This window comes from Schistocerca cancellata, chromosome 2 (assembly GCF_023864275.1).
Source record: "Schistocerca cancellata isolate TAMUIC-IGC-003103 chromosome 2, iqSchCanc2.1, whole genome shotgun sequence".
NCBI lineage: Eukaryota > Metazoa > Arthropoda > Insecta > Orthoptera > Acrididae > Schistocerca > Schistocerca cancellata.
The window spans coordinates 439,195,720-439,267,808 of NC_064627.1; positions in this window are offsets into that span (position 1 = coordinate 439,195,720).

The window sequence follows — 72,089 nt, forward strand, 5'->3', positions numbered from 1 at the left end:
TTGTTCAATGCAAGCCAGCATGGTGGTGTAGGAATGGTCCAGCTCTTTCATCTCGCTCTGTTGGATAAAGATGGCATTGCAGAGCAAGAAATGTAATTTAATCGGTCCTAGGCTTCCCAGCGAGCAAATTTTGAACATTCTCACACAAAGCCTTTTGAATACTTTTTTGTGTAAAAGAGATGGCAAAATAGGACGGAAAATGATATTACAGTTTAGTTATCGTCGACGTCGAATTTATTCCAGACGTTGCACCAGCATTGATAGTACTGCGTCTGATCAGATAAGCATTGCGTCATATGTAGGAATTTGAAAAATCATGGTTTAGCACAATAGCTTTATGCCACTTTATAAAACTACTGTGAGGAGGCAAAGAAACTGGTACACCTGCCTAATATCGGGTAGGGCCCCCGCGAGGACGCAGAAGTGCTGCAACACGACGTGGCATGGATTCGTCTAATGTCTGAAGTAGTTCTGGAGTGAATTGACACCATGAATCATCGTGTCTGGGGAGTTTGGTGGCCAGAGGAAGTGTTTAAACTTAGAAGAGTGTTCAAACACAGAAGGGGAACTCAGCACTCTGTAGGAATTCTGGACTTTGGGGGTGTCGCATTGTCATGCTTGAATTGCCCAAGTCCGTCGGAATGCACATGAACGTGAATGGATGCAGGTGATCAGATAGGATCCTTATGAACGTGTCACCTGTCAGAGTCGTATCTAGACGTATCAGGGGTCCCGTATCACTCCAACTGTCCATGCTCCACACTAATACAGAGCCACCATCATCTAGAACAGTCCCCTGCTGACATGCACGGACTATGGATTCATGAGGTTGTCTCTGATACACGTCCATCCGCTCGATACAATTTGAAACGAGACTCATCCGACCAGGCAACATGTTTTCAGTCATCAATAGTCCAATGTCGGTCTTGACGGGCCCATGAGAGGCGTAAAGCTTTGCCTCGTGCAAACATCAAGGGTACACGAGTGGGCCTTCGGCTCCGAAAGCCCATATGGATGTTGTTTCGTTGAATGGTTCGCACGATGACACTTGTTGATGGCCCGTTACTGAAATCTGCAGCAATTTGTGGAAAGGTTGCACTTGTGTCACTTTCAGCGATTGTCTTTAGTCCTCCTTGGTCCCGTTGTTGCAGGAACGTATTCCGGCAGCAGCGATGTCGGAGATTTGAAGTTTTACTAGATTCCTGATTTTCATGGTATAGTTGTAAAATGGTCGTAAGGGAAAATCCGCAGTTCATCGCTACTTCGGAGATGCTGTATACCATCGCGCGTGCGGCGACTATAACATCACGTTCAAATTCACTTAAAACTTGATAACCTGCCACTGTAGCAGCAGTAAACGATCTAACAACGGCGCCAGACACTTGTTGCCTTATATAGGCGTTGCTGACCGCAGTGCCGTATTCTGTAACTGAATACGCATACCTATATCAGTTTCTTTGGCACTTCAGTGTAGAAAATAGCGCAGTACCCAGTTAATACATGAGGTGATATGTTAAAAGTGCGAGGCACACGGCCGGACTGCTGTCACTTCACTTTAAAAGAAACTGCGTGTGGCTGATAAATAACTGAGCACGTACGTTAAGGAGCTGTAATATCTAAAATTCTAACAGATCTCTTAATTGAGAGACTACCTAGTCGGGGTGATTGTCATTCAGTCACTTATCTTACACACTAGGTATTACGTTTGTTATGTGCTCATACTTGACGTTCATGCGAGTGACCTTGAGTTAACCACTGACACCGAACGGTGGTGTAGCAGCCGTTGTCTCGGGACCTGCAGATACCTGCGGTGACCGTGCCGTCCAGCACGAGCCTGGTCGATGGGCAGCTCTTTGTGCGCTGTCGTCTTCTGTTTAGACGCAGCAAAGTCTCTTGAGTGCTCTGCGCCATTTTCCAGCAAGTGCTGCCTTCTACTGTCACTCGGGATATCTCCTCTTATGATAACGGCCTAAATCCACTCTTCTCCCCGCACGTATGAAGAAGTTTTGTAATACTCATACCGACATTACTATTTACGAGCGAAATACCTTCACTAGCTAATTCCCACAGCTTCTGGAGCCATAAGGTGACAACTGTGATGTTTTTCTAATTTTTTATGTCTTGAAGGTCCCTTACAGCCTTTTGTTCACCTCAGCTGTAGTAAACAATGAAACGAGACAGAATAAAATTAGAGTAATGTTTACTGCTTATATACATGTGAGATGTATACAGAGCAACGAAAGTGAGAAACATGATACCAGGTAGTATCCACCACAACTACGTCAAACTGCGACCTCATACGTCCCTACGAAGTAGCAATGGCACAAACAAACGTGAATTGTGTGTTCGTATGTAACAAAGTATTATATAATTGTAAAGGGAATATTAGACTATTTCTTTCCTTCTTCAGTTAAAATATGATCTACACCGTATCAGAATGGAAAAGCATCTTTTACTGATATCACGGTAAGTTATAGGGAGCGATAACACTTTCCCTTGCTTAAGTTGAGTTGTTACCGTCTGAGTTGTGTAGCTCTGGAACGAGGTGAAGGTAACATGTGAAAGGGATCAGACTTAATTTTTGTTAGTTAGGAAGGGAACGGCGCTTTCGAATATTTTTTTTGTTTTATTCTGCAGGGAATCGTCGAGGCAAAGGTTTTATGTAAGTTGATATAGATCTTTACATCGACTTGTGATTGAAGAACATTATGCTACAGTTGTAAGCAATATTCCACAACAAACGTTTTGTTTAGTTAGGAAGGAGATTTTGTGACGCCAGTGTATTTTGACTCCGAGATACTAAACACAATTCATGCTGTTTATTGAATTTGGATTTTAATTGTGTGGCTCCGGCATGAAGTAAATAGGGAGCAAAGTAATAAAGAACGTGTACCGTAGCGTTGTTCACAAATACTTGGGTAAGAAAGAACAAAATATCGAAACAAGCGTAGGAATTTAAAAATTGATTATACTATAGTAAATGGTGCAGGTGGTAACTTGAGTTAATTGTAGCTGTGATAAATTCCTTAAATTATCGCTTTTTAATCGTAAAAGCATATTCAGTAGTCAACACAGTTTTATTTATTTTCTATTCGGATATACTATTTTCAGAGCATGGGGAAGGGGTTGCTCAAATGATTTTAGGTGATAGAGAAAGTGAAGTTTAGGATCACGCGTTTAACATTTGAAACCTAAAAGTAGCGACTGTTAATACTGCAGGGAGTGTGGGCGATAAGCTCGTTGCACGCACGCTAGTAAATATCCCGTTTGTAATAAATTTATACAGCAGTACCTACGACGAACACTAAGTACACCTACCTAGGACGGTTACTAAGTTACCTAGAACGCAAAAAGAAATAATAGGCGGCGTCAAGATGCCTTGAGTATCACTGTTAAGCGTGAAGGTAAAAATTGGTACGCTAGCGGTGTTTTGCTATAAGCTTACATTTGTTTGCCAACGACCTTGCCGCAGTGGTAACACCGGTTCCCGTCAGATTACTGAAGTTTAGTGCTGTCGAGTGTGGCTAGTACTTGGATGGGTGACAGTCCCGGTCTCCCGAGAGCTGTTCGTGAGTGTAACGCAGTCAGTTTTTGTGAGACCAATTGGGGAGCTACTTCATTCAGAAGTAGCGCCTCCAGTCATGGAAACTGACAACGGCTAGGAGAACGGTGTGCTGACCACATGGCCCTCCACATCCGCATCCAGTGATGCCTATCGGTTGTGGATGACACAGCGGTCGGTAGGTACCGTTGGGCATTCCGAGACCTGTTTGGACGCAGAGTTTTACATCTGTTTTCATAGTAAACCCACAATGACGTCCTGGGTGGCAGTGCGCAAATGTAGGTGGACTCAACACAGCTCCACCACATTACTTACTCAACTACAGACTTGTTTCCTGTAATGAGGACATACACTCCTGGAAATTGAAATAAGAACACCGTGAATTCATTGTCCCAGGAAGGGGAAACTTTATTGACACATTCCTGGGGTCAGATACATCACATGATCACACTGACAGAACCACAGGCACATAGACACAGGCAACAGAGCATGCACAATGTCGGCACTAGTACAGTGTATATCCACCTTTCGCAGCAATGCAGGCTGCTATTCTCCCATGGAGACGATCGTAGAGATGCTGGATGTAGTCCTGTGGAACGGCTTGCCATGCCATTTCCACCTGGCGCCTCAGTTGGACCAGCGTTCTTGCTGGACGTGCAGACCGCGTGAGACGACGCTTCATCCAGTCCCAAACATGCTCAATGGAGGACAGATCCGGAGATCTTGCTGGCCAGGGTAGTTGACTTACACCTTCTAGAGCACGTTGGGTGGCACGGGATACATGCGGACGTGCATTGTCCTGTTGGAACAGCAAGTTCCCTTGCCGGTCTAGGAATGGTAGAACGATGGGTTCGATGACGGTTTGGATGTACCGTGCACTATTCAGTGTCCCCTCGACGATCACCAGTGGTGTACGGCCAGTGTAGGAGATCGCTCCCCACACCATGATGCCGGGTGTTGGCCCTGTGTGCCTCGGTCGTATGCAGTCCTGATTGTGGCGCTCACCTGCACGGCGCCAAACACGCATACGACCATCATTGGCACCAAGGCAGAAGCGACTCTCATCGCTGAAGACGACACGTCTCCATTCGTCCCTCCATTCACGCCTGTCGCGACACCACTGGAGGCGGGCTGCACGATGTTGGGGCGTGAGCGGAAGACGGCCTAACGGTGTGCGGGACCGTAGCCCAGCTTCATGGAGACGGTTGCGAATGGTCCTCGCCGATACCCCAGGAGCAACAGTGTCCCTAATTTGCTGGGAAGTGGCGGTGCGGTCCCCTACGGCACTGCGTAGGATCCTACGGTCTTGGCGTGCATCCGTGCGTCGCTGCGGTCCGGTCCCAGGTCGACGGGCACGTGCACCTTCCGCCGACCACTGGCGACAACATCGATGTACTGTGGAGACCTCACGCCCCACGTGTTGAGCAATTCGGCGGTACGTCCACCCGGCCTCCCGCATGCTCACTATACGCCCTCGCTCAAAGTCCGTCAACTGCACATACGGTTCACGTCCACGCTGTCGCGGCATGCTACCAGTGTTAAAGACTGCGATGGAGCTCCGTATGCCACGGCAAACTGGCTGACACTGACGGCGGCGGTGCACAAATGCTGCGCAGCTAGCGCCATTCGACGGCCAACACCGCGGTTCCTGGTGTGTCCGCTGTGCCGTGCGTGTGATCATTGCTTGTACAGCCCTCTCGCAGTGTCCGGAGCAAGTATGGTGGGTCTGACACACCGGTGTCAATGTGTTCATTTTTCCATTTCCAGGAGTGTATTATATGTCAAAAATCTCCAAAAGTCACAGCCAACAAGACTTCAAAGGTAATGACGTGTTAAGGACAAGAGATTTGGTAGACAAGATAAACTTCTTTTAACAACATGGAATGGAAGAGACACAGGTACTAGAGAGACAGTTCTTTAACAGAAACTTAAAAACAGAGGAGTACAAAATGTTCTATTAACAGACAACACGAAGAAACTGGTAGGTTGAAAAGAAATACAAGGACACACAGAGATTTACAGCGGAGCAGAAAGTGAAAGAAACGCCTGCTGTGCTTTAGGTACAGTACTGGATAGGGAGTTTACCTCATTTTCTTCCTTCAAAAAACGAAGCTGACGAAAATGCGGAAATCATAGATCTACAAGTATCCTATATATGCCCTGTTATGACACGAGAATGATAAGAGTACTAGTAATAAATGAAAACTTTTTCTTGTAGCAGAATAGTTTTAAAAAGGGGAGATCTTATATCAACAATTTGCTCATTATAAAAAACTGGTTTAGAAGAGAACACAGTATTGAATTGAAACCCACATACAATCTATAGACTACATGAAAGCGTTTGACTGAGTGACCAGGAAACCTCTCTGCAGCAAAGGAGGATATTCAACGTGTATCACAACCTTATAAAACTTCAACAATAAGGATGAAAGTGGCCTCAAATATTTTTGACAAAATCACAGTAAATAAGGGGCTATAGTAGGGGATAGTTAATCAGCTGACGATCCGAGTGAAAAGGTTTCGCTCACGCTGTTTCAAAAATGCCTTGCGAAACACAACTATACTTGTATTCATTCGCTGGTGAACTGTAACCTACATATGATGACGAAGAAAAACCGCAAACTGCGGCACAGAAACTGACCTCACTGTGCCAAGCATATAATTTAATGATCTGTACTGATAAGAGAAAATTAATGGCAAGCAGAGTTCAAACATACTGGAACAAGCAAACAGTTTTAACTATCCTGGACAGCAAAAAAGTTATGTCAAGATGTATATACAAATATTTGTAAAATTTAAATATATTTGTGTCACTGTAAACAGGTATTTAAAAAGTAAGGCGACGGAGGAAATCGAAATTAAATTTTGTACAACTATGACAGTGATATCAGCACACTTAAAATGCGTCACAGAAGTGAAATTCAGACTCACTAAATGTCAGCCCTAAGAGCTGATAAAAGCTGTAAGAGTTGGATAAGAAAAAATTGAAGCTCTTAGATAAGATTTGAATTTTGAACTAATAAACAAAAAAAATGTTTGTGAAATCTTATGGGACTTAACTGCTAAGGTCATCAGCCGCGAAGCTTACACACTACTTAACCTAAATTATTCTAAGGACAAACACACACACCCATGCCCGAGGGAGGACTCGAATCTCCGCCGGGACCAGCCGCACAGTCCATGACTGCAGCGCCTTAGGCCGCTCGGCTGACTAATAAACCATACAGTGAATAAATATATAGAGAAAATAGGCCATTAGAATGTAACAGCAACGATTACCATTACAAGCTATGAAATACGAACTACCCGGGAAAAGTCGTGGAACGGACATGATGAATAAGTCTGACTCACGAAGACAGAGCGGTCCTAATCCCTGAAAACTGATATGAGGTAATTGTGATGATATTGAGGTGATTCCGTTTTCGTGGTCTGAGATTATGGTGATACTGGGCTTAGTGACCAATATTATGTACATTCAGTACAGATCTTGCGTATCTAAACTTGTCTCTCTATAAATCTTTTCCATTAATTGAGGATCATATGCTCGTGCCAAAAGAGTACCTCCCACCGTCACACGGTCGTGATTGTTTACGCATCAAAAATTGTTGTTGTCAATAACAGACATCAAATGTAAACCAGTTCTTAAACTACAGGAATCTTTAAATGACGTAAAAAGTTAAAGCTACTCTGAACGTCAAGGTGTACCTCCATTTAGAATGTTTGGTTCTGACATACTTCTGAAACTTTTTCATAATAAATATATATGTAACATTATTAAAAAAATTATTAATTTATATGCAGATTCTACTTTCTACCTAATTTCAACGATTCGTTGTTCTGCGTTTCAGTTTTCAGTGTTGTAACTGGTACGTATTTGATACAGAATGCGGTAATCACCGTCTGCTACCATTTCTCATTCCAGTCAGTTCTTTATCCATTCAAATGTAATTGCGAATGTGGACTGCCTGAAAATCTAACTGTGCTGAAACATTGTCGGCGTTAGTGGTAGGGAGACGTATACCGAAATAATGTGTGGAGTTACTGCATCTACATCAAAAAAGAATATAAAGAAAATGCAATCTCATTTATTTCAAAATAATACGAAATTAATTTTAACATCAAATGTTTCTTTTAACTTCCTTACACACTCATAAAACATCGTTTATAAACACGGAAAGAATATAGTAACATTTTATAGAAGGTTTATGGATCTGAGGATGATAGTGCATATGAATATTTTCTTACATCTGATACTTTAGTACCACGTAAGGCATTCTTGTTACCATGTAATTTCGCTGTCACATTCACATTTAAAGCTTTTCTCAAGCTTAATCTATTATGGCAGCAACCTGTTTCCAGACTACACGGTCACTTTATTCTCCCCACAGTTCATATATAACATTCTTGGTGCCCATATAACGAAAATTAGTACTTGTCTATCTTATAAAGAGCATCAGTTGTTGATGACTAAGTCCCACCTAGAAGTTGCCCTACTTACAAAATGAATAAGACCCGTATTAATATAACGCAGCCTTAGTAGTCACAGTTAAATTTCTAAATACTGCAACGAGTATTACATTTGATACTAGAAATAATTTAGTTTCCGCTACTGGTTAACTTTCCTTTCACTGAAACAAGAATAAATCTTCTTAATTAGACTTTCCTTTCACTGAAACAAGAATAAATCTTCTTAATTACGTTCAGCTCTTCTCTATGTAATGAAATAACGTTCCAAGTTCGTGCATTCACGTGTAATCTTAGTGTATGGTGAGCTTTCAAAACACAAATTAGCTAAATATTACGGATGAACTGAATAGGCACTCAAAATATTTAATTCTGTTACTTATACTCAAAGATTTCGCGCAACGTCTTGTACTCGGTCGTAGGTGTATCTCACGATAGTGGTACCTCATATAACTGAATATACCAATGGTATGTATTTGGACTAAAACGGTGTAAAATTTGCGTTGACTTGCATTACTATTCTGATACATACACACAAAACCTGCAACCATCATGGATTACAGTAACTATAAAAAAGCTGTGTTTCGCACTCCCATAGAAAAACCAGTCCATCAAAGTAAATTAAAGGAGTCACGGGGAACACAGCCTCTCTGGTGAATGCTAAATTCGGTCGAGAGATTCAGTTCACAAATCGAATAAAACCACCCACTGAACTGCATTCGCGAAGCCACGCTGCCACCGTACTTAATATTCAATCCAGACAGATGTCGACCACTCAAGAGGTCTCACCCGCATTTAATAACGCAAAAATGTTAGTTTTTTCCCACAGTCGTCATATGACTGGAGCTTTGTTTTTAATAAACTACTTCACGTCTGCAAACCATTGTTGCTTTCATATAAGTGGAGCCATTTCGAATAGCACACCAAAGTAAAGTACGCCTTACAGACCGGGAGGCGAAAAGTCACACATCTTATTCCCTCGCGAAAATCACAAGGCCGTCATACACTTTCAGATTTATGTAACAAATAAATTTGATCAAATATTCATCACATTATTTTGACAAAGATTTTTGACTTGGCACAAAAAGAAGTATTACTCTGTCATCAAATATTTCGTCACCTTTCTCTCAGGAAGGCTGGCATGTAGTAACAGAAGGACAGCATATCAACTGAGACACTGTTATTTCTAATGCTGTTTGTTTCATAGTTCGCAGTCAATAAACGAGGCAGCGATTTTTACAACACGAATACGAAATGCAATTGAAGTAATACCCTCCGCTTGTTAATTTTAACATAAACAATAATAAAATATTGGTGCAAAGTAGTGTACACAGTTAACACTAGCAGAGTCGTAATCGCACCATCAAAAATCCTTTTAAATGAGAAATGAATTGTGACCTGATGTGTTTAAGTTCAAAAAGAGCTAATTGCTAGCATATAAGCGTACTTTCAAAGTAATTTATGATGATTTACGTAGATCACGCTGGACAACAAAATTTAACTTTGTTCATGTTTCGGAAAAGAAAGTTTCTTATGAAATCGAGGGTGCTGAATACGAAAATGACAATAAAAATGCTGAATTGGTTCAAGTTTAAGGAGACTGTAAAGGTTCAGTGTTACCCAGTGTTGATGAAAAATAAACAGGAGTGCACACCATGGAAGTGATAAAAACATTACTTACCAGGATATTACAAACGGCTCTACTTTGCCTTTCGCTTGTATTGTGGATATGGAAAATCTCAAGCGATCGTTCAGTAATAATTAGGAGGCATGGACTTGCTTCAATCCTTCTGATATTATTTTTCCACTGTAACAGTCACTCGATGGAAATGGTCCCCTGGTTCGTCGCTGACTTTTTCGCAATTTTCTGGGAATAAATCTATGCGGGAGTGTAACATACATATTTTTAGAGATCTCGTTTCTTGATACGACGTTATAACGTGCTCCGCTAGGTCCTCATAGTTATATGCCCGCAAGTTTCTCAATACTTTTGTGACCACGTTCGGAAGGAATCCCATGCAATCTGCTCCCTATCTTGTCACAGTGCATCAGGGAATTCTCGAGTTTGGGGTGCAACAAATATTGACTCCTTGACTTTACTTTCAGTAATTTGTGGAAATTTACTCAGAATGTTTTCCAATGCGTCTCTGTCTTCGTTCACATTCTTAACAAAGTTCTTGATAAAAGCTGTTTAAAGAAGGATAAAAGCTGTGTAAAGAAGGATGTAAAACCCTGTTGGAGTTTATCAAAGGAAGGTTTTGAAACTTCTTTATTCCTGGTTCCCAAGATTTACGGAGTGGCCAGTCTTTTATTACGTAGTGGGAATCCAAATGTCGGCTATCGCTTTCGCACAGGAAACAGCAATATTTTGTGTAGGTGAGGTGCAGGCCAAGAAGTATGGCTAGAACTTCGTAGTAGATACCAACATTCCCACTGTATTCGCCATAATTTACAACTCTCAACAGTTTTCCCATATTGGGATACGCCTGCTTCCAGTGCAGTGCATAACAGATTGGAATTGATGGCAACAAATTTCCATTGTTGAGTAACACAGTTTTCACATTTGCTTTTGATGTATCTATGAACAGTCATCAGTCATTGATATTATGTTCCAAGTTAAATTTAAAGATAAGACCAGTTAAGTTTTTACTGTACACTAGATCACTTTCCACTGAAAAATAATCTTCCAGAGTCTTTTAGCTTGTCCTATAGACAGATACGACCAAATCTTCAGCAAGTTTGAGTCTAGATTCCTGCAATTGTGCACCACTTTTTGGCAACCCTCAGATCCTTCACAAGATCATTTAATTTATGTTGAGTGAGCACATGGCAGCAGATGATGATATGTTGGCTGTGAACTCAGGATCAGTGGATGCCGACGAATCTACAACAGCATTTCACACATCATCCTCGAGTTTGTCCGAGTCTCTCTCTTCCTCGGATGAACCGCTAGAGTAGGACGCGGGTGGTTTTGGAAGAGGCAGTTCTTGAGAATGTGGCACAGGACGAGGGATATTGGTACGTGATAATCCAGTCTTTTTTTTCAGGATGTGCCATTAAGTGGTGTAATCTTGCAGAAATAGTAGTTTGTAGAATGATCGGTCGGGTTTTTCCATAACGTGGGAACAGGAAAAGTCATGCTTGGTCTTTTCCCTTTAGCCATTCCCGCAAGTTTGTGGAACACGTATTACAACAAGTGTGTGATGCCCAATTCTTGTCCATATCTCCTACTTTAAAACGAAAATACAACTAGTAGGCTTTCCTTATGACTGGTGAATAATTTCTTTTTTTGACTGGTACATGTTACCTCACCGCAAATGCAACAAAAATTGACCGCACTGTTCACAAATTTACGCAACATGTTTCTGGTCAGCATACATAAAAGAAACAGCACATACTCACCCAATATGTCACCACAATCTCATTAGCGAGTGCAAATTTTCACTACAAACTTACAAGTACTGGTATCGTTGTTTTTGGTGGTCAAATGTCATGTCATCGCAAACGAGTCGATACATGTAAAACTAGTCACTTCATTTAATGAGAAGAGATTTAACAGAGGCAATAACGTGCTATCTCACCACGACTACCTCTGGGAATGCAAATTATAGCACTGCAAATTGTAACACTGATAAGGTTCCTCATTTTTCTGTGTTAGCGTTATAGTGTTAGAGATAAGAATAGCGATGTAGCTGACTGCGAAACGATGGATGTTTATTAGATAAGCCGACATCTGCTTTTATCATTATGCTCTCTTCTGCAAATCTGGCGATAATGTATTTCTTCGAAACTCGAACGAATCTTCTCAACCTAAGTCATATTCGTTATCAGCGTCCTCAGATTAGTAAGAAATGATTACTTTTATCTCCGAAGTATTTTCACTGCTGACCAGAGATACAGTTTGTTTTGCGAATTTTTGAATGGATTTCATACTCGTCTCAATGAAGTCAAACGAGGCACGATTTTTACATTCTTGGTCATTTGTTACTATTAATTATTACAAAAGACATTTTGTCCTTGTCCTTACTTATATGCCTTGCGAGCACCTATCAAGTATCTCTTTCCTGGCTACAATATTTAGTTTTCTAGCAAGTCCGCCGGTGACGCTTTCTTCTTTGTGTTCATATCTTCACCTGCAGCAGGCACACGTTCCATTATATTTATATTTATATTTATATATCATAAATGAATAGTGTTGTGCTAATTTTCTGTCCTCGACAAACAGTAACAGTTCTCTAATTTCCTTTCAATGAAAAAATAAACAGCAGTGGTGACAATGAATTTGCCTTACATCTTTCGCGGTTTTCACATCTTATACAAATCAGTCAGTGCAAACTACTCTAATTCGATTTCGAGAAAGAGAGTGTATACCCTTTCCCTGCTTAAAAAAGGAAAAACATTTTATTTCCTCCCAGATTATGAAACGCCTTTCCATGTTTATAGTAGCTCCACAATAAACTTCGAAGCACGACCTCCTTTGCATTTTGAATGTTCTTCTCCATTCCGTATACATAGACATTGAATGGCTTCACGCAGTGTTAACTTATACGTGCCATCCGCTTCAAGTAAAGAGAAGACGATCGCTTTCCTCGATCAAATCTAAGGAGTGGTGCTGCGTTTGATCAAATTAAGTTGACGAAAGACACCATTTGTCCAAAGTTTCCTCTTACTCTGTGTCAAATACATCTGACAAACCAACTTTGTGAAAGAAGTTTGACAGTGCAATACCAGTCTGAGTAGCTCATAGGGCAGGCAAAGAACCTTAGCAGACACCTTACCATAGTAAACGTCCTAGTCGTAGTCGACCAGTGAGTTCTAAGATAAGAGCAAAGGACGCTTGCGAATAACCGACACGGAACTAACTGACTTACATCAGACACTCTTGGAACTGTACAGCACTGTTGGAGTGTCATGTGTGAAGCAGCCAACAGAACACACTCCAATCTTATCGATTAGCAAAACTTAGTAAATATTTAAAGATGCTAAGTTGCTGGAGAGCATCTAGATACAAAAGAACCAACAAATCATAGTACTCGCGACCTGACTAAAGTTTAATCACCATAAAATGACTGTGTTAAATTACTAAAGTCCAGGCATTTCTAGCCTTATGGGACTGAACAAAAGCGTTATAGAACTGAATAGTAAACCTCTGACATCAATGATATTACTACCAAATATTAGAGAAACCTCTGACATCAATGGACCTCATTCATTAAGTACCAACAGATTTAATATAGTTCATAATTCAATAAAGTGCACAAAACTTCTTTCAAATATTACCTTGATAAACTGCAACATGTTCCTTTTGATGTAAACATCAATATTTTTGGGGGTAATTGTTTATTACTTTCTGAGTATGAACATTAACATCCATTTTATACATGAAATATTACTGTAATAGAATGTAATAATGTTTTTGAAAACATACATTAAGCTTGTTATCTTTACTGAAAATTAGATTTCAGTATAATCTAAATTATTTATACTTTATTAAGATGCGCAGATACTCAGACTGAATAAGACCATGCATAAAACACATACGTAAAGCCTCAAAATAATGAAAACGTACATAAAAACAACGAAAGCTATGGCCTCACTACGATGTAAGAAAAATATCTGTGTGTATAAATTATACTGCTGAATAATATAGTAAGTTAAGTAAAATCATAGTTCTACTGTCACACCGATAGAACTGAAACATCCATTCACAATACGTGGAAATAATACAAAAGCATGTAAGTGAAAAGTTTAGTAAGTTAAATAAATAATATGGCCTCACTGCAGCTGTGATGCAAGCCAATAAGCTCGGAATGGAGCATGGCTCCAATAACTAACTGACAGGTATGTCAATTTACATGCACAGCTTCAGTTATCATATTATACAAAGTTTCTAGAATATGGTCTACTTAGTACTTGCAATTTAAAAGGAATAAGTGAGCATACTAAGATTCAGAAAATTGTTACTGTAACTTCATCAGATTTCAGTCAAAATCTTAGTAAATATTTAAAGTTACTAAGTTGCTGAAGAGCATCTAGATACAAAACAACCAATAAATCACAGTACTCGTGACCTGACAAAAGTTTAATCACCATAAAATGACCATGTAAAATTGGCAAATTTCAGGCATTTCTAACCTTATAGGACTGAACAAAAGCGTTATAGAACTGAATAGTAAACCTCTGACATCAATGAAATTACTAGAAAGTATTAGAGAATGGCTTCAAATTTTGCTGAATAATACAAAAGCTTACCTCAGTTGGTATGTTTAGATTTTTAACTATTGGTATATAGCATACAGAGCATTTTTCTCTCTCTTTCTCTCTGTCTCTCTTATATTTAAAGGTTGAAATGTCTTAGATAAAAGTTTCTTCAGTAAGTCACAGCAAGGAGAGGACATGTGAGGTATCTGCGCTAGCAGAATAGAAATGCGAATAACACAAGTTCCAAAATAATTTATTGGACTCACCAAATCGAAACAATAATACAGTCTCCAAAAGAACAATAGACTCTATTCCGGCTGCGGATCGTCACCAATATGCAATAACAAATAATAATAGAAAACGCCATACTCTTCACGAGGAGAGCTAAAAATCAAACAATTCTACAATGTCAAGATGATCGTCGATTATACCAAGTCCATCTGCAGAAGATCGGCCAGCTAGAAAAGGTGTCCGGCTGTGGCTGCTGGGTTGTACACTTCCAAGCAGTGTTTCCAAATGGCGCTGGAAGATGGATGGAGCACTGGCGGCCCTGAACGGGAGGCAGTTGCAACGGAAGAGCCCAGAAGAGGTACTGATTAGCAAAAGCATTTTCGATGAATCGTCAAAAGGCAACTGGAGGTACGCATCCCGCAGGTCAATTTTGGCAAACACCTTGCCTCCAGCGAAACTGGACAGGATGTCACCAACCTTGGGTATGGGATAGGAGTCAATAACGGACTGAGAATTTACAGTGGCCTTAAAATCGCCGAAAATGTGAAGAGATCCATTTGGTTTCTCAAGGAACACAATGGGTGAAGACCAATGATTATGGTGGACCAGGGTCACGATGCCCTCAGCCCCTAGATGATGAAGCTAATGCTGTAGTTTGTCACAGAGGGCGAACGGTACCAAGCGAGACTTGTGGAACTTTGGGACCGCTGAGGGGAGGAATTCGGTATGGGCTTTAAATCCGGAAACCCCCGGAGATGTGGCAAAGAAACATCTGGGAAGTCATCTAGAAGCTGCTGCAAGTCATTTTCTGCAACAACGACTGGACAGCCAGGCCCAAGTCATGTATCTCGAGGGCCAGTAAGGAAGAAAGATCCATTCCCAATAGGTTGGTGGCACTGGGAGCGGCGAGGACCAACAAAAGCCTGGCTATGACATGGTGAGTGTGGTACTGGATCCGACCCAAGAACCACCCCTGTAGTGGGATGACGTCATTGCTGTAGCTCTTCAGGGAAGTATGGAACGCGCAAAGTGGCGATGAACCCAACTGATGTTGGTAATCCCCACCGGTGATGGTGACGGAGGACCCCATCCACTTGAAAAGGGAGAGGAGTGCCAGCCACCTGCACAGTCAGAGTGATCGCTGCAGTCATGGGCAGAAAAACCGACTGCATAAAGGAAATTGGCGGCATCGGCTCCGTCTCGTCCACCACTGAGACGGAGGTGTCCAAAGCAGTCTAGTCCATGGGCATCAACGATGACGAACGACAGACAGTGGCACTCTTACCTCTGATGTGTGTCAAAGCATTGACTACAAGAGAGCAACCGTTGTCGCTACTGCTGCTGCTGCTGCCGCCGCTGCGACCGGCGGTGGCGCAGTTGGGGACCGGCGCCCTCGTCGTGGAGGCCGGGCGCGGCCTCAGGAGGGGGCCCCGGCGCTGCTGCGGCGGTTGCGGTGGTGTGAACCCACGTCGCGGAGAGCGGATGGCGAAGACCAGCGCTGGGGACAGCAGTGTGGAAGCAGAGCGAAAGGACTGTTCATGAGCGCGGATAATGGATAAACAGGTGTCCAAAGAGGGATGTTTCAGCTTCAGACGATCAGTCCATAAGGTATCATCTGTTCCAACAGCGCTATGACTCGCGCTGTGGGTTCACGAGTACGTGGAATACCGTCTGCCATAGCGGACAACAACCGAGAAAACGTGGGAAACTCGTAAACCAACTCGTCGCCACTGAAGTATCTGCACTAGCAGAATAGAAATGCGGAAAACACAAGTCCCCAAACAATTTATTGGACTCACCGAAACAAAACAATAATACAATCTCCAAAAAGAGCAACAGACGGGATCCCAACTGCGGATCGTTATCAACATACAATAACAAATAATAATAGAAAAGACCTGACTCTTCATGGGGAGAGCTCACAATCAAGTAATTCTACAATGTCAAGATGATCGTCGATTATACCAGGTCCATCTGTAGAAGATCGGCCAGGTAGAAAAGGTATCTGGCCATGCTTGCCGGGATGGCAGCTCTGTAGACTTCCAAGCAGTGCGTCGAACTGCCCTTTGCCGTCAGTGCGCCGCCCTATAAATCCCGTTTGGCGGATGTATCGGCCGGAAGTATTTGCGATTACGTGCATGGCGAAGCAAAGTAGTTCCTGGGGTAGCTGGGACTTCTGGCTGAAGCCAAGCTGCTCAGTAGGCTCCGTGAGCGGGTAGCGGTCCTAGGCGGCCGTTGGTGGAGACCTGGTATTGTGTTGTGTTGTGGCTGCCAATAAATATTTGTGTTGACAACAGACAACGTAGGGTTTCCTGGTGAATATACGCCCTGTGATGGAGCCATCCACTGTTGACTGGACGTGGAGTGAGATGCCCATGCAGTAGGCGCTATGATGTCTGCAGTGGGTGACCATAGCAGTATGGATCTTAAAAACCTATTTTTTTTATGTAGCTATACCACGACGACAAGGAAGAGAACCCAAATAATGATGAACCTGATCTAAATTTTTAGATAAAGGTATAAATGTCGATAAAATTACGGATAGTTATGCATCAGCATGTAATTCTTATTCAGTCGAAATGTCTCATGGGGCTGGAGATATCAAGCCAATGAAGCGACTGACGACGTCATATTCGGTGGTAAATGACCGATAAATCTAAAAAGATTCACGCGTAAAAAATACACGTAAAAACTAAAGTAAGTGATCGGTATATCGACGTCAGGTTTTCCGCTTAGTGATGGTAAACAAATAAAGAACATATAATGTGTCCAGATGTTATGCCACTGATCAGTTCGCAATCCATCTATTCTTCACGGCCTCTCAAATAATGCGGCAGTTCATAAAAAATAATTTTGATCATTTGAGATTCAAACAGGTCAAGTATTCTGAAATAACAGCGTTACACTCAGATATTACGTTATGTTCCATTTCAGTACACTGAAACTTACATGCTTATGGCACAGGAACAAGTCGAGAAAGGCGCAAAATCATGGAAAGAAAAAAATAAAGTAGAAACCTTCCTTTGTTGCTGTTACAACAAAAGGCTACTCAATGTTATTATCGCTTCTAGAACTTCTGCCTGGTAGCAAGAGCCTTTGGGCATAAAAATTGATTTTAATTTCATAACATGTATTATTTTATAGATAAAGTGGAAAGGGACAGATCAAGATAAGATGGATAGTTTTTATGAGGCACTCAGTGATGTAGTTGTTAGAGTAAAGGACAAGGACAGTGTTCTGCTCATGGGTGATTTTAACGCCAGGATTGGAAATCGAACAGAAGGGTATGAAAAGGTTATGGGTAAATTTGGAGAGGATATGGAGGCCAACAGGAACGGGAAACAACTCTTGGATTTCTGTGCCAGTATGGGCTTAGTAATCACAAACTCCTTTTTTAAACATAAGAACATTCACCGGTATACTTGGGAAGGCAAGGGAACCAGATCTGTCATTGACTATATAGTAACAGATCAGGAATTCAGGAAGGCTGTGAGGGACACACGTGTATTCAGGGGATTCTTTGATGACACTGATCATTATTTAATCTGCAGTGAAATTGGGATTGTGAGGCCGAAAGTGCAGGAGGTCAGGTCCATATGTAGGAGGATAAGAGTGGAGAAACTTCAGGATAAGGAAATCAGGCACAAGTACATAACAGCGATCTCAGAAAGTTACCAGTTAGTTGAAGGTACCCAATTACAGTCATTGGAAAAGGAATGGACAAGGTACAGGGACACAGTACTAGAAGTGGCTAAAGAATGTCTTGGAACAGTAGTGTGTAAAAGTAGGAAGAAGCAAACAGCTTGGTGGAATGATACAGTCAAGGCAGCCTGTAAAAGGAAAAAGAAGGCGTATCAAAAATGGCTACATACCAGAACCCTGGTAGACAGAGAAAGTTATGTTGAAGAAAGAAACAAAGCCAAACAGATAATTGCAGCATCGAAGAAGAAATCGTGGGAAGACTTTGGAAACAGGTTGGAGACTATGGGTCAAGCTGCTGGAAAACCATTCTGTAGTGTAATTAGCAGTCTTCGAAAGGGAGGTAAGAAGGAAATGACAAGTACTTTGGACAGGTCAGGAAAACTGCTGGTGAATCCTGTGGATGCGTTGGGAAGATGGAGGGAATATTTTGAAGAGTTGCTCAATGTAGGTGAAAATGCGATCAGTAATGTTTCATTTTTCGAGGTAGAATGGGATAGGAATGATGATGGAAATAGGATCACATTTGAGGAAGTGGAAAAAATGGTCAATAGATTGCAGTGCAATAAAGCGGCTGGGGTCGATGAAATTAAGTCGGAACTCATCAAATACAGTGGAATGTCAGGTCTTAAATGGCTACACAGGATAATTGAAATGGCCTGGGAGTCGGGACAGGTTCCATCAGACTGGACAAAAGCAGTAATCACACCAATCTTTAAACATGGAAACAGAAAAGATTGTAACAACTACAGAGGTATCTCTTTAATCAGCGTTGTGGGTAAAATCTTCTCAGGTATTGTTGAAAGGAAAGTGCGAGTATTAGTTGAGGACCAATTGGATGAAAATCAGTGTGGGTTTAGGCCTCTTAGAGGTTGTCAGGACCAGATCTTTAGCTTACGGCAAATAATGGAGAAGTGTTATGAGTGGAACAGGGAATTGTATCTATGCTTTATTGATCTAGAAAAGGCATATGACCAGGTTCCTAGGAGGAAGTTATTGTCTGTTCTACAAGATTATGGAATAGGAGGCAAACTTTTGCAAGCAATTAAAGGTCTTTACATGGATAGTCAGGCAGCAGTTAGAGTTGATGGTAAATTGAGTTCATGGTTCAGAGTAGTTTCAGGGGTAAGACAAGGCTGCAACCTGTCTCCACTGTTGTTCATATTATTCAGGAATCATATATTGAAAACAATAGACTGGCTGGGTGAGATTAAGATATGTGAACACAAAATAAGCAGTCTTGCATATGCGGATGACTTAGTTGTGATGGCAGATTCGATTGAAAGTTTGCAAAGTAGTATTTCAGTGCTAGATCAGAAATGTAAGGACTATGGTATGAAGATTAGCATCTCCAAAACGAAAGTAATGTCAGTGGGAAAGAAATATAAACGGACTGAGTGCCAAATAGGAGGGACAAAGTTAGAACAGGTGGACGGTTTCAAGTACTTAGGATGCATATTCTCACAGGATGGCAACATAGTGAAAGAACTGGAAGCGAGGTGTAGCAAAGCTAATGTAGTGAGCGCTCAGCTACGATCTACTCTCTTCTGCAAGAAGGAAGTCAGTACCAAGACTAAGTTATCTGTGCACCGTTCAATCTTTCGACCAACTTTGTTGTATGGGAGCGAAAGCTGGGTGGATTCAGGTTACCTTATCAACAAGGTTGAGGTTACGGATATGAAAGTAGCTAGGATGATTGCAGGTACTAGTAGATGGGAACAATGGCAGGAGGGTGTCCACAATGTGGAAATCAAAGAAAAACTGGGAATGAACTCTATAGATGTAGCAGTCAGGGCGAACAGGCTTAGATGGTGGGGTCATATTACACGCATGGGAGAAGCAAGGTTACCCAAGAGACTCATGGATTCAGCAGTAGAGGGTAGGAGGAGTCGGGGCAGACCGAGGAGAAGGTACCTGGATTCGGTTAAGAATGATTTTGAAGTAATAGGTTTAACAGCAGAAGAGGCATCAATGTTAGCACTGAATAGGGGAGCATGGAGGAACTGTATAAGGGGGGGCTATGTTCCAGACTGAACGCTGAAAGGCATAATCAGTCTTAAATGATGATGATGATGATGATGAGTGGAAAACAACTTACATAGCATCACTACACACTGATGAGGCAAAACTGTATGGCCACTTGTTTAATAGCTTGTTTGTCTGTTTTTGGAACGAAATACATCTCCGATTCTGCGTATCGGGGATCCAACAGTTTGTTGGTAGGTTTGTGGGGGTATTTGGCATTGTATGTCTACGAAAAGATCACGTAATTTGCATAAATAACAAGCCGTTGGTTTGCTTATGTTGTGAAGTCGTACGATAGCGACCCAGATGGGTTCCATCGGATTTACGTCAGGCAGATTTGGTTGCCGAGACATCTACGGGAGTTCACTACAATGCTTCTCAAACCACTGTAGCACAGTTACGTCTCAGAGACGCGGACAGATGCACATTGCTGAAATATGACATCGCCGTCGTGGAAGACGTCAGGCATGAAGGGATGCAGGTGTTTCGCTGCTGTCAGTATGTCTCCGATTACTACCGCAATACCCATGCAAGTGCAGAAGAATTTCTCCCATAACATAATACCACTCCCTCCAGACTGTGTCCGTGGCGCTCTGCATGTTTCGAGCCGCCACTAACGTCGGTGATGCCGTTTGTGGAGACGACGATCGATTTATTCATCCGAAGAGCCGAAACGTTTCCATTCATCGACGGTCGAATTCCGTTGGTCCCGTGCCCACTTCAGTCGTAACTGACGATGTCGTTGGGTCAACAAGTGAAGACGTAACGGTAGTCTTCAGCGGAACTTCAAGTTCAAAAATGTACGATGAACGGTGTGCTCCGAAACGCTTGTACATGCACCAGCATTGTTCTCTTTCGACAGAGATGCCTCATATCCCCTGTATCCTACTTCACAGAGCAGACAAGCCTCTGAATCCCAAGTTGTCTGAAGGGTCGTGAGCGTCTAACCATGTAGCGTCCAGTGATAGTGTCATTGTCGTTCTACCTCTTTCCGTAGATGCTCACGACAGTAGCACGTGAACATTCGACCAGCATCGCTGTTTTGGAGATTATCGTTCACAGTCTCTGCGTAATGACAATCTGCCTTTCGTCAAAGTTGTTTATCTCAAAGGATTTCCTCATTTGCAGCTCATATCTTCGCTGGGATGATCCTCGATCCGCGTCCGCTCCGCTTACATACTTTTGTTATCGTGTCACGTGACCGCAAAGCCACCAGGTGGCATCCAACGTCGCATTTGGCACTGGTGATAATCTTTTGGTTCAACAGTGTAATTAGACAGTTACATAGACATGCATCGATTTTTCTCTTTATATTTTTTTATAATTTCGTATGTGATACTTGAATACTTTTCATGGACAACATCAGGACATGCCGTTATAAGTGTCACTCACTACGTTACAGTTCACCAGAGTTCCGTAAGAACCGGCCGGTTTGGCCGAGCGCTTCTAGGCGCTAGAGTCTGGAACTGCGCGACCGCTATGGTCGCAGGTTCGAATCCTGCCTCGGGAATGGATGTGTGTAATGTCCTTAGGTTAGTTACGTTTAAGTAGTTCTAAGTTCTAGGGGACTGATGACCTCAGATGTTAAGTCCCATAGTGCTCAGAACCATTTGAACCATTTGAACCAATTCCGTAAGACATGGAGGGCTAAGAGGTGAGCTCCTGTTAAAAAAAAAAATTACACTAGTAAACACAGTATTAGCACTCACTGCATCACAGTTCATCTCGATAGATTGGGCTGTTGTCAAATAGAGTCCTTGGGTATTCGTCTGGAACCTATTTGACTTTGCAACCTTTACGAAACTTCTCCACATTCCAGGGCCTGGCTCAGTCAACACAACATATTCGTTGGTTGGCCACCTCCCACCTTATTGATAAACGTTTTCTTGCGTGCAAAATAAATTAATAACTAGGAAGATAACATTTATTATCATAGCTTAGTTGTAATGTTGCGTAATTTCATGATGAGTGCTATGCACAACCCTTATACAAGCAAAACGATTATAAATAGATTCATCTTAATCACACGTGTTGAAATGGGTCTGAGCACTATGGGACTTAACAGCTGAGGTCATCAGTCCCCTAGAACTTAGAACTACTTAAACCTGAAGACATCACACACATTCATGCCCGAAGCAGGATTCGAACCTGCGACCGCAGCGGTCACGCGGCTCCAGGCTGAAGCGCCTAGAACCGCTCGGCCTCTCCGGCCGGCTTTAATCACACATGTTTTACAAACATTATGGATTTTTGTGATTGCTTTCTTCGTAATCTGGACAGAGATGTTATTCTCAATGGCACCAAGTTATACCCGAATACTCTACCTGCGATAAACTACACTTTCTACACTGAAACGTCCCCTTAGAACAATTATACAAGACTGTGCTTAAACTGTCACACAATATTTTTTATTTAGCGCAACGCAATCTGACTTTCAAAAATCCCTACAAAAGAATGGCCCTGACTAACATTAATCTATACCTTTCACAAATCACTTACCTCACCAAAAATCTCCGTTACTCGAACTACTGCAATACAGCGAGCGCCACTACTGCCAGCTAAATAACAGATTCAAACTACGGAAGGCACTAACTACTAGTAGGCATAGTTAGCAAATAAAAGATTTTAATAGAGAACAAACATTGTATTTACCTTAATAGTTATAATATATATAGCAGTTCATAACATCCATTCTTACAAATATCAAAACTCCGCCATTTCTCTCCCCAAATCCACCACTGCTGGCGGCTCACCTCCAACTGCGCAACGCTACGCGCTGTTCACATTCAGCTGCCCAACACTACAATGGCAGACAACAATGCAAACTAGCACACAGAGCGCTACGTAACGTTGCCAATAAGAAAACATAAACAGCCTACTTACAACACCACCTCCAAATATCAAATACAAGTAACTATGCTATACCCATCATCAGTGAACTCTGCTTATATGTTTGAAATGAGATATAGGGACATTGTAAATTTACTGAGAAAATTTCATCGCCAAGCGACCTTTATTTCATATCCATTTGGTTACATGTTTTAACTGAGTTATAAAGAATCTTTAACATTAAGAACACCTCATTTTCCATGTCTCATGAACATTTGCGCTATGTGATAAAGCACCTTCAACGATGTTATAACATGTTATTGGAAAGTTAGCTTTACGTTCTCTGGACAATGAACGAGGTTTCTTCCTTGGAGAGCAATGGCATATGAAAGATATTATTTAGGGGACTTCTTTTTGAGCTCTGGAACGAGACATACTAATGTGAATGTATTAACGAGATTAATATGAGCACGGCATTATATTGTGGGCCACCATTGTACAAGAAACTGTAACTTAGTGAAATATGCCCAGTGTGGGTGCATCTAAGACAACGATTGCGAAGGTAGCTATTAGAGACTGTGAACTGTTAAATAATACGATTAATATTCAAGAATTGCGTAACGAGTTTTTCGTAGATTTATTCGACTCACATTTATGCATAACTTATTTTGTCAGCGTAAATTACAGGAATATTTGACAGATGATGGCTTAGTCGAATTCTGCTCAATGGTCGTTGCAAGTTTGAATCATTTTGTAACTAACGCAATTGCATGGTCTGCTGTTGACAGCCTAATACAGCGTGAAAATTATTGAACTATATGAAAAAAAACATAAATTAGCCACAAACTGTTGCGTGCACACACTTAATTCAATATGTAACCGTCGGTACAGATATTCGGATTTAGGTTATGACGTGTTAGATGTGCCTGTCATCATTGGCGATGATGTGGCACAGACGAACAGCAAAATTCTGCAAGTGCCGCTGAACTGTCAGAACATCATTGCTGTCAATGGCTTCCTCAATCTCTGAAAGATGAGAGTTCGAACCACTGTCTTAACTTTCTCATGTGGTCTACGTTGTCTTTCGAGTAAAGGGTTCTAGTAAATGAGAGTCTGGCTACAGTATTTCTGTTGCTAAACAGCCAAACGGGTGTTTGTATGGAACAATAAATACCGAATCGTACTGACTATGTCAAGAAAGTGAATGAGATTGTAAAACGAATTTTATTTGACGTACTACATTGCCACTCTTCGGTGTTCTGTGAAGACCTGGTACAATGAAGGGATCCACAAATCAGTTTGAAATTAAGGAAGATAAGAGATTCTTTGTTAGACCATATCACATACCGATAATCCACAAGGAAAATTTTGAAATGGAAATAGAGGATATGCTGTAGCAAAGGGTGATTGAATCTGCTGTTAGCTCCTACAACAATCGTAGGCTGTGTTCAATTCCATGCAAGTGAATACTTATAGTTGTACCACAAATGGAGAGAACATTGACATTAGAGTTGTTACTGGAAAAATACCAAGTCATTACATTCCTATCCTAAATAAATCAAGCTACTGGCAGATGGGTTGCAGCATTTATGCCAGAAGTTCATGGACTACTTATGTAATGCCTTTTTCTATTACTTTTACGTGTTGTCCTTTGGGTTAAATGTGAGTTTGGCTGCATTTATCGGAAGTTACAGTAGCGTTCTTCGCCGTAGTTAAAAAAAAATTGAACACGTATGTTGATAAAGTATTAATTGCAGAAGGAAGTTGGGAGAAATATGATAAGGTTTAGGATGAGCAGCGTAATGGCTTTTCTAGCGCTGATTAATTTTTTTTATAAAGGGGTAATGAATTTCACTTTTTATGGCTATACCACATTTGCGTATAATGGCTGGTAATAAGAATATTTGTTACTGGGACTCCCAACCCCCAAATAGAGTTGGGAAGTATAAAACACATTCTTTTGAAGAGTCTGTAACACCATATCTCTAATACTCCACTGATTTGTTTTACCTTTTTGTTTTATTTAATGTTACATCGTTGAGCTTCTGTAAATGTCTTTGACTGAATAGATAACACAAAATTGTATACTCCTTTCTTTGTTAAAACTTTCATGTCATGATCTGATTCTATGCAGTGTAGTATATCTGTCATTTAAAATCTTTATCTCAATTGGAGGAAGACAAAACTTACTGTATGCATTTGGAATTTGTTTAAATAATTTTGTTTAGAACTACCTATATGTGGAAATGATACGTTTTGTTTAAAATGGTTGTTTGCTGTTATGTAAACTGCTGATCCTCACTTAGAGTTCTTTAGTATATAAAAGGTGTTGTAGTTCCCCGCGGGAACGGAACTGTGTAGCGCGCGCAAATTGTGGTTGGCCTAGGTAGGAAAGGTGGAACAAGAGTCAGTCGGGGACGAGCTACCAAACTATGCACTGCCATGTAAATGTTGCATTTTCAGCTGGTTCCGAGAGAGGCTTTTTCTGCTGCTTTCCAATGCCTCGGACGAATGGATAAACAGCTGGAACGATTCTGGAATTGGTATCCATCATCGCCACCAAGAAGGGACAGAGTCCAGCAATTCTGCCTGGAAATCCACCTACCAACATGCAGTTGCCAGCACATTGCGCAATCACTGTAAAGGGGCACTATGATAATGTACAGTGAAGGATCAGCTTTGAATGTGTTAGTGTGCTCAAATATAAGGTAACTTATAACTGAATTTATGTACCTACCTTGATTTTTCCCTATCACAACACCTTTCAGGTTCCTCTCCATTTAAATTATGATTACCGAGTGTCTTAGTTGGTGGAAAAAAAATGAAAGCCTCAGAACATTAAATAATGTTGTTTGATCGTTGGTAAGAAGGGAGTGTTTAGATTTACTGTGGATTTAATGAAATTGTGGGAGGTAGTAAATGCAGTTTTGTGAAAGCCTCCCAGTGATGGAAATAATCCAATTTATAGTTTTTAGTTGAAAGTAGAAGACTTTGGTAATAAAGGCAATTTGTTGTTCCCTTTATAAATTAAAGTTCTTAAAATTGAGGTTTATAAAGTTTTGCTTAGTTAATGATCATTGTGCTGCCTGTAGTAAATTTTAAAAGGTGAGTCAGTTTCTTGTAAATTTGTCAACATTGGGTCTCACTGTAGTAAAAGTCGTGAACTGCATTTATGGAAATTTATGTAATCATACTTGCTAAGTACGTGTTTATTTTGGGTATTGAAAGTGCATATTAATAGTGTAATAAGATCCACAGGTCATCCTTTACCACTATTTAAGAAAACAATAATTTCTTTATTCAAAAGACAGTGAAAAGTAACCTGTTAGTGAATTCCATTTAACTTTCATTTTAAATAGTAAAGTATTTAACTGAGAGAGACTTAACCTGTTACCAGCTCATAATTTTGCAGTGAGCAACATTTATAATTCTATGTCAATTAGGAAAGTGTTTGAAAAATAATATTTAATCTACGTCCAATTTATGATTCTGCAGTGACTGTTAATAGCAATGTTACAAAGACCATTCAGTTTGAACAAGCCCTGAAAGTAATAGTGTGTTTCGGTATCTGTTATATTTTTGCAAATAGTTTGTGCTGCTATAGCTGTTAGCTTCAATCTTACCGTAAACATATGTATGTGTCAGAGTTCATTGCACTCGTGTGTGGCTAGGTCTAGGTTGTGTTTGTCCGTTGAAGTTACTCATACCTACTTTCTTAAACGAGAACGTTAATCTTTCTCTTGAATTATTAGGCTGGGGACCGTTTTCCTTGTTCTTTAAACAGTATAGCTAGGCAAAAAAATTGTTTGCTACTGTTCAAATATTTACGTAATTCTGACTTTCACTTCCGATAAGCCACCTCCGTTAGGTACAACACGGTCAACATAACAAAATTCCTCTCAGAGGATAACACTGCTCTGTTGCTTTATACCATAATTGCTTTAACAAGATAGTTTTATTTCATAACCTGCCACCAACTTTAATGTTATGGTATAGCAGTAGCGGACTGGAGTGTTATAAGTCTTCAACTTTCACACCCACACTTACACATGGAATTTTGTGTAAGCACAGATAGTTCCAAGACAGGTCTTGGTGCTGAAGTATTTCATGGATTTGAAGTACATGGAGTGGGGAAGATTCACACTATTTGTCGTCCGCCGCGATAGACAAATGGTCAACGTGACGGACTGCCGTCCTAAGGGGTCCGGATTCTATTCCCGGCTGGGTCGGGGATTTTCTCCGCTCAGGGACTGGGTGTTGTGTTGTCGTCATGATCATTTCATCCCCATCCGGCTCTCAGGTCGCCCAGTGAGGCGTCGAATGTAATAAGACCTGCACCAAGGCGACCGGACCTGTCCCGTAAGGGGTCTCCCTGCCAACGACGCCAAACGCTCATTTCCATTTCCTTACTGTCTAAATGGTAGAACCGTTTTAACCACTGTAGGAAGTCATTTTTATCCCTTTAAGGCATTAAGCATATAAATTACATGTAGTGTAATGAAATGTTATTTATATGTATGATGGATTAAAATGTGGTACAGCCAGAAAAGACAAATTCATGAACATTTTATAAAAATGAATCAGCCCTAGAAAAGTCATTACATACGTTTTCAACTTTTTTTAACTAAGTGGAAGAACGTTATTGCAACTTCTGATAAATGCAGCAAAACTCACATTCAACCAAAAGGATAACACGTAAAAGCCATAGCAAAAGCCATTACATAAGAACCCCATGAACGTCTGCCATAAATGCTGCAGCCCATTCTGCCAGTTGCTTGATTTATTTTGGATAGGAATGTAATACGTTGGTATTTTTGCAGTAACGCGTCTAATGTAAATGTTCTATTCATTTCTGGTACAATTATCGTATTAACATGCCTGGAATTGAACACAGCCTACGATTGTTGTAGGAGCTAGCAGCAGGTTCAGTCACCCCTTGCAGGAGCATATCCTCTATTTCCATTTCAAAATTTTCCTTGTGGATTATTGGTATGTAATATGGTGTAACAGAGAATCTCTTGTATTCCTTAATTTCAAACTGATTTGTGGATCCCTTCATTGTACCAGGGCATTCAGGGAACACTGAAGAATGGCAATGCAGTACGTCAAATAAAATTAGTTTCACACTCTCATTCACTTTCTTGACACAGTCAGTACGATTCTGTATTTATTGTTCCACACAAACACCCGTTTGGCAATTTAGCAATAGAAATATTTTGGCCAGACTCTCGTTTATTAGAATTCGTGACTCGAAAGGCAACCTAGACCATAGGAGAAAGTTAACACAGTGGTTCGAACTCTCATTTTTACCGCACTCCCATCAGAAAACAACTTCGAAGTAGACATTACTTCACCGCAACCCAAGTCCATCACTGCTTCACACGCAGACAAAATAATAACTTCTAATATTACATGAATCGTTAACGTAGGCAAAGTCACAAAATATGCAGAAAACTTCCCACCCTACCACAAAAGTTCAACACACACCTGCCTCTTCACTTCAACACTCTTACAAGGATTGCCCCCTTCACCTTAGTATGTTTCAAGAGAAGAATAGGCCAGACACTACACCTTCACACCTCTTAAATGCCATCTCATTCAACACAGACACCTGACTACCCGTATCAACAACGCAAGATAACACAATTCCATTACTCCTATCTGAAGTAATCACCACAGCTTTCCGATTTTCCTATCTCTAATAAAGCGAATTTTGCTTCACATCCATAATCTAACATGTTTATCTGTTCACTGCAACTGTCCATCATATCTGTAGCACCTGTATACGCTACAGAGCGCTGTTGTCAGTGATGTGGGGACAGACTCCGTGTACACACATTATTCTGTGGATCTGCTGAGTGACATCTCCACAGTGTGTGGACATGCACCTCTATTATTCCAGTGACTACCTCTACAATTACCTCTACCGCCTCAATAATTTCCAAAATGCCTACCATTCCAGTTGTCCTTTCCTCTCCTGTCGATTGGTCGCCATATTCGCCGGATCTGAACACAGGAGACTCCTTTTTGTAGCGCTATATTAAACACAAGGTGTACGGCAATAATCCCGAAACCATTGTTGAGCTGAAAACAGAGTTTCAAGGAGGTCATTGACAGCATCGAGTCTCCGACAGTTGAGCGGCTCATGCAGATTTAGCTGTTCGTCTGCTCCACATCTCACTAAGTATGTCAGGCACATCGAACATATCATAACCTACATCCGAATATCTGTACTGACGTTTGCATATGGTGAGTGCACTTTGAAGTTTGTGACTAATTTACGTTTTCCTCACATAGTTCAATAATTGTCACCTTGTATGAGGCTGCCAATAGCAGGCCATGTGATCGGCGACCACGTCGACCGGCTCTTGCCCACCTCGGCTTTACCTCAGGTAACTAGGTCACGTGGCGGACCGCTTGGGCAGAGGCCGGTAACTGCTGGAGGCGGTGACGCAAAGGTAGAGCCTTATGACGGTGGACGGGCCCCATTCTGTAAATTCCCGGGACAGGAAATTCTCTGCTATGTCGGCAGCGTGCTTAGCGCTCTTCCACGGCAACCGCCCGCTGCAGCAATGTTCAACGTTAGCACGCGCCTCGCGGGTTGCAGTCTTCACAGTGCCTTTCCGACCTGCCTGCGCTTTCGCTCGACTGTACTGCACGGACCTGCATGTGGGTGTCGGCGCTACTGCAGCGTTTCAAAATGCTGATTTTTGTACCATGGGGAGTTGAAGTTTAATCGGGTATGGATGTGAGACTGGCAGCCCTCATATTTCTCATTACGGGTTGGTGACTTTGGTTTTTGGCAGTTATACCATGAAGACAGCCGGAATTTCAGTACCTCCTTCAGGCTTGGAAGTGTTAGACGCGTTGCTGTTGAAGAAAATAATTTGTTAGATTTTTATGTTTGCGTTTTGTGATGTTTTGTGTTCAATAAGGAACTAATATCGAGGGAAGACATGTTGAAACTATTACTTTTAAAATGTTTTATGAATATATGCCATGATAAGTGATCCTTAAGATTCTTTCTTATGCAGAAGAACCTTCACAGTAAGATACAGCTGGGGTAAGACCGGATGGTAGCAATGAGGTAAGGCCGGATCTACCTCATTTACCCCTGACTTCGTTGCAAATAACTTGTGTGTGTTACATAAGGGGCACATGCCTTTAATGGTTCAAATAGCTCTGAGCACTATGGGACTCAACTTCTGAGGTCATCAGTCCCCTAGAACTTAGAACTACTTAAACCTAACTAACCTAAGGACATCACACACATCCATGCCCGAGGCAGGATTCGAACCTGCGCTCGTAGCGGTCTCGCGGCTCAAGACTGTAGCGCCTAGAACCGCACGGCCACTCCGGCCGGCCATGCATTTAATGGTATGATATTTGTGTGTACACGTATTAGTAACCACAATTTAACAGCTACAATATGTGTGTGTATTGTGTATTGAACCGGGGACCTAGAAACGACGCAGAGGCTTCGTCCCGCCGTAGCCCTCAGTGGTTGACAACCCCACAACAGACCACTGTAGTCCATCCACCCTACCACCGCTCTGCACCGAACTCAGGGATATTGTGCGGTTCGGCTCCCTGTGGACCCCCCCCCCCCCCCCCAGGAACGTCTTCATACCATACGAGTGTACCCCAAATGTTTGCGTGGTACAATAATTATGCTGTACACGTACGTACAGACAGTGTTTGTGCACCATTCACCGACATAGTGAATAGTGAAACGGGGGGGGGGGGGAGGAATAAGGGGAACCAGTCCGCATTCGCCGAAGCAGACGGAAAACCGGCTTAAAAACCATCCGGAACACTGGAACTCGACACCAAACCGCCGGGTGGATTCGTGCCGGAGACCGCAAGCCTTCGCACTCGGGAACCAGCGCGCTAGACCGTGCGGGTAGTCCGTTACTCAAGAGGTATATTTTCATTCGAGACGGTGCACTTCGGCGCTTTTTACGGTCAGGTAATTTAGACCTCGTTTGACAACCATCTGGGAAGAGTGGCAACCCAAGAAACAAACTGCTCAGTTATTCGGACTTGCATGTTCTGGAACTGCAACAATACGAAATGACCTATTTGTGTTTTAAAAGAATAGTATTTTCCCATTTAATGCCAATAACTCTGGCAAGGGGAATCTGCAGTATCAAATACAACAGAAAGAATAATTTCAGATTCCCAGAACACAACACAGTAAGCTAGTGCTCCTTCTCCACATCCTGATCGGTCGACTGACGTACTGATACACTCATCGCTCACTGCAATACCGGAGAGTGTAGAGCCAGTTTCTCATTATGAGAGACCATCATCAAACAGGTGAACAGAAAAAATGCGCCGTGATCACGGAGTCGCCGTACAACAATGAACTCATTACAACAAAACGATCTTTCTGGCTGGTTAAAAAGGCTGTTGAAGTACTCTGGATTTAGACCATATAGAGTCGGAAGCGTATGAAAACGTGTGAGGCAAACAGCTTTACTAGAGGGCGCTGAAGACCTTGCTGTCGTGCGCCCAAAAACCCCTCTACTAGTACTACTACCACAGCTTTACTAGAGATTGAAACGCGTACGTTTCATATGTATTCAGTACCAGCGACGGCGAGGCATGAGAGAATCTCTGACCAGAGAGTTATTTATCGTGGCTAGTCTGCGCTTGACCGCGCGAGAGTTCAGTTGCTAGTTGCACTCAGTCGGATACAGTAGCGCGCGGGAGACAGTAGCAGTAGCGCGCGGGAGTAGTTGTAGCGAGTGGACGGCTGTACTGAGCGGGCGCCGACATGGGTCGGCGGCGTGCTCACCCTCCATCTCTGGTCACGGTTCGGGACGAGGTATTTTGTTATAGAAGGTAATGAAGCAGCATTGCGCTCAGCTAATAACATATGTTAATTGTAATTACACTCCTGGAAATGGAAAAAAAGAACACATTGACACCGGTGTGTCAGACCCACCATACTTGCTCCGGACACTGCGAGAGGGCTGTACAAGCAATGATCACACGCACGGCACAGCGGACACACCAGGAACCGCGGTGTTGGCCGTCGAATGGCGCTAACTGCGCAGCATTTGTGCACCGCCGCCGTCAGTGTCAGCCAGTTTGCCGTGGCATACGGAGCTCCATCGCAGTCTTTAGCACTGGTAGCATGCCGCGACAGCGTGGACATGAACCGTATGTGCAGTTGACGGACTTTGAGCGAGGGCGCATAGTGGGCATGCGGGAGGCCGGGTGGACGTACCGCCGAATTGCTCAACACGTGGGGCGTGAGGTCTCCACAGTACATCGATGTTGTCGCCAGTGGTCGGCGGAAGGTGCACGTGTCCGTCGACCTGGGACCGGACCGCAGCGACGCACGGATGCACGCCAAGACCGTAGGATCCTACGCAGTGCCGTAGGGGACCGCACCGCCACTTCCCAGCAAATTAGGGACACTGTTGCTCCTGGGGTATCGGCGAGGACCATTCGCAACCGTCTCCATGAAGCTGGGCTACGGTCCCGCACACCGTTAGGCCGTCTTCCGCTCACGCCCCAACATCGTGCAGCCCGCCTCCAGTGGTGTCGCGACAGGCGTGAATGGAGGGACGAATGGAGACGTGTCGTCTTCAGCGATGAGAGTCGCTTCTGCCTTGGTTGCCAATGATGGTCGTATGCGTGTTTGGCGCCGTGCAGGTGAGCGCCACAATCAGGACTGCATACGACCGAGGCACACAGGGCCAACACCCGGCATCATGGTGTGGGGAGCGATCTCCTACACTGGCCGTACACCACTGGTGATCGTCGAGGGGACACTGAATAGTGCACGGTACATCCAAACCGTCATCGAACCCATCGTTCTACCATTCCTAGACCGGCAAGGGAACTTGCTGTTCCAACAGGACAATGCACGTCCGCATGTATCCCGTGCCACCCAACGTGCTCTAGAAGGTGTAAGTCAACTACCCTGGCCAGCAAGATCTCCGGATCTGTCCCCCATTGAGCATGTTTGGGACTGGATGAAGCGTCGTCTCACGCGGTCTGCACGTCCAGCACGAACGCTGGTCCAACTGAGGCGCCAGGTGGAAATGGCATGGCAAGCCGTTCCACAGGACTACATCCAGCATCTCTACGATCGTCTCCATGGGAGAATAGCAGCCTGCATTGCTGCGAAAGGTGGATATACACTGTACTAGTGCCGACATTGTGCATGCTCTGTTGCCTGTGTCTATGTGCCTGTGGTTCTGTCAGTGTGATCATGTGATGTATCTGACCCCAGGAATGTGTCAATAAAGTTTCCCCTTCCTGGGACAATGAATTCACGGTGTTCTTATTTCAATTTCCAGGAGTGTAATTTGTTCAAGAATTGCCCCAATAATAATTTTGTTATAAAGTAAATCTTTTAAAGAAAAGTAATCATTTCAATTTAAAGAATTTTTTCCACCCTTTTGAAGAAAAAGATTCATTTCACTTCAAAGAATATTTCCTATGCATCTCCTCCAAGAATCAGAATTAAATATACACCAGCATTGCACGAAGCTGTGCCAAAAATAAGAGCAGATAGACATACAGTTTTACTGAGGTAAGAATTTATCAGGTTTGATTATTTCACATGGCCGTAGGTCAGCGCTGCTGTGCCTATAAAATTTATCAGGTTTAATTATTGCTGTTCAGATGTTACATTCAGTTCATGATTCATTGTTTAAGTAACATTATTGTGAGTTTAATGAGCAATCTTTATTCCGTGATTTTGTGGGAAGACAACATTTGGCTCATTTACGTTTTTACTTAACATTTACTTTCATATTTTTGCGGGGAGGTTACAAGATGAGAAAGGAACGCCTTATCTCCTGTGCAAAGAGACCGATTTGTCAACAAGAAAAATCATATGTCTAGATCAAATATTTTAAATGTGAAAAGTGGGTCCACGAAAATTGTACAGGGCTGATTCAACACGACTTGCGTGACTGGCGGTGTGTCCCATACCACAGATGGAAAATATAGCTTTGTCCGTTTGTGCTCCACAGAGTATCTGCTTTTACCCCAAGGTATGGATTATAGCCACACATTCCACAGTGATGAGTTACATTACACACAGTTTAAACCACCAGAAATAAGTCCCCATAGGTCATATATATTGTTCATATCTTGTTTATCTTCCACTGAAATAAATTTGAAATCCCAAGAATAAAAATTTCCCTTGTTATCTAGCGTTCTCCTTAGCTGCCCGATTGGATCTCAACAAGCCCTACAGAAAATGTATAGAATTTAAAGATGACACAATCGAGTGGAAAAATACTCTAAGTTCAATGCATTATGCATTAATGGTGGAAATTGAGCACGTCCTATGGAATACGAAGTAAAAACGTTCATAGAAGAAGTAATAAAACTAAGAGCTGATGTTGCAATTATGAGCCATTGGTCGATTGGAAATAGTAATGTGAATATAAAAAAAGAGAATTCAGAATGTTGTGACAAAATAATGTGGGGAACACTTAATTTTAAACGCTATGATGAAATCAGAAGACAGGCTGAGGTCACTCACGAAGGTCTTGGGATTACAGTCTTTTAGGTATTTGAATTAACATACGAAATTTATGCAGAGCAGATCAATTCAGCTATAAAAGTGTATGGGAAAGACTGAAGAAACACTGCAGAAAAATGGACAACTTTCCACATATGTTGACAAACAAATAAAAGTAGATCTACAAATGCATATACCGTCTTGCGTAAATAAAAAGTCGTCTGAACGGTTAGGAACAGTCTGAAACGCTTGTAAGGGTACTGCAGTATAAATTGTGCTTCCGAACAGTTGTTGAGAAAAAAAATTATACGTTGCTCCAATCCCGAATTAAATAGTATTGAAGTTAGCCAATCAGGCCGTCGCGCGCTCAAATTAAAGCGGCCCGCCAGATACAATTAGCGTTATTCTCATAGCTTAGATGACAGCGCACGAGACTGCTCAGCCTTTAGCTCGAGTTCTATAGTTTACCGTCCCATTTTTTATGTCGCTCTCCTCTTCGGTTTTAGAAAACCAGGGGAAAAATATGTTTGCGGCCTGGTTCGCTTACTTCAATTCTAATTAAACTCGGGAACGGTGCAAAATATCGATTCCTTTTCTAAACAATTATGTATCAACACAGCCTACCCTACGACATCCTTACAAACTTATCAGACTGTTTCTGACCGCCCTGTGTTTATGGATGAAGGGCTATAGTAATGTATGATTGACAACCGCGTGCGTGTTCAGGTTGCGAATTGACAGTGCATGTGCACTCAGAGTGTATGCAGTAAGGGTAACGCGACTTCCAGCAGAGGCAACAGTCGTTCCCACGTAGACATCAAACGCTGCCAGTGACGTAAGCAGCGGCAACTCGCACAAACTCCGTCACTAAATGAAGTGTTGCGATGGACACAAACGATGAGATAAATGAGAGTGATGATGGCATACTAAAATAAGTCATCAATATAGGAAAGACCGGTCCAGCTATCTTCAATAGATCAGAAGTGAACAGCGACTCAGAGCCTGAAGAACGACATGATGAGGGAGACGCTTTTCTACAAGACCCAAATACAATTACAGAAAATTAGGAACTTTAAAAAAGGTGGGCCGTTTTTCTTTAGCTCCCTCGAATGCCTTACGACACTCTGCTTTGTCACTAGTATGACGGTATCTCTCGGCATGTATGATGTCATTATGTTTCGCTTGCACACTAGGGCGCTCGGTCATTCCACAAGCGATTCGGCTTCCAGGAACTGCCAGAGCAGTACTTGGACGAATTTTTAGTGTCCGCCAGGGATATCCTGGGGCTTAACAGTACCGACGTTAGACTCCATTCGCTTAGTCACCTGATGTCTATTCATAGTTGCCAATAAGCTGAAGCTGTCTCGTGGTCCTTTGGTCATCTAATACCTATTTGCTAGCAGTGACCTGAAGTTGTTCAAATTCGTTTCTTTGCCATAGAAAGATAGAGACGAGAAGTATTGCGAAAGAAAGAAAGATACACCAATTTGTTTTTCAAAAGTTTGCTTAACCTTTAACACCTACACACTATCACATCACATACCAGAACGTACCAGGAAACAAAACTCATTTTAAAAACACTTACGTCACTACATCATACTTACATTTAGGTTTCCAATGTGGAGATTTGTAAGAAACTGTCGTTTGAGTAACTTCTTAGATGACACTTGCTTAGAATTCACATTGCAGCTGTTCTAAGGAATAATGCATACTCCTGATATCTGTTAATTTGTTGTAGTTTGTGGTGTTGCGTACCCATATACAACCAGAAATCTTCTCCATTCCTGTCCTTCTTTGAGGATAAGTAAAACATCCTATGTTCCTTTAACCAGCTGACTAAACTTTTCCTTAATTTTTGGATAACGTTCTTCATCTGGATGTAGAAGGCTCGTCGGTGTCATCATGTTGTTGGACGGTGTCCTTTGGATACTTTCTAGCTTTTTTCTGATGGATGACCAGATGTTGTTTGCGTTATCACAAAAAATTATTTTCTTCAGCTTTAATTAGATCGCAGGTGGCACACTGTTGCGAATCTGCAACACGAATGGAGTGTATCTTGAGTTTGTCGGGAATTTTCTTTTGGCAACGTAGTACCACTTTGCCCTTAAATTAGTGGGTAACACCCGGTCGTGGCTATTCTCCCAGATTTTGTGCCAGTTGAACGCTTTATACTTTTGTTCTATGACATTCGTAGTTTTATTTGCGCCAAGTTCTTGTACATTTCATTTATTTTGGTCATATGTTCTTCAGGAATTCTCATTTTGGATGGCTGTGAGCACTATGAGACTTAACTTCTCGGGTCATCAGTCCCCTAGAACTTAAAACTACTTAAACCTAACTAACCTAAGGACTTCACACACATCCATGCCCGAGGCAGGGTTCGAACCTGCGACCGTAGCGGTTGCGCGGTTCCAGACTGTAGCGCCTAGAACCACTCGGCCACTTCTCAGTTTAGTCCAACTGTATTGCATGAGGAATTGTTTCAGAGAGCGTAATTCATTCGAGTGTGGTGGACATCTACTAAAAGGGGGCGAGGGTTTAGGATGGTGGGCACTGTTTCATCTAATAGCGATGCCGCTTTGTTACTAACTGACCTCGTCCACTGTTTGTATGTTTTACACATACACTCCTGGAAATTGAAATAAGAACACCGTGAATTCATTGTCCCAGGAAGGGGAAACTTTATTGACACATTCCTGGGGTCAGATACATCACATGATCACACTGACAGAACCACAGGCACATAGACACAGGCAACAGAGCATGCACAATGTCGGCACTAGTACAGTGTATATCCACCTTTCGCAGCAATGCAGGCTGCTATTCTCCCATGGAGACGATCGTAGAGATGCTGGATGTAGTCCTGTGGAACGGCTTGCCATGCCATTTCCACCTGGCGCCTCAGTTGGACCAGCGTTCGTGCTGGACGTGCAGACCGCGTGAGACGACGCTTCATCCAGTCCCAAACATGCTCAATGGGGGACAGATCCGGAGATCTTGCTGGCCAGGATAGTTGACTTACACTTTCTAGAGCACGTTGGGTGGCACGGGATACATGCGGACGTGCATTGTCCTGTTGGAACAGCAAGTTCCCTTGCCGGTCTAGGAATGGTAGAACGATGGGTTCGATGACGGTTTGGATGTACCGTGCACTATTCAGTGTCCCCTCGACGATCACCAGTGGTGTACGGCCAGTGTAGGAGATCGCTCCCCACACCATGATGCCGGGTGTTGGCCCTGTGTGCCTCGGTCGTATGCAGTCCTGATTGTGGCGCTCACCTGCACGGCGCCAAACACGCATACGACCATCATTGGCAACCAAGGCAGAAGCGACTCTCATGGCTGAAGACGACACGTCTCCATTCGTCCCTCCATTCACGCCTGTCGCGACACCACTGGAGGCGGGCTGCACGATGTTGGGGCGTGAGCGGAAGACGGCCTAACGGTGTGCGGGACCGTAGCCCAGATTCATGGAGACGGTTGCGAATGGTCCTCGCCGATACCCCAGGAGCAACAGTGTCCCTAATTTGCTGGGAAGTGGCGGTGCGGTCCCCTACGGCACTGCGTAGGATCCTACGGTCTTGGCGTGCATCCGTGCGTCGCTGCGGTCCGGTCCCAGGTCGACGGGCACGTGCACCTTCCGCCGACCACTGGAGACAACATCGATGTACTGTGGAGACCTCACGCCCCACGTGTTGAGCAATTCGGCGGTACGTCCACCCGGCCTCCCGCATGCCCACTATACGCCCTCGCTCAAAGTCCGTCAACTGCACATACGGTTCACGTCCACGCTGTCGCGGCATGCTACCAGTGTTAAAGACTGCGATGGAGCTCCGTATGCCACGGCAAACTGGCTGACACTGACGGCGGCGGTGCACAAATGCTGCGCAGCTAGCGCCATTCGATGGCCAACACCGCGGTTCCTGGTGTGTCCGCTGTGCCGTGCGTGTGATCATTGCTTGTACAGCCCTCTCGCAGTGTCCGGAGCAAGTATGGTGGGTCTGACACACCGGTGTCAATGTGTTCTTTTTTCCATTTCCAGGAGTGTATATACAGAGCTTGCGCTTAATTGTACACATCTGTAACGTTTAAACAGCCGTTGCCTGTGGTCAGTGCCACTGATTCACCGACTATTTTATTTTAATTATATGTCGGCTGGTGACGAAACGGTGAGAGCGGTTTAAATTGTTTTGGCCACTTCTTTCGGCAGTGGCAGGACCTGAGCCACGTAATTTATTTTGGACGTTACGTAGATGTTCATCAAATCCAGCTCCTATATTTCGTCAAGAATCCTAAGGCTGTATTGATGTATACTGGTTCGTATACTGGTGAGTACTTTTTTGTAATTTATGTTACGCGTGAATTGTACACCATGGTATTTCATATTGGTTACCTGTTTCACTTGTCTTTGGGCGAGATCTTCTAATCCATGACCAGTATTCATTATTCCAGATTTATTTCTGTTGAGTATCTCTCCTGATGCTTTGTCGCATTTCTTTATTGTTTTTAATGCTTTTATATGTCACAGGCGTCCGCCCAGAAACCAAACGACACCGGCAAAGGGCTTGCGTATGGCCCCTGACCACCTGTTCTTAACCCTTGCCGGTTATTACTTAGGCTAAAGAAAAGAAGCTCGGCTGCAAAGGCAAAGAGTGCCTTGGATATCGGGCATCCTTGCCTTCCTCAGCTACTAATTTCGATTAGTCTGCTGAGTTGACCATTTACAATAATTCAGGATTAGCATTCCTGAGGAGTTTCTTTTTGATGTCGATAAAATGTGAAAATTTCATGGCTCGCAGAGTCAGGAAGAGGTACGAGTGGTTTAGTGTATCGAAAGCTTTTGCAAAATCCAGTGATAACATTTTACAAACCTCAGTGGTCGATATGATATCTGTGTAGTCGGACAGTGTTACGTGGATGCTTCTGTCTTTCCTCACGCATGATTGATATGGTCCTGTTACAATCCCAATTACCATTTTTGTCTTTCATTTATACTATGTGCAAATATTTTATAGTCTTAGTTTAGGTCTGTTGTTGTTGTTGTTGTGGTCTTCAGTGCTGAGACTGGTTTGATGCAGATCTCCATGCTACTCTATCCTGTGCAATCTTCTTCATCTCCCAGTACCTACTGCAGCCTACATCCTTCTCAATCTGCTTAGTGTATTCATCTCTTGGTCTCCCTCTACGATTTTTATCCTCCCCGCTGCTCTCCACTAATAAATTGGTGATCCCTCGATGTCTCAGAACATGTCCTACCAACCGATCCCTTCTACTAGTCAAGTTGTGCCACAAGCTCCTCTTCTCCGCAATTCTATTCAATACCTCCTCATTAGTTATGTGATCTACCCATCTAATCTTCAGCATTCTTCTGTAGCACCACATTTCGAAAGCTTCTATTCTCTTCTTGTCTAAACTATTTATCGTCCACGTTTCACTTCCATATATGGCTACACTCCATAAAAATACTTTAAGAAACGACTTCCTGACATTTAAATCTATACTCGATTTTAACAAATTTCTCTTCTTCAGAAACGCTTTCCTTGCCATTGCCAGTCTACATTTTATATCCTCTCTATTTCGACCATCATCTGTTATTTTGCTCCCAAAATAGCAAAACTCCTTTACCACTTTAAGTGTCTCAATTCCTAATCTAATTCCCTCAGCATCACCCGACTTAATTCGACTACATTCCATTATCCTTTTGTTGTAGTTCATCTTATACCCTCCTTCCAAGACGCTGTCCATTCCATTCAACTGCTCTTCCAAGTCCTTTTCTGTCTGACAGAACTACAATGTCATCGGCGAAACTCAACGTTTTTATTTCTTCTCCATGGATTTTAATTCCTACTCCGAACTTTTTTTTTGTATCCTTCACTGCTTGCTCAATATACAGATTGAATAACATCGGGGAGAGGCTACAACCATGTCTCACTCCCTTCCCAACCACTGCTTCTGTTTCATGCCCCTCGACTCTTATAACTGCCATCTGATTTCTGTACAAATTGTAAATAGCCTTTCGTTCCCTGTATTTTACCCCATCCACCTTTAGAATTTGAAAGAGAGTATTCCAATCAAGATTTTCAAAATTTTTCTCTAAGTCTACAAATGCTAGAAACGTAGGGCTTTCCTTAATCTTCCTACTAAGATAAGTCGTAGGGTCAGTATTGCCTCACGTGTTCCAACATTTCTACGGAATCCAAACTGATCATCGCCGAGGTCGGCTTCTACCAGTTTTTCCATTCGTCTGTAAAGAATTCGTGTTAGTATTTTGCAGCTGTGACTTATTAAACTGATAGTTCGGTAATTTTCACATCTGTCGACACCTGCTGTCTTTGGGATTGGAATTATTACATTCTTCTTGAAGTCTGAGGGTATTTCGCCTGTCTCATACATCTTGCTCACCGGATGGTAGAGTTTTGTCAGGACTGGCTCTTCCAAGGCCGTCAGTAGTTCTAATGGAATGTTGCCTACTCCTGGGGCCTTGTTTCGACTCAGGTCTTTCAGTGCTCTGTCAAACTGTTCACGCAGTATCATATCTCCCATTTCATCTTCATCTACCTCCTCTTCCATTTCTATAATATTGTCCTCAAGTAGATCGTCCTTGGATAGACCCTCTATATACTCCTTCCACCTTTCTGCTTTCTTTGGGTTTCCATCTGAGCTCTTGATATTCATGCAAGTGGTTCTCCTTTCTCCAAAGGTCTCTTTAATTTTCCTGTAGGCAGTATCTATCTTACCCCTAGTGAGATAAGCCTCTACATACTTACATTTGTCCTCTAGCCATCCCTGATTAGCAATTTTGCACTTCCTGTCGATATCATTTTTGAGACGTTTGTATTCCTTTTTGCCTGATTCATTTAGTGCATTATTAAATTTTCTCCTTTCATCAATTAAATTCAATATTTCTTCTGTTACCCAAGGTTTTCTACTAGCCCTCGTCTTTTTACCTATTTGATCGTCTGCTGCCTTCACGACTTCATCCCTCAAAGCTACCCATTCTTCTTCTACTGTATTTCTTTCCCCCATTCCTGACAATTGTACCCTTATGCTTTCCCTGAAACTCTGTACTACCTCTGGTTCTTTCAGTTTATCCAGGTCCCATCTCCTTAAATTCCCAACTATTTGCAGTTTGTTAAGTTTTAATCTACAGTTCATAACCAATAGATTGTGGTCAGTGTCCACATCTGCCCCTGGAAATGTCTTACAATTTAAAACCTGGTTCCTAAATCTCTGTCTTACCGCTATATAATATATATGATACCTTTTAGTAGGTGTGTTAGAGGACTTAAATTTGCTATTGAGTTGCCTGTTTCGTAATTAAAAATACTATTCATTCCCGGAAGCCTTTTAGATGTCAATTTTGGTATTCATTAATTCATTACAGACGGACGTTAGCTTGGCTGTCATTTGCTTATAAAAGTTTGGTATAGCCCTGCTCGGATACCTTCGGTTCCTGGCAACTTATTTTTCGAGCTTCTTTCCGTAGCATCTTTTACCTCTTCTACTGCTATCTCCATTAAGAGGTTGTTGGATTCTTATGGGTCCTGTCAGTTCTGTTACGAGGTATTTTGCTCCGTTATGACAGTTACTCAAACGGTTCAAATGGCTCTGAGCACTATGGGACTTAACATCTGATATCATCAGTCCCCTAGAACTTAGAACTACTTAAACCTAAGTAACCTAAGACATCACACACACAGCCATGCCCGAGGCAGGATTAGAACCTGCGACCGTAACGGTCACACGGTTTGAAACTGAAGCGCGTAGAACCGTTCGGCCACAACGGCCGGCGACAGTTACTTTATTAGAAAACAAATCTTTAGCGAGGTTATGCATATTTGCTTGATATCGTGCTCCTTAACAGTAACCTCAAGTCAGTTGCGTAATTTTTCAAGTTTAATTGACTGCGGATCTTGTTTATGTTTAACGTCTTGATTCTCTAGACCTGCAGCGAAGTCGTGATCAGTTATGAATATCCATTGTCGCAGTTGTCGTTGTATGTTCATTGTTGTAGTTTCATCACGATGATGACTCATATTCTTCATTTATTAGATTTGGACGACGTTTCCTCTTCCATGTTCTGTTCCCGCGGAGCCTATGACATGTCTTTCTCAGATTTGTAGCATCTGTCATCCCTTCCCCTATTGGGGATTCCTCAATGTCATCCATCTAAATTCTTGTAGGAGTGCGTTTGGAAATCTCTTTTTCATTCGTACCTTAGTGTTTCGTCCCGTGTTGTATTTCCTCGTGGTGCGTTTCTTTCATGTTTTCTCCTGGTTAATCATTTCCACGTCGGATCAGGCCATTCCTGAACGAGCGAGGTGGCGCAGTGGTTAGCACACTAGACTCGCATTCGGGAGGACGACGGTTCAATCCCGTCTCCGGCCATCCTGATTTAGGTTTTCCCTGATTTCCCTAAATCGCTTCAGGCAAATGCCGGGATGGTTCCTTCGAAAGGGCACGGCCGATTTCCTTCCCCATCCTTCCCTCACCCGAGCTTGCGCTCCGTCTCTAATGACCCCGTTGTCGATGGGACGTGAAACACTAATCTCCTCCTCCTCCTCCAGGCCATTCCTGCTTATCACGTGCTTTCTCGCTTAATTTGCTCCATATCTGTTTCGACCTTTCACGCAACGATCAATATTCATGTGCCGAACCAGTAGAAGAGAGCCTCTGAAAGGTGAAGTTGCCAAAGACTGCAGTTACCAGGGGAGCTGACAACTAGGAGAAACCAGGACGCATGATGTCACAGCCGTCACCAGCGCAGCAGATCGCACGGGAACGCCAACGTAAACACTCCAGTCTTGTTAACAAATGTCTAACTGCTGACTGGCCACTGCCCAGTGCTTAGTCTCATCCCCTGTGTCAGTTGCAGCTATCCAGTGAGATGGGAGGCTATGGAGGCCGGCCCCTGGCACGCCTGGTTGTCTTCGATCGTCTTTGGAACGACGAGTCCGGCTGCTGCTGCTGCCAGCTGCAGCACTAGCTTTTGAGGCAACGCCGATGGGGCGCGGAGACCGCCTGAACCCTTGAACTCTGCCGTAGCTGGAACTGCGTGACTTGGACACTGTCCTTCATCTGCATTCAAGAGCGAGGGCCACTGCCTGTGCTCATCCAGTTGAGGTGGCAGACGCAGATACTGCCGCCTCCTGTCTCCTACATGGGGGCTTGACAGCTCTAACAATACCACCACTTGCAAAGTAGGTTAGAAATCAGATTAATAATGTTGCTAACGCAGCATATGTTCGATTTGTCGAGCAACAACAAAGTTATTGACTGAATGGAAAAATGAAGTCACTGTAAAAAAGTCATTAATTCTGGCACTAATGGGTTCCCATGTAGATTTCGGCGAAGTTTTTATGGCTCATCTTGTTGATTCTAGGGTGATTCCACTTTGACTGCTAGAAGGTCCAGATCAGTAGTTTAGCAATATTTGAAGACTTAACAAATGCGTTTCTTCAGGAAATTCTTAATGATCAAACAATCCCAGATCAGAACAATGGTATGGCAGAAATAATTTTTGAATAGGTGTTCACGATCCACATTTTTATTAAACTTTTTGTAAATTCACATATACTTCTTCTTAATTGTCACATCATCAAGAAAACAGTCCTGTATCAATATTCATATATTTAATTTCCACTTTAACCAAACACAAGACTTGATTGTTCTTTTACAAAGCGAAATAACAACTTCTGCAAACTGAAACAAAGACAGCTCTGTGCGCATTCGCGCCAAAACGGTTGAAGTAAGTCAAAGATTATGACAGTTTCACAGAAATGAATACACACAAGAACCATATCACTGTAATATATCCATACATCGGAGTACCTATATATTAATAAAACCAAATGTGAATATTGTCACAAAAATATGTCTGTTACTTCGCAGGAAAGTAGTATGATATTACTGGTATCGGGAACTGGGGTTGGAGTGCCGTAATGGTCAAATAAATAAAGAACCATTACACAGCCGACCCATGCGATCCACCGAGTACTTCAGGTGAACCTTGGGGCGTGACTGTTCAGTGCAAATCTTCTATGAGAGCACATTTTCAGATCGATATGCAGAGCCGGTGGCCGCCGGCGTCGACGGTTGATGGGTGTTCCTCGACGTAGGAGCCGCTATCCTGCGCTTCAATGCGCTGGCAGAACCGGAATTAGAGCCGTGCCGACCCTCTTTTGGTGATGAGCAGCCGCTCTGCTCGCCCGCTGTGGCACAGCGCTTTGGAACACAATCCCGTATTACTGCCTAACAGATGTTTCATTGTCAATAATGTTCTCTTGGCATCCTCGAGTGCAGCTAGGTCCTCCCCATCACATGCCGGCCAGCTCTCTCCTGACGACTGTAGGAGTCTGGCACAGTGGATACACTGGGTGGTACAGTTTCCAACTGTCAACTGTGTCCTTTCGTTGTTCGTAGTACCTGTAGCAGATTATCTGACCAGGCTATTTATTTAAAATGACGGTGGCTATTTCATGGGGACTGTTTCATCTCTGCTTGAATGTTTCCTCCCAGTTACTCTTACGATATGTGACAAACGGTTGCAAAAATGGATTGTTGAATACATTTGTGAAGGAAAAGGGGATGAATCTGACGGAGCCTGTGTGTGTGGAAGCTTACATTATGACTTGCAATGAAACAGTACTTCTCATTTGAAAGCGCATTAAAAATTCATAACAAGAACATTCGAAAACCAAAACTCAATAGAGTGGCCACCTGTATCCAGTTATTATTTTGCGCCCTTTTTAACGAAATGAATTTTGTAAATTTGGTTAAATGTAAACAAATTCGCATGAATAGGAGAGGAAATCTGGTAGCTTTTCAGATCTGGATGAATGTTCCAGTAGAGGTAGCAGTTACTTCCTTTACACTAGTCATGTTTCAAAACGATATAAAATTACATCCGGGGAAAGATATTGAGCGGCATAGTCTTATTTAGATGTTCTGGGTGAAATACAGTGTGCTACAAGCGAGACAAAATATAAGAGTTGTATATGGGTTATTTTTCACTTCTGATTGCGATTCTCATATGATCGAATTAAAAGAGGGAACAGAGAAATTCAAAAGTTTTCTTCTACATTTGTAATATCCCAGTTCACTCAGTGTGAACTTGGTACGGAAAACGACTGAACTATCTTACACGAGAACCATCATTACCACCTTCTAAAAATTATTACTTACCACTGTAAACATTCTCTTGTGTTTGTGCGATCCTCTTAATTTCTTGATAATTTTTGCGTTTACACTAGACCTTCAACTATTTTATTACTCGGCCTTCGCTTTCTTTACTTTCCAAAAAATTGTCTTCCGAATATGTTATTTAAAACTGAAAGTATCTCAATAAACGTCCATTTCTTTTTCCTGTTGCGATTTTTCTGTCCATTGAACTCTCTCAGAACAGCATCAAGAGTTTACCATTCTATACAGCTTGTTAGCCATATTCGAACCATATTTCCATCACTTCTAAGCTCTTTTTGTGTTTTGCAACAGTATCCTACTATCACAACCATACAGTAGAAGAATCTAGATGAACTTCACGACAAGTTACATTGTTTTCTATTCTATGCTAAACCGTTTGTTCGCTAGCAGTTATTTTCGTCCATTGAAAGCATGTTAATTTCTGACAATTATTTGTCTGGTTTCCATTCTGCATCTGTCGTCTCCTGTAACTAACGTGCTTAAATAACAATATTTATCAAGTTTTCAGTTTTATTTCTTTCACTTTTATCTGTCAGGTTCTATACTTATTTATAGTTTACTTGCTCTCATGATTCTAGTTCTCTGAAAGTTAATTTTAAATAATAATTTTTTTTAAAATTGCTAAAAGTGTAGAAAGTAAATTTTGTATATGTTTTTCATTAGCAGCTGTAAAAATAACACATCAGCAAATATGCATAAATGGAAATTCCATTCACTTCGAACTCCAGATGTTTGTCCTTTGAAGATATCAAATCTTTTCGATGGAAAGGTAAACAACTAAGGACATAACGAGCATCCATTGGAAGGAAAATTAATAAAAGCTTTGGGTAATTTCAGAGGACCGCTCTTACTACTGCATCTATCGTTTATCTCATGTAAGAATCGTAAGAACAAGATAATGAACTTTAGATCACTAACAAAGAGAGTTATTTTCAAACTGCCTTTGCCAAGTGGAACAAGAAAGAGAGAGAAAAATTTTTATCGTGCGTCGCACTGCGACGTCCGCAGGATTCATGAAGATGTACCCACCAGAAGTCAGTGAATGAAGAGTAAGGTATAAACAAGGAGAAGCAAGACGGTACCGTCGGACGACAAGTGAAGTTGTTAGACGGAAAGCGAAGTTATGAAATTCTGTTCTTTCTCTTATCTAAAAGCGAAGGGATGTGTCGTAAAAGTTTATTATCGCCTCACACTACGTGCCCTTAGTTAGGAATGACCTCGTAAAACACAGTTAAATTGCTTATGTTGTCACGTTCTCAAAGTCCCTTGAGGTGATGTAAAAATTTAATGTAGTGCCAGCAATAAAAAAGAAATCTTTACAACTTCCAAGTTGTAGTAAACGATAAAAAAGAAAAGATTCTAGCCAAGTGAAATATTATTTTTTAAACTTGTTGATAAATTTTCTTGATATAAATTACTACTCGTAAGATAGGAATTCCATAATATTGCGATAAGCTCAATTGCAAATTTATAAATATTCTTTTGTAAATACATCGATTTATGGCGAAACAACTTTTATTAGTATGAATTCTGGTTCGTGATTAGCTAAGGCGTTGATAAATATGTTATGCATCCACTTGTAAAATTCAGAGACATGTTAGAACTGAATTTTGCTGAATCTTGTAAGTTAATCTTCCCAAAGTATATGAGGTAATGTACTACTAACTTTGGTTTATAATACACCTATGTGGCTCGTCATTTTGCCAAAGTAGGTGCCGCAGTTCTTCATTAAATATTCGCATCGCCATTCGACAGTTCTTTATGTATCCGAGAATTGCCGTCTTCCCATATTGCACCGTCGTCAGGCAACAACATCGATGCCATGTGCTCACTAAGTTTTAAAGTGTCTCTTCACCTGTTCTTCGTATTTGAGCGCCTCTGCTTCTGAAAACGAATTGAAAAACTTGTCTTACATCGTGTTATTTTTTCTAGTCCTCAGCGTTTCTGGCCTTGCGACACTTAAATAATTGACGTCACTAATAAAGGGTCTAGGCCCAAGAAAAAGACATGCCGCTGAGCGTACGTCAGAGCACGTGACATGGGAGGCGTCGCGAGTGCCATCAGTCGTCTCTGGAAGGGACTAAGTGACTATTGATGACGAGTTTAATAATTCCTAACTGAGAGTTTAAATGTATGCAAGCTTTGGATAGCATACGACAAAGTTAAGGCCTTTAGTTGGTTCCTTTTCATTGACATACTGATTGGAGTGGAGCGTTCGCAGAGTGTGGTGTACAGGACAACTTGTGTGACGTTACAAGTTTGTTGCGGAGCCCGTTTTTCTCGTGGACCCCGTAAGAGCTTTATAGAACTCCAGCACTATAAGAGAGGAGTTTGGAATCTGTTAAAACATCACTGCAGTGCGTTTATGTACATATATTACCCAAGATGATATCCCCCAATCCGCTTTCCGTTCAAGCTTTATCATGAGATTTTTCTATTTTATTTCTCGTACCTGATGATGTTTAACATTGGTTGGTGCCGGACATATTACATATTAGGGTCCATAGTACATAGAACAAGGTAGCGTTCTACGATGTGGATGCTCCATTTAAAATAGCTCCAGCCATATTCTCCATACACTGTAGACCAACCTGCAAGACACAAGAGAGTAAGGCAGCATTATTGGGTGCAAGTATGTTCACGTACTAATCCCTGGCCTGTTTACTTACGACTGTATATTAGGTAAATATGTTCGTCTCATCATCTTTCTCCTTCTGTTCTTAGATCCTGCTGGACACATGTTCTTCTTCACATTAACAGAATCTCTTCTCACCTCCCTCGTAACAGAGGTTGTCTTTCAGAATGCAACGTTAGCTCCTCCTGCAGCCGTTTGTTTCCAAAGCCTTCACTTTTTTGCTAGCCCTGAGTCGTTTTACAACCAACTCAGATGCAGCTCATGTCTTATGTTGACGAACAGTCACGCGTGCTACCGCACCTCGGCAAACCTCCCAAGTCACCGGACCGTAAACGTACAGAAAACGTCTGAGCCTATTTGCAAGAGCACGCGAAACGTAGCAATCAACGTCCTCACAATTTGCTACCTCTATGGAATTTAATCAGCAATGAGCAGCTTCATCTAGATACACCAAATCTGAAGAAATGTGTGGGTTGTCTTTCCCGCCCATTGTCAATACTACACGCGGTGACACATCGTACAAGCGTGACGTCCCCTGAGGTTTTTTGTCCTTCGTGCTCACTACCCCTTGTAATAAATACCAATTGTCTGGCTACTTGCCAAGCTGGCTTTGGAACAACGTATAGTAACCGTGGTTGGTTATGGAACACTGACTTTCAAGAATGACCATACGCCACCGTTGTGTGTTCCTGAAATCGGCTGTTTATAGACATCAAAGCTGTAATTAAAATGGTAGAACTGCAGATTCATTCACTAATGGAGTTTTATGCAGCATGTGGGAAATTAATTTTCAATGACACAATCCATATCTACAAATAATACCGTAGAATGATAGTAATTCACAAGTTCCAAGTTAATTTCAGATACGATCAAACTAAATTCAGTGCTAGTAAATTGACTTGTGAGTTGAAATATATTTCCAGTCTGAAGCAGCTGAACACTGCTGTAAACTGTGTGCACGAAATGTATAATGTGCCTCATTCAATCAATTCCGATTCTTTCAAATACAAATTTTCTAGGTATATAAGTCACATATCGTGAAAATCCCAATCAAAGCCACCAGCTGTTTTGCGCCCAGCGGTGAGATAAATGACAGGTCTCCCTCATAACGCGGAGGACACCGAAATGTCCATGTCTGCTGCCTTCACGCAATCCTCACAAGGCGCTACATCCACCATAAGTTTGGGTAAGCAAACTTCTCATTATACCAATAACCAACTTCTTTTAGAAAATTTCACCTATACAAGTTAATCTCAAGTTTAAGTGCCCCAAAAAGAGCTCGCACATGCGCTGATCAAATGGTACCATCAGGAAAATTATAATCGTATCAGCAATTTTAGTTAATTGTTAATTATCAGCTCTCAATTTGTGTTCATTAGCAGTTATCAGTTTGTGAAAGTGGTTTAAAATTAACAATTAAAGACCATAGAACATGTGATTTTGGGTACAGCTCTGATTTCTTAAGGTCTACATCATTTGTCTGTAATTAGTGGCATAAAGTTTACGGAGGCAGAAATTTATCAGAAATGTGTAAACCTAAAGTTGCAGTTATATTAAAATTTGGTAATACCATGCTGTTCTGTACGTTTCGTATGCTTTTTCTTCACTGCGTGAGAATTAGTGGCGAAATTCCACTACTTGTTCACGCGCATCTGGCGGGTAATTACCATAGAGTGTTGCAGATGTATGTATATCCCTCGATAGCGCTTGAGCGCAGACGTCCGTTGACACCTTGGTAATCGCTATATGAATTTATCGCTTACTCTAGGAATTCCCTTCTTGATACTTCTATTCCAGAACTGTACTTCGTTTTATCATAGATCAACTTTAACTAGTGGTGGTTGTTTCCACGAATTCTATATTTTTCCGATTTTCTGCTCATTTTAGTGCTTAGTATGAGACCCATTACTAAGCTTCCTACTAGCACTGGGACCACAAATTTCGTATTCAAAATCTGTTCACTCCGACTTTTCTCAGTGTTACTCCCTGGCTGCTCTGTCGTGATCGACTTGAAGCATTCTGTCACGATGGGGTGATACACGTTGCTAGGTTGTTTTTTCTAATTAAATTTCTCAAATGTCTTTGCAAGTTATGTGATTACTAGTTACTTTGCAGACGTCTAATAAGTATGCCGCATTCAATTTCGGCCACAGTATATTATTTCAACGCCTTAAGCAATCTAATAGAATTTACGTTTATGCCTTATTAGTTCATGGTATTTCAACGGATCAATACTCTATTTCTGGATAATCTGATTGTGGGTCACTCTGAAACGTTTATCTCTACACTTACAAATCCACGCATATAAAAACAACACAGACGAAAGAGATGATAATGGAATGATGTAGCTAGAAGTAGTACAAGAGAAGAAGGAATGAAACTTAATATTAGATTAAAGCTATGTTCCAGCCAGGATTCGAACTTGGAAGCTGTGTGGACGGTTCGTAAGCCAGTAAGAGCGCTGTCAGTGGAAACCAAGGTTCCATGACCGAGCCTGGGTTCGGCACACAGTTTTAGTCTGCCAGAAAAATTCACAGTAACACACACTCGGCTACAGAGTGATATAATCATTATGAGAGATTACGAAATATTGGCCGAAGATCACAAAGTAATGTTCAGTTGTTATAAATACAGGAAAAACAAAGTAAATCGAGAAATCGGGGAAGATAAGAAGAAGCAGAATTATTGATTACAGGCAGCAAAATCTGATAGTAAACTGGAAGCTGATGTTATCGTCTTTATTTGCTCTATAATCAAGCTCGTAATACAAATTAAAAACAGTATATGAGATTACGACAGGTCAGAAAGGCGAAATGTCAGCCAGTGAAACATTGTACAGTAGGACTGTCAGTAAGCAGAGGAAAAAACTGGGCATCCTAACACAATGTCAGAGTGCTTATGGGTCGTCACGGCTAACAATTTCCGGTCACTTGTTGCCTTACATCGTTTACGAGGAACAACCGGGGCTGAGACAACATCCGCCAATTAACGGTGCCAGTCAACATCCCGCCAGCGTGTTCAACCTTCACTTCTGTAGTAACTGACTCTTGTACTTTGTATTACCGCAGTTCGTTTTCCCAAATGCAGGCAACATCACTTTACTCAAAAAGTTAGCATGTTGTGTGAAGCGTATACGCGAGGGAGTGCTGATATGTAATGACTCCGAATTGTTTATGAGAAAACTCTTAAAGCTTTTGAAACTACAATCGCTATTAACATTCTACTTCTTTATCTTCATGTCTACGTATTTGGATCAGTCTGCCGCTAGAGGGTTCCTTAAGGTACAGATATAATTCGAACTGTTGTTATTCTCATTGATTGTGAGATTCATATTACTTTTTAGATCAAAACTTTTACAATATATCTGTTATTTTTATGCAAGTAAAGCTTAAAAATCATTAAATTTCAAAATCTTTTCACGTAATGGTGTCACAGGCTAGGCGTAAGACGAAGCTATACGTGTGTTATTGGAATGTCAGTCTGGGTTACTATTGCTTTACCTCACATTTTTTGAAACATTTTTGTTGTTAAGTGACGGGAAATATATTTGCAACTTTTAGGTAGCAATGGAAAGGAATTTTGTGAAGACTGACAGCGGAACCCTAGCTAAAGTTGACGTATTTATGGTCTCTTCGTTCTTAGAGAACAGACGAGTTCCTTGTCTTCCTGAAATCAAAACAACATGTCCAGGCCCTCTGTGACCAAAATGGTACTGAAACAGAGGATGACAGACTAAAGGCCGAAATACTAAATGACTTTTTCCAAAGCTGTTTCACAGAGGAAGACTACACTCTAGTTCCTTCTCTAGATTGTCGCACAGATGACAAAATGGTAGATATCAAAATTGATGACAGAGGGATAGAAAAACAACTAAGATCGCTCAAAAGAGGAAAGGCCGCTGGACCTGATGGGATATCACTTCGATTTTACACAGAGTATACGAAGGAACTTGCCCCCCTTCTTGCAGCGGTTTATCGTAGTTCTCTAGAAGAGTGTAGCGTTCCAAAAGATTGGAAAACGGCACAGGTAACCCCCGTTTTCAAGAAGGGTCGTCGAAAAGATGTGCAGAACTATAGACCTATATCTCTAACGTCGATCTGTTGTAGAATTTTGAAACACGTATTACGTAGAGGGAGACCAAGAGATGAATACACTAAGCAGATTCAGAAGGATGTAGGTTGCAGTAGGTACTGGGAGATGAAGAAGCTTGCACAGGATAGAGTAGCATGGAGAGCTGCATCAAACCAGTCTCAGGACTGAAGACCACAACAACAACAATTATGTTCTTGTATAATCACTTTTCTGGAGACTAGAAATCTACTCTGTAGGAATCAGCATAGGTTTCGGAAAAGACGATCGTGTGAAACCCAGCTCGCGCTATTCGTCCACGAGACTCAGAGGGCCATAGGCACGGGTTCCCAGGTAGATGCCGTATTTCTTGACTTCCGCAAGGCGTTTGATACAGTTCCCCACAGTCGTTTAATGAACAAAGTAACAGCAAGTAACTATCAGACCAATTGTGTGATTGGATTGAAGAGTTCCTAGATACCACAACGCGTCGCTGTCATCTACAGTATTCGTGAGATAGCAAATTTCTACCTTCTGTGGAGTGTGCGCTGTGCTGGCCGAATGTGAGAAATTATAACTGCCCCGGTAAGTGCATACTTTTCTTCCATGAGTAGAGCGCTAGCGTTTAATCATTAAGCACTCATAGGATACCGACTCGAAGCTTCATCATGCCACCGGCAGGGGCCACAGATAACCATTGTTCCATTGTACTAGTTTTTATTCCTGGAGGAAATATTTTGGCTAACAATTATGTGAACGTGTTAGGCGATAAGCATCTAACTAACATTCTCTACCATAAACATCGTCTTCCAAGAAGGTGATAGAATAAATCTCAAAAACTACCGACCTGCTCCATTGTTGAAATTGTTTTCCAAAATTTTAGAGAAGGTGATGTAGTCTACAACAGTATCTCTCCTGACTAACAGAACGCAGCATGTCATTCTCAATGGAGAGAAGTCTTCCGAAGTAAGAGTGATTTCAAGTGTGCCGCAGAGGAGTGTAGTTGGACCGTTGCTATTCACAATGTATATAAATTTACTTGTGGATAACACCGGAAGTACACTGAGGCTTTTTGCGGATGGTTCTGTAGTATATCGAGAGGTTGTAACAATGGAAAATTGTACTGAAATGCACGAGGATCTGCAGCGAATTGACGCATGGTGCAGGGAATTGCGATTGAATCTCAATGTAGACAAGTGTAATGTGCGCGAATACATAGAAAGAAAGATCCTTTATCATTTACTCACAGTATAGCAGGTCAGCAACTGGAAGCAGTTAATTCCATAAATTATCTAGGAGTACGCATTAGGAGTGATTTAAAATGGAATGACCATGTAAAATTAATCATCGGTCAGGCAGATGCTAGACTGAGATTCATTCGAAGAATCCTAAGGAAATGCAATCCGAAAACAAAGGAAGTAGATTACAGTACACTTGTTCACCCACTGCTTGAATACTGCTCACCGGTGTGTGATCCGTACCAGATAGCGTTGATAGAAGAGATAGAGAAGATCCAACGGAGAGCAGCGCGCTTCGTTACAGGATCATTTAGTAATCGCGAAAGCGTTACGGAAATGATAGATAAACTCCAGAGTAAGACTCCGCAGGAGAGACGCTCAGTAGCTCGGTACGGTTTCGAGAACGTACCTTCACTGAGGAGTCAAGCAGTATATTGCTCCCTCCTACGTATATCTCGCCAAGAGACCATGAGGGTAAAATCAGAGAGATTAGAGCCCACACAGAGGCATACCGACAATCTTTCTTTCCACGAACAGTACGCGACTGGAATTGAAGGGAGAACCGATAGAGGTACTCGAAGTACCCTCCGCCACACACCGTCAGGTTGCTTGCGGAGTATGGATGTAGATGTAGAAGAAACTCGAAAATTGCACTGCATGGCGACTGGGACGAACAGCTTTACAAAATGCTGTTTTTCTATTCCTCCGGGTCATTAATATAAATCAACGGATAATTATGTCTATAAGCTATGCCGTTGACGCAGCAGAACTTTCATCTATTGATTTCCTTTCTCCGTAGTTCGTTATTATATTCTGTTTAACTGTTACTGTTTATTTACATACTGTTTAAGATAGCTGAAGGGGTAGTAAAGGAGTTTGAATTATCTGTGGTGAATTCGTGGGGGGTGGGGGGGTGGTGGGGGTGGGTGGGGGTCGAGAAACAAAAATGAGTCTACAGTAGGTGCAGAGTAGTGTGACAGAGAGTGACTTGCTGCTACAAGGTGATGGGCAAGAAGAGAAAACATGTAGAGTGGAGGGGCTGAAAGGTAGAAAAGGATCTGTTTATGTGATTTCTTCTGCGTGTGTTTTCTAATATTTATTTGGTGATTGAGCAACTGTTTTTTTTAGTGATTTCTGAATATGGAAATTTACCTTGAAAGGGAGGAGATGTCTTTTTTTATTGATTCTTACGACACTCCTATATTTTATTAATAGTGCTTGTATGTGGTATTCCTGTCTAAGATGATCTGCAAATGTTAAATAGTTTATAATGTATTTCAGTGCTCTGATTTGTTCTCTATGTCTTGTGTCAAATGACCTGCTGATCATCCGAATGTATATATTTAACAGTCTTCGCAAATGAGTTGATATACTGGGTGATCAAAAAGTCAGTATAAATTTGAAAACTTAATAAACCACGGAATAATGTCGATAGAGTGGTAAAAATTGACACATATGCTTGGAATGACATGGGGTTTTATTAGAACCACCCCATATTACCAGACGCGTGAAAGATCTCTTGCGCGTGTCGTTTGGTGATGATCGTGTGCCCAGCCGCCACATTTGTCATGCTTGGCCTCCCAGGTCCACAGACCTCAGTCCGTGCGATTATTGGCTTTGGGGTTACCTGAAGCCGCAAGTGTTTCGTGATCGACCGACATCTCTAGGGATGCTGAAAGACAACGTCCGGCGTCAATGCCTCACCATAACTCCGGACATGCTTTACAGTGCTGTTCACAGCATTATTCCTCGACTACAGCTATTGTTGAGGATTGATGGTGGACATATTGGGCATTTTCTGTAAGGAACATCATCTTTGCTTTGTCTTACTTTGTTATGCTAATTATTGCTATTCTGATCAGATGAAGCGCCATCTGTCGGACATTTGTTGAACTTTTGTATTTTTTTGGTTCTAATAAAATCCCACGTCATTCCAAGCATGTGTGTCAATTTGTACCTCTCTATCTAAATTGTTCCGTGATTTATTCAGTTTTCAAATTTATACTGACTTTTTGATCACCCTGTATATCAGGTTGTTGGTGTCTCTGTGGTTCTGATTTCAGTTCTGGGATGTGTTTCTGTCCATGGATGACAGGGTATGTATGGTAGATGAACCTAAAATCAAAATGTGACAACTACACAAAGACACAAATACAATACACAAGAACGTAAAGTATACAATAGACGAAGAAGAAGAAAACACTCCACTCTCTACACATAACAATAAGAAAAGACAGTCACAAACCCATATCTGATACGTACAAAAAAAACCGCAGCAAATGACCATATCTTAAATGCGACCTTCAATCATCTGCTGAATTATAAACACGCTACATCAGATGCATATCAAACAGACTGAACAGGATCCCCCTAAACACCTCTGGTTATCAAAAAGAGCTGGCGATTATCATTAAAAATGGACAGAAAGAATAACTGCTAGAAAAACTTAACAGGAAAATAAACATTAAAGAATGAAGCCGAGCGGTCTACGGCACTGCAGTCATGGACTGTGCGGCTGGTCACGGCGGAGATTCGAGTCCTCCCTCGGGCATGGGTGTGTGTGTTTGGCCTTAGGATAATTTAGGTTACGTAATGTGTAACTTAAGGACTGATCAGCTTAACAGTTAAGTCCCATAAGATTTCACATACATTTGAACATTTGAACTAAAGAATGAAAAAGCTAAACAAACCACACCAACACATACAACCTGCACAATCACAAAAAATGGCCTACAGTGAACCATAATAACAAATTCACACATAAAATCGGTAATACAAAAAAACGAAGCGTAAATATAGCTCAAAAACCGAACAACTCAATACAAAAACACAACTCAAAACTAGACCGATACCAATAATCTACTAGGTTCCCTTATACCGATACCAAAAATCTGGTATTTCCTTCCAGAGTAAGCTGACGCAATAGCTCCATTCTTAACAATCATATACTACCGCTCGCACGATGAATGATTCGTACCCAAACACTGGAAAGTTGTGCAGGTCACACAAATATTCAAGAAAGATATTAGGGGTAATCCACTAGATAATTGGCCCATATCATTAACGTCGACATGCTGAAGGATTTTGGAACATATATTGTGTACGAACATTACGAAATACCTCGAAGAGTACGGTCTTTGACATACAGTCAACACAGATTTAGAAAACATCGTTCCTGTGAAACACTACTAGCTCTTTACTCACACGAAGTGTTTGTGTTTCTTTTCCAAGGGATTTCAAATTGATTCCGTATTTCTAGATTCCCAGAAGACTTTTACACTGTACCACACAAGCGGCTTGTAGTGAAACTGGGTGCTTACGGGATATCGTTTCAGTTATGTGACTGAATTCGCGGTTTCCCGGCAGAGAGGTCACAGTTCGTAGTAACGGACGGGAAGTCATCAGTAGTTGCTTTTCCTTATAAACAATGTAGGAGACAATTTGAGCAACCATCTTAGGCTTTATGCATATGATACTGTCGTTTATCGTCTACTAAAGTCATCGGAAGATCAAAACAAATTTAAAAAAACATCTGTATGGTGCCGAAATTGGAAATTGACCCTAAATAATGAGAAATGTGGGGTCATCCCAATGCGTGCTAAAAGGAAATCGTTAAACTTCGGTTGCACGATAAAGCAGTCAAATCTTAAGACCGAACTGTCAACTAAATACCTAGGAATGGCATTTACGAATAACTGAAATTGGAAATAACACACAGAAAATGTTGTGGCAAACCAAAGACTGCGTGTTATTGGCAGGACAGATCTGCTAGAGAGACTGCCTACACTACGCTTCACCGTCTTCTTTTGGAGTACTGTTGCTCGATCTGAGATCATTACCAGGTAGGATTAACGGATTAGAGGAGAGGAACGGTTTTTGTACTATCGCGAAATAGGGGAGAGAGTGCCACTGACACGGTGCAGGATCTGGGGTGGGCATCATTACAACAAAGGCAATTTTCGATCCTGTTCAATCTTCTCACAAAATTTCAATCGCTAATTTTCTTCTCCAAATGATTAAAATATTTTTTTGACGGCGACCTACGTAGGGAGAAACTGTTATCATAATAAAATAGGGGAAATCAGAGCTCGCACGGAAATATATAGGTGTTCCTTTCTTCCGCGCGCTGTTCGAGATTGGAATGATAGAGAATTATTGTGAAATTGGTTCAAGGAACCTTCTGCCAGGCACTTAAATGTGATTATGCAGAGCATCCACGTAGATTTAGATGTGTCAGCTCAGTTTCAGATCCTGTGGAAAAATACACACTGTCAAAAAAAATCGTAACACCAACATACAATTAATGTGGAGTTTCGCGAATATATTTTTCTAGGTAGTATGTATAAGTGATTAGCATCGCAAAATCACAGGTTAATGTAAGCGCAAGATAAGCCATTGCAAATTGAAATGCTGCTGCATTAATAATCGGTGTAACGGACAGAATGTTGCATGCAACTGTGCAAACGTGATTGCATGGCGAACGTCAGTTTGTTCCATGCCTGTTGCACTTGGTCCGTCAATACAGGGACGGTTAATGTTGGTTGCGGATGAGCCTGGAGTTATCGTCTTACGGCCGGCCGAAGTGGCCGTGCGGTTAAAGGCGCTGCAGTCTGGAACCGCAAGACCGCTACGGTCGCAGGTTCGAATCCTGCCTCGGGCATGGATGTTTGTGATGTCCTTAGGTTTGTTAGGTTTAACTAGTTCTAAGTTCTAGGGGACTAATGACCTCGGCAGTTGAGTCCCATAGTGCTCAGAGCCATATCGTCTTATGATGTCCCATTTGAACTCAACTGGAGACATTTCTGGCGATCGAGCAGGCCCACGCAATATGTCAACACTCTTTAGAGTCTGTTGGGTTACAAAAGCGGGATGTGGGCGAACGTTATCCTATTGGAAAACGTGCCCTGGAATACCATTCACGAATGGCAGCACAGCGCGTCGAATTACCAGATTCCTGTACCAATTTGTAGGCAGGGGGCGTGGGATAACTAGGAGAGTGTTCCTGATGCCATACAAAATCTCGCCACAGACGTTAACTCCAGGTGTGGGTCCAGCATGTCTAGCATGCAGACAGGATTTTGCAGACTCTAAATTGACCACTTTCTAACCAACACATGGTCATACTGACACCGAGGTGGAACCAGTTTTCATCGGAAAACACAACAGTCTTCCGCTGTGTCATCCAATAAGCTGTCGCTTGACATCACTGATGTCGCAAATGGCAGTGGTTTGGGGTCAGTGGAATGAACGGTACAGAGCGTTGTCCTCAGAACTGTCTTTGACGTAACTGATTTGTAACAGTTCGTAGAGTCATTTTGGTGACAACTGCTGCTGAAATTATTGCAGCAGATGCAGTAAGATGTGTCAATGTCATACGACGAAGACGATGGTCTTCCCTCTCGGTAGTGTCATGTGGCCGTCCGGCGCTCAGTCTTCTTCCGATCGTAAATTCTCGTGACAACAGCTGCCAGAAGTCATGTACAATGGCTACATTCCTGCTAACTCTTTCTGCGATATCGCGGAAGGAAGACTCAGCTCCTCGTAGTCCTATTACACGACCTCGTTCAAACTCAGTCAGGTGTTGATAATGGCGTCTTTGTAGCCTTAAAGGCATTTTTGACTGCCGTCAGCTCACCAGTCTAATCTGAAAGATAACGAACCCTCACGAGCGTTCAAGCGTATATTTAAAGCGAACCTGATTTGCGTCACATTGTGGTGCTGCCAATGCCACTATTAAGCAAGTGGCGCGAAACTGCAATAGACATCATCTTTCAGAAGTGGAAACGGCCTACCAAGTTCACTTATGCCGCACATCTTCTTGGTGTTGCAATTTTTTTTTCGTCAGTATACATAGGAATGACTTGCAGAACATTTAACACAAAATATAAAGAACACGTCACATAATGGGAGCAGAGTTGAAACCACTCGACAGTTGCAGACCATCTTAAACAGGAACACCCACACGAAACTCCATTGAAAAAGATACGAACATCATACGAATCAGTAAAGACAGAAATCTCCATTCTTTCCGAGAAAGCTTCCATATACAAACAGCATTTACACATAACAAACAGTTGCTCAATGATCAAATAAATATTGGAAAAGAGACGCTATGTAAAATAATTGAAGAAATCACATAAAAGTGGGCCATTTATATTTTTCAGCCTCTCTCGCTCAATTTCATTTCACTTCTTGCTCCTTACTTTTACGTCCAACTCACTCTCCATCACCCTACTGTTCTCTTAACGTCTACTGATCTTTGCTTCTACCACTTCCGCCACCTACTCACCACACAAAATTTAAACTCCATCACTACTACTTCATATCTCTTAAACAGTATATAAACAAACAATACAACAATTAAGCAGAATAACACACATATAATGAACTACAGAGAAAGAAAAACTATAGATCAACAAAAAACTAGTGGCAATGTCGGAAACACTACAAAACACGATACATACTTAGAAGTACACAAATAAACAGTAAGTATGGGTGTATGAAATTGTGCTGTATTAAACGTCAAAAATTCATATTTTAGCAAAGGAGAGTAAAATTGGATTACAATTATGAGTGCCTAACGAAGAAAGTGAGCAAAAACATGCCAGCAGACGGCGTTCCGTGATGTCCACAAATCAAGCATAAATGACCGTAAGTAAAAACAAAAAATTTGTTAACGATTGATTTTTGAACTAGAAAATAAATCAAATAGCAAACACCTTTAATTATAGGCTACTGATGGCGCTTTATTTCAATAAAGTGAAATGCTTGTCATGAGAAAAACAAGCATTCTCTTGTAGTTGTAACGACTGAACAAAAGTGTCTTCCGTCTTTCAAATTATTTTAATTTAATATTCTTTTTTTCTAAAAAAGACTCATATTCAGGATGACAAAAGCATATGATGAACTTAAAATGACATAGTTAACCATTTAACACTGTTTCCCAGAAAACAATGAAACACCTTTTTGTTGGGTGGAACATGGCGGTGTGTGAGAAAGTGACAAACAGCTATCTGTAATAGGGTTTCGAATTGGAAGAGTTCGTGCACGCACGGAGCACCCTCTCCATCAAGATAAGAATGTCGTATCACACACGAGCGCTGAGTGCAACAATCTGATTCCTCGGGTTCCCTTCCATCGATCATCTTCCGTATAGGTCCGACATGATCCAGTCCGATTTTTATCTGTTTGCAAAACTTAAAAACAGACACACATGTCTGATAGTAATGAAGGGGTGCAAAACAGAGGTCAGCAAAGTTGAACATCCTGTAGTGACGATTTCAACAAGCTGGACTCCCGCCGAAAGAAATGTGATCGTTGCCACGCTCACTACGTTCAGACATAAATAAAAAAGATGTAAAACGTTGATTACGTTTGTTTTATTTTAGAAGCTTTGAGTGTTTCGACACAAAAAATTCGGAGGTACTATTTTTCAGCATGCATTCCTGAGACAGCCCATAGGCTTTTACAAGAATGTCATAAATCTTGCGAGACGAAACATGGTAAAATATATGTATACAATATAATTATGTGTATTCGTTTATTTATATAATGTTTTTATAATATAATTGCCAACGGTATTGTCACAGTGGTAACAACGGTTCCCGTCAGATCACCGAAGTTAAACGCTGTTAAGCTTGGTTAGCTCTAAGATGGGTGATCGTGTGTGTCTGTCGAGCGTTGTTGGCAAGCGGGATGCACCCAGCCACGTGATATCAGTTGAGGAATTACTTCACTGAGAAGTGGCGGCTTCGGTAACGAAAACTGAGACCACCAGGGAGAGCGGTCTAGCGACGCCTATCACTCGAGGATGATATGGCGGTAGGCTGACACAGTTGGGACTCCCAAGATCTACTCGGACGGACAGTTTAGCTACGTAAGCAACAGAATAACTTACGAAAGCTGAAGACGAGGGGATATAAAATGAAGACTGCCAACAGCAATAAAAACGTTTCTGCAGCAGGAAAAATTGGTTAACTTCTGATTTAAAATTAAATGTTTTCTGAAGTTATTGGTAGGGTGTATTGCTGGACAAAAGTGAAACGTGGACGAAAGGCAGTTAAGGGAAGAAAAGAACAGAGACTTTTGAAATTTGGTACTGCAGAAAAATGGGTAGATCAAATGACTAATGAAGAGCTACTGAATCTAACTGCGGAAAAAATAAATTTGTGGCCTAACTTCACTGAAAGAAGGGCTCGGTTGATAGGACACGTCCAGAGGCATTAAAGAACCGTCACTTTGGTCATGGATGGAAGTTTCGGGATAAAAGTTACAGAGGGAGACAAGCGCTTGAATACGATCAGCAGTTTCAAACGGATGTAGTTGCAGTGTTTATGCAGACATGAAGAGACTGGCATGTTCTACTTGAGTGGAGAGCAGCATCACAACAGGCACCGGACTGAAGACCGTAACAGTAATGACGTATCTCCACCACTCTGCAGACGTGGCTACCTCAAGGACAAAGTTATGTGAAGTAGTACACGTTAGGTTCCTGAGGATACTAGCAATTGCTGACAGCACTAGTTCGTTTCACAACCTCACTTGAGTCTTACCGTCATCGACACGGCGGTCAGAGAAAGGTAACGGACGAACATGAGAAACGTAAACATTAGCCGTGTACGATGACCCGGTGCGGTGGTCAGGTGCTACCGAAACAAGCAATGTAAGCAGTCAGTGGGCTGTCAAGAACATGTAATTCGTTTTCAGTAAACAATGAAATACGTACGACCAGAGGTTTTCCCTTTTACAACATTACCATAACGAAGGTCGTGTTAGTAATGAAAAGCTTATGTCAAATAAAATTTGTTTCCAATTACCACGTAATTCGTTGTATATTAATTACAATCAACTGTTACCTCTTTTCACAACAATACCATAAAGAAAATTTAATTCAGACTATTTTCCTTTCGTACAACAATACCATAACGAGAGTGGAAACCACAGTACTTGGTTTACTCTTACACCAATACTACAATTAAGTGTTCAAAATGCTCAACATTCGATTCGACACATGCTTCATTACGGCGAACCTAGTTTCGTCAGACTCTTTCAAACATATTCATATTTACCTTTGTGGTACTGGCAGCATCGACAATCCTCTGTGTAAGTTAATCTACATTACTTATTTGCTGAGCACAAATAAATTCCATCATGTGTTCCAAAAATAAAAATCCATTGTGTTTAAGTCAGGAATGGCCATGCACATGGATAAAAACGTCCTATCCAACGTACTGGAAATAGCCTCTTCAAAAATCTTTGTGACCAATGTGGGACGGAGAACCATCGTAGAGGAACCACATGTTATGACCTACGGCTAATATCTTCCAGTAAAGTTGGTAGCAATATTTCCTCTAGAAAGGTTCAGTAATTATTACCAGCCAATCGTGTCGGTAAAACGTAAGACCCAGTAAAGTAATCATAGATTATTCTTTCCCGTCCCCATACATTTACGGAAAATGTGTTGCTACTACTTGGCTCATGTGGCGTACAGTCCATGTGTACATGGTATGGATATCAGTTATTCCGTCGCGAGTGAAACACGATTCATCTGCGACGAGCATTTTGTTTACAAAATCATGCTGCGCGCTTTCTAATAAAAAACACTCTGCGAGTTCTGGTCGCGTAGGGAAGTCTTACTCTTCCAACACTTGTAGACGTCAAATGTGCTAACGTCGCAAGCGCTCTTTCAAAATGCGATGAACGACAGTGTGCAATACACCCACTTACTGTTAGTACTATGAGTAAGATCTTCGTGGATGCGATCCAGAATTTGCTCCTCAACTTCCAACGTACATTCTTCGTCTTGTAAGCCTCTACCTTCTGCGCAGGTCAGTATAGAGCCAGTATCTGTTAATCCGTGCAGATTCGTAAGTTGTATTGTGTAATGATTTAATAATTAAATGGAAGAACACTAGAACAGTCAATACGCATTGTACTGTTTCTCCTGGGCGGACTTGGGTTTTAAAAATAAGGAATATAAATATTACGATAAATTGTATAAATAATCGACAAGTACGCCAAAGAAGAAAAGATAGAACTGCAATGGACATGTTATTCAATGGACTCTTGAGCTCATATGCATAAGCTATCTTTCCTTTGTCTTTCACTTATATGCTTGGATTCGGACCTACGAGGACGTTCTTGTGTAAAGCTCATCTTGGTGTACTATCTGATAATGTAAGTCGTACTTAAAACCCGAAAAATATACTGGTTATTTTGTCAAAAGAATTTGTGTATGTGGTCAGTCAATTGGTAGTCTGATACCTGGATTGTCTTAAGTAGATATGGGCCTTGACAAAGAATTTTCATTATTAGGCAGCTACTATTAATTTATCAATTTTGCTTACATATTATCTTTATATAACGAGATAACATCCCAGGAGAAAAGGTCTGGTCACAGGATTCCAGTTCCATTATAGGATTTCATTTGTAGATGCTACTCTTGTTATCTTATATTGGGGAATCGAGACCAAACGACGATGTTACGTTACGTATTGCAGTAGTGTACATCGAACAGACTTGGCCAATTTTCTCTGGTGCAATAAGCACACGGCTTCACACGAGCTTGGAGTAACATCTGTAGTGTTGGGTAAATAAGAAAAGGACAATTAATTATCGATGATTACGTAACTACCCTGAAAACTGAGCTAGTTTACTGAGTGTTTACACACGTCGGGCTAAATTAAACAACATATTAACCTGTTAATAATATTCCAACATTAATTATTTCTCTTTTATGCTGATCCATTGCATTAATGTGTGTTTCTTTTTAATATAAGTAACGGCTCATATTCATTCTGTTACATTACACTGATAGCAAAGATAAAGAGTCACAAATAATTATTACATTACAACATCGCACACAGAATTAAATGCAAAAAGGTTAACATAACTACCATACTTTTACGAATAATCGAGTAAAAGAAGAGAACTATGAAAATACAAACCTTTGAGGAACAGCAACAAATTTTGATCGTAAAAGAACTCTCCGTTATTGGAAGCGTTCTCGATAAATTCATACAGGTGCCTTCGGAGCACATTTTGCCTCGCAATAAATTAAATGAATATTGCGTAACCCAACAATAGTAAATTTCCCTTTCATTCCTATAACTTAACAGAGCTGCAATAACATCTACACAGGTAACTGGACGACTATCTGAGAACGGCGAATTACGATATCTCAACCATGCAGACCGTTGTAGTGTTGCGACTCACGCTTGTGAAGTCAATAAGCGCAGCGATAAATAACATGAACTAGTTGCTTACATATGTGCATTTGTGTTAAGAGAGGGGGCTGAGTGTTTTGATACTGTTTAATGAATTCTCCTAGTCTACTGCGCATAACGTTTACCCAAGTCACGTCTAATCCGGATGCATTATCCAGTGTCTACTTATCTAAAAACGTTGTTGCTAAATGAGAAAACCACACGAAATGGACAAACACGTTGTTAGACGTTATAGTTACTCGTATTATACTAACAGGTTTCTTTTGGCGGCTTATATCGTTTACACCTTGTATATTTCGCGGAACGGTAAAATTACAGAAATTCGATCTCTCACATTGGGTCCCACTAATAACAACTCTTTCTCCTTACGATCCACGAGTGGCACAGAAAAAATGTGAACTGATGGAACTTCACGACGTACACATCACCCCATCACCACACGCTATAAGATGGGTTGCCGAGTAAATACGTTTGTGGCATGTTATTTACATCATAGAGACAGCAATTCTTTTCTGACAATAAAGAATTTGATGGTTTCGAACATATGCTTTAGAACATAAAGTCTGGGTGGAGTTCAAGCAATCGGTACACATAAGAACACCTGAAGTCGACGACCTCGGCATCCAATATTGTGCAAGGAAGTAGGACCAATAACTCGACTGAAAATTTGAAATCACACAATTAATTAATCAAACTGAGATAACACGATGTATAAAATAAGTGATTATTAATCAAACTGAGATAACATGAGGTATAAAATAAGTGATTGTGGAGCGAAGTTTGATATGTTTGTCATTTTGTGCGCGTGTGTATGTGTGTGTGCGTTTGTGTGTGTGTGTGTGTGTCTGAATGCGTGTGTGTGTGTGTGTGTGTGTGTGTGTGTGTGTGTGTGCGCATGTCTGTGTCTGGTCTGCACGAGTGTGTGTGCGTGAGCGCTTTTAAACAATCATTATCATCATCATCATCATCATCATTTAAGACTGATTATGCCTTTCAGCGTTCAATCTGGAGCATAGCCCCCCTTATACAATTCCTCCATGATCCCCTATTCAGTGCTAACATTGGTGCCTCTTCTGATGTTAAACCTATTACTTCAAAATCATTCTTAACCGAATCCAGGTACCTTCTCCTCGGTCTGCCTCGACTCCTCCTACCCTCTACTGCTGAATCCATGAGTCTCTTGGGTAACCTTACTTCTCCCATGCGTGTAACATGACCCCACCATCTAAGCCTGTTTGCCCTGACCGCTACATCTATAGAGTTCATTCCCAGTTTTTCTTTGATTTCCTCATTGTGGACACCCTCCTGCCATTGTTCCCATCTACTAGTACTTGCAATCATCCTAGCTACTTTCATATCCGTAACCTCAACCTTGTTGATAAGGTAACCTGAATCCACCCAGCTTTCGCTCCCATACAACAAAGTTGGTCGATAGATTGAACGGTGCACAGATAACTTAGTCTTGGTACAGACTTCCTTCTTGCAGAAGAGAGTAGATCGTAGCGGAGCGCTCACTGCATTAGCTTTGCTACACCTCGCTTCCAGTTCTTTCACTATGTTGCCATCCTGTGAGAATAAGCATCCTAAGTACTTGAAACCGTCCACCTGTTCTAACTTTGTTCCTCCTATTTGGCACTCAATCCGTTTATATTTCTTTCCCACTGACATTACTTTCGTTTTGAAGATGCTAATCTTCATACCATAGTCCTTACATTTCTGATCTATCTCTGAAATATTACTTTGCAAACTTTCAATCGAATCTGCCATCACAACTAAGTCATCCGCATATGCAAGACTGCTTATTTGGTGTTCACATATCTTAATCTCACCCAGCCAGTCTATTCTTTTCAACATATGATCCATAAATAATATGAACAACAGTGGAGACAGGTTGCAGCCTTGTATTACCCCTGAAACTACTCTGAACCATGAACTCAACTTACTGTCAACTCTAACTGCTGCCTGACTATCCATGTGAAGAACTTTAATTGCTTGCAAAAGTTTGCCTCCTATTCCATAATATTGTAGAACAGACAATAACTTCCTCCTAGGAAACCGGACATATGCCTTTTCTAGATCTATAAAGCATAGATACAATTCCCTGTTCCACTCATAACACTTCTCCATTATTTGCCGTAAGCTAAAGATCTGGTCCTGACAACCTCTAAGAGGCCTAAACCCACACTGATTTTCATCCAATTGGTCCTCAACTAATACTCGCACTTTCCTTTCAACAACACCTGAGAAGATTTTACCCACAACGTTGATTAAAGAGATACCTCTCTAGTTGTTACAATCTTTTCTGTTTCCATGTTTAAAGATTGGTGTGATTACTGCTTTTGTTCAGTCTGATGGAACCAGTCCCGACTCCCAGGCCATTTCAGTTATCCTGTGTAGCCATTTAAGACCTGACATTCCACTGTATTTGATGAGTTCCGACTTAATTTCATCCACCCCAGCTGCTTTATTGCACTGCAATCTACTGACCATTTTCTCCACTTCCTCAAATGTGATCCTATTTCCATCATCATTCCTATCCCATTCTACCTCGAAATCTGAAACATTACTGATCGCATTTTCACCTACATTGAGCAACTCTTCAAAATATTCCCTCCATCTGCCCAAGGCATCCACAGGATTCACTAGCAGTTTTCCTGACCTGTCCATACTTGTCATTTCCTTCTTACCTCCCTTTCGAAGACTGCTAATTACACTCCAGAATGGTTTTCCAGCAGCTTGACCCATAGTCTCCAATTTCTTTCCAAAGTCTTCCCAAGATTTCTTCTTGGACGCTGCAATTATCTGTTTGGCTTTGTTTCTTTCTTCAACATAACTTTCTCTGTCTACCAGTGTTCTAGTATGTAGCCATTTTTGATACGCCTTCTTTTTGCTTTTACAGGCTGCCTTGACTGTATCATTCCACCAAGCTGTTTGCTTCATCCTACTTTTACACACTACTGTTCCTAGACATTCTTTAGCCACTTCTAGTACTCTGTCCCTGTACCTTGTCCATTCCTTTTCTAATGACTGTAATTGACTACATTCAACTAACTGGTACCTTTCTGAGATCGCTGTTATGTACTTGTGCCTGATTTCCTTATCCTGAAGTTTCTCCACTCTTATCCTCCTACATATGGACCTGACCTCCTGCACTTTCGGCCTCACAATCCCAATTTCACTGCAGATTAAATAATGATCAGTGTCATCAAAGAATCCCCTGAATACACGTGTGTCCCTCACAGCCTTCCTGAATTCCTGATCTGTTATTATATAGTCAATGACAGATCTGGTTCCCCTGCCTTCCCAAGTATACCGGTGAATGTTCTTATGTTTAAAAAAGGAGTTTGTGATTACTTAGCCCATACTGGCACAGAAATCCAAGAGTTGTTTCCCGTTCCTGTTGGCCTCCATATCCTCTCCAAATTTACCCATAACCTTTTCATACCCTTCTGTTCGATTTCCAATCCTGGCGTTAAAATCACCCATGAGCAGAACACTGTCCTTGTCCTTTACTCTAACAATTACATCACTGAGTGCCTCATAAAAACTATCCATCTTATCTTGATCTGTCCCTTCACAATGCGAATATACTGACACAATCCTAATTTTCTTGGTAGACACTGTCAAATCTATCCATATCAGTCGTTCGTTTAGATACCTTATTGCAACTACGCTGGGTTCCATTTCTTTCCTGATGTAAAGCCCTACACCCCATGGCGCTATTCCTGCTTTGACTCCTGATAGGTAGACCCTATATTCTCCCACTTCCTCTTCTTTCTCACCCCTTACCCGAATGCCACTAACAGCCAAAACGTCCAGCCGCATCTTACTTGCAGCCTCTGCCAGCTCTACCTTCTTCCCAGAATAGCCCCCATTGATATTAATAGCCCTCCATCTCATTACCATTTGTTTGCCAAGTCGTATCTTAGGAGTCCCTGGTTTGTCCGTTAGAGGTGGGACTCCGTCGCCTCCAAAGGTCCGAGGCATTTTGCTCTGATTGTTGCCAGCATCATATTTAAAGTACCAGGGAAGCAGGTTGCTAGCCTTACTTGCCCCGAGTCCCACTGGGTTTTACCCCTAACGGCTGAGGGACTAACCGGTGGATTTTTTAGTCTTTGCCGTATGAGCACAAAGGTGACCACGACTAAGCATATGTCCGAGATGCCCAGCCTCATTCCAAAGTAACTGGTATCCCGATTGTCAGGACCACTTACTTGGCCACTCATACGTTGCCCGTCGTTCATGAACTAGGACATGACTACAGGAACCCACACCATGAACCACGCTTTTTATGAAGAAAAATTCTCTCGCAGCTCGACCACTTACATAGTCACCAGGCGAGATGGCGCAGTGGTTAGCACACTGGACTCGCGTTCGGGAGAACGACGGTGCAAACCCGCTTCCGGTCATTATGAATTAGGTTTTCCGTCATTTCCCTAAATCGCTTCAGGCAAATACCAAGATGGTTCCTTTGAAACTGTACGGCCGACTTCCTTGCACATTCTTCCCTAATCCGATGCGACCGATGACTTCGCTGCTTGGTCCCCTCCCCGAATCAGCCAACGAACGTACCTTGCATAGTCTTACTTAGTCCCTCCAGTGCTAGGTATCATATCTGGTAACAAGTTTCCTTTAGCAAACTCGATAAGGTGCCTGGTTTTAGCTTCCTTCCCACTTTATGTCTATGTACTGAGGATCTTTCCTAGAAGTTCGTTTCAAGGTATTACGAGGCCTTCCTCTACTTCTGTATGCATCCCTTGGACTCCCGAACATTGCTGTTTGGGGAGTCTTGCACCTTTCAGCCGTAGAACATATCTTACTAACTAAAGTCTTTTTTTCGGCAACGATTTTGCGCAGGCTGCGTAAACCCAGTTCAAAAGTAATAGGAGTGTGCATAGCAGGAGAAAGGATGATCTTCACTATGCAGGGTTAAATCTGACTTTGGCACAGAAGGGGGTAAATTATGCTGCCACAAAAGTCTTTGGTTACCTACCAAACAGCATCAAAAGCCTGACAGCTAGCCAACTAACATTTAAAAATAAATTAAAAGGATTTCTATATGACAACTCCTTCTACTTATTGGCTGAATTTTTAGATATAAATTGAGGGAGAAAAAAAAACAAGAACTTTAACATTAGTGTCATGCAATATTTTGTGTAATGTAGTATCTTGTACAGTCATCTTTTATTAATCTGACACGTTCCACATCATTACGAAGTGTCGTATTCATGATCTATGGAACAAGTATTAATCTTATCTAATCTATACTGATACCTCGCAACACTTCATCATGTGTAATGTGTAGCGATAACTTCTCTTCAAAATTCGTCTCAAACATCGCTGGCGAAAGAAGTTGAGCTCGTGTACTGATATTGGTGAGACTTTCCAGGTCTCACATGCGTACATCGGTAGAATGATAGAGGAGTGCAGCTAAAGCCTTGTCGACATACTTATAGTGTCTACTAGTAGTAGGGCTACAAAATACTAGTAGTGGGGCTACAAAAGCGTCTGTAAAAAAATAACTACCAGTGCACATTTGCAGTGGAAACTTGATGGCACGCGTTAATGAAATGTACAGTAAGTCTCTGTATCCAGTGCAGTTTAACAGTAGAGGCAAGTTGACACAGTCGGTAGAGCGCTGACAAGAGAAATGCCCCATCGCGCCCCTCTCAGGCTGAGTGGTAAGATATCTCAGTAGATATCCCACCAAAAAAGAGAACGCATATCAACCACCGGTGACTGACGTGTATGTTCACTGTTTTCAACTTTGTGTTTGTGTCGTGGTGTAACGTCCGTGTGCGACAGCAAGCTGTAAGGAAGGGACCTCCAGGCGCACGTACTTCCTATTTTTTCTGCAGAAGTACCGCAAGTTATGACTTTTCCGTCCCGTTTGGAAGTTATGACTCTTCATTTCCTTTATTGTAACATAGCTCACATAACTTTCTTTGTTGTTTTCGTTTCTGTGAGAGGTCTACGCTGCATCTCGCCTGCTTACGCTATTCATCACATTTACTTGCGACGGAAATATATTCTTACCACGTAACTCATATGCTATAACCAATGTATACTACGACAACTGCCAAGACTACAGAAGGAGAGCAGACACGCCAAATACCGAACACGCCAAAGAAAAAAAAAAAAAAAAAAACGGCTAAGATGACATGATTTTTCCAATAAGCTCGATGACATATATCTAGAATTTGGACCATCCTCCGTTTCTATTTTGCATCTTTTTTCTACGGTTCTGTACACCTTTTTCCTGCTTTCATGCTTGATCTGTGTTCAGTTTTTGACGAGCTATCGACTGGGCTATTTTACAACTAAATCTGAACGGGCAGCGGTGGTAGCGGTGGGAAGTTTCTCTTGTGAGTTATAGATCTCGAGGGTGGATGACTCGATTGCGGAACTAGGTGTATTTGTTATTATCTATTTATTTTAGTCTCCACGGTATAGTATATATTTTCTTTATCGTCACACAGCAATTACTGAGTGTCTTGTAAAATTTCTTGAAATTATTTAATACTATCACAGAACGAGAGTACAGTCGTTTTTAGTAGTCCTCTTTTACAGATGTATTTTGGTTTTAAGCATTCTGTTCAATACCATGCACTACCCTTATCCTTTTCTGGCCTTCCCCTGCGCTCCTTATGCTCTACTAATCAATTCACGTATGTCCTAAATAAGACGATTCAACCATAAGCATCATATAGGCACATAACTTAAATCACTTGTTTTGCACCATTTCGTGAGAGTTCGAACTAACATGGAACCCCTTGAATGGGAGGTCGCAAGTTCAATCTTCAGTAAGGCTCATTTGAAAGTTTAAAAATTATGACAGGAAATATATTAGTTGCTAATTAGCTCTCCATCTGCATTAGAAGGACGACAGAAAATGAGCGTCCGAGATGCGTAGATTAACCTTCTATGCAATGTATGTATTACAGTTCATAGAAAAAAAATCTCGATATTCAAGGAATGTTCGGAACAAACCAGTAACTTGCACCATGAGCACCAAAGGAAAAGTGGCTCGTCACAGTCATCACAAAAGTTCGTTCCACCAAGATCTAAGGCAAATTCCTTGAAAGCTACAAACTGTGTAATACGTTCAGCTAGGAATCCACTCTTAAAGAATGTATATCGAATTCTATTGATGTAACGGAGTGATGAGAACTGATGGAATGTGATGGCATGCAACCGAATGAGAAACACTTTGTCA